Genomic DNA, 72,089 nt, shown 5'->3' with positions numbered 1-72,089 from the left:
ACCAAAAATATATCCAAGTGTTATATCTTTGTTTCTTAATGTAATCAGCAAATCAAACATATAGAAATCTGTGAGCTTGATTATTATAAGAAACAACTTGGACTGTATCAAAAACCAATATCCAAGTGTCAATCAATCCAATCAACAACCAAAGGTTGGATACACAATTGATTGAAGTTACGCACAACCTGTGATATTTCAATTATATAAACAAATATAAATGCGGAAAAGAAATAACACATACACCAGAAATTTTGTTAACGAGGAAACCGCAAATGCAGAAAACCCCCGGGACCTAGTCCAGATTTGAAGACCACACTGTATTAAGCCGCTACAGACACTAGCATATTCCAATTTAACTTCAGACTGGAATGTAGTTGAGCCCTAACGAATCTCACACTGATCAAGGTACACTCGCGTTCTTTATGCCTCTGAATCCCAGCAGGACTCTGCACACTTGATTCCATTAGCTGATCTCATCCAAAACTAAGAGTTTCTACGACCCAAAGTCGAAGACTTGATAAACCAATATGTCTCACACAGAAAAGTATGTTGAATAGGTAAATCTGTCTCACACAGAAATACCTATGAGTTTTGTTCCGTCTTTTAATAAATCAAGGTGAACAGGAACCAATTGATACACCGATCTTATATTACCGAAAAACATCCTAGTAATATCAATCACCTCACAATAATCTTAAACGTATGATAGCGAAACAAGATATTGAGAAATCACAAACACTGATACGAAGATGTTTGTGACTACTCTTTATCTTGCTATCGAAGATTGAATCTCGAGAAAATATTAGAGAAGATAGTACTCAATCACGATAGAAAACACCAAGATCAGAACACGCAACTACAGAGAAAATAGTCGGGTCTGGCTTCACAATCCCAATGAAGTCTTCAAGTCGTTAACCTACAGGGTTTCTGGAAAAACCTAAGGTTAAAGGAGAATCGACTCTAGTCGTAACTAGTATCACATAGGAGGTGTGGGGATTGGGTTTCCCAGTTGCTAGAGTTCTCCCTAATATAGTCTTCAAATCAGGGTTTGCAATCAATGATACCTTGGTAACAAAGCATTCAATATTCATCGTTAGATGAAAAACTGATTAGACTCAAGCTAATATCTTTCAATCGTTAGATCGAACTTAGCTTGTTACACACAAATGAAAAGTGACTTCATTTAGATATGAGTAACCGTACCTAAATGTGTGCACCTTGTTGGCTCCATAATAGTTAACCGAAGTTAGCCGTATGAACATTTTCATATCAACCTTATTCATCTTAACCATAACTAGTTCAAATGACTCAAATGAAACTATTTCTAGGTTTGTTCAATTGTTTATATTCTCATAGAAGTATACAAGACACAATTGAAGCAAAATCGATTTTGATTCACTCGAATCAATTCATGAACATTATAGCCACGGTTTGCAAAAGATTGCATTCCTTAATATATAAATGTATTAGTTCATGAACAAACCGATTTTAGAACATAACTTACTCAAGTATGCAAATGGGTATGCATACCTAAGTGGCAGAACTAAGTTTGGGTTCACCAGTATGCGAACGGATACGCATACCTCCAAACTCAGTTGAATTTCCCGGAAATGAACTTACGCCAACCAATACGCATACGGGTATGCATACTATGGTTCCGGACTTGGAATATCATGCAACAGTTTAACATACAAGTACGCATACTGTGTTATATCCAATCATTGTTAATTGTTCTAAACTCCCATTTCAATCATTGAAACATTCTTAGAAGACGACAATAGCTGTCTCACACAAATTATTAGCTTCAAAGAAATTTTCAAGTGATTGAATGATCATTACGAAATATTCCGAGTATACATCAAATGATTGTCTCACGCAATCATGTAAGATGTTACCAGGCGAATTTCACATGATCATCTTTTGACTTTCGTCAAGAATATAAGATGAACTTGGTTAAAGCGAAAGCTTAACAACACATATTTCGATAAATATGTAAGCGAGTTAAACTCATCTCGAAATAATTGAAGTCTATATAGTTATACGACTTTTGTCTCAAATAGGAGATAGAGTAGATATACTTTTGAGTGATATATGAGTTCAAGTCTTCACATACCTTTTGTTGATGAAGTCCCACAAGCTCATCTTAGTATTTATTCGTCTTCAATTGATGAACGTCGTGAAGTCTAATGCTCAACTACACTTACTATCCTAATCCGCGACTTAGCTATAAGTAGACTAGAAATCAGGACTTATAGTTTTGGCAACTAAACTTGATAAACAAGCTTGAGATAGAAACGCTTGCGAGTTCGACAGAGCACTGCTCTAACAATCTCCCCATTTGTCAATTTTAGTAACAAAACTATCAATACATATGGATTACAAAATAAATAAACTTTGTAGCTTCTCATCCAAATGCTTGATTTCCTTTGTTCTTCAACATTACTCGAAATCTTCGTCACTTCCAAGTACTCCAGTGAATCTGTACGTGTTCAACTCAGTATCATAGTTGTTGAAGATCCGTAGCTATAACAATACATAAAAACAAGATGTTTTTGTATTGTTATACAGTGTCATAGTATCATTACACAGCATCAAAGTTCAATTGTATCACAACTTTGACAACAATACTACGGTGATACGTATCACTCACCCTTAGTCAACACTTCATCTCATATGAAAACCACTCCCCCTTATATAATGATCCGTAAACCATATGTATTTGTATTGTGAACTACACATTAATTCTTCCCCTTTGTGTCAATATAAATTGGCAAAGGTACGAAAACTAGTGGGATCATAATGAAATTCTCATTGAGATTCTTCATGACTAAAAGAAACTAGATGCATTCATCAAGGAGTTAATAAAGATACAAGAAAACTCCTATAATATTCCACAGCCGCACTCCCCACAAAGATTTGGCAATTAAGCACAAGTTCAAACAAGAACTCTCCCCCATAAAATGTCATTCCCGAAAGAACAACAAGAGCGACCTTACTTTTGCAAGAAAATAAGGATTTCTTTGGACATTAACAAATTATATGAAACATGAATTTGTATCCAGAAAACTCAATTAAATTAATCGACAAGAGAACCCGTAATTAATTTAATCTGATATGCTCAGCATAAGAGAACTTACGGAGCCGCACAGTACATTCACATAGAAGTGGATGAGGTAAAGATCAATACTACGGAATATTCAAAGATTCATTCTATTTTTATCAATACTTGCATAATGATATCATAGACTTAATCTTTGTAATCAAAAGTTCATCATATTTTTCAATATTTGCATAATGACACAATAGCCTTAAGTTTTGACAAATATGGGACAATCATAGTTCACGGACGCAAACACACATACCCCATAATAATTTTTGCAATATATGAAACCAATAAAGATTAATACTGAAAAAACATCTTCCAAATAAACTTTATTTTGAATTTAAATAAATAAAATGCAAAATGAAAATCGTTGGCAATAGCTGTGTGTACTCACAGTAATTGCTATTCCAAACCTTAGTTATCCTTCTTAAAACACAAGAATGAATTCTCATAAGAAGTTTTATTGACATTAAGAAATCATACAAGAGAGAGAAGTTAATCATCATCTTTATCATCAGAATTCATCCAAGATGCTTGAACTTTTTCCATTTCTTCCTTGATTTCGAGAAACTTTGTAGCAATCACAAGTTTTTGTTTTTGCACACATTTTACCTTTGCATTGATCTTACGGACACCCTTGTGAATTTATTAAATAAGACCCAAGGTGTTAGGATCACAAGAACCGTCAAGGGAATCACATCTTTGTCTCTTGCAAGCATTCTCCTTCATACGTTTGAAAGTACAAGGACGAACAAGTTTAGGAATTCCAAGAGAGTTGCCAATGGGAGCAATGGAATGTGCATGAAAAATTTGATCGATTAAGCAAGTGTTAGAGCATAGCTCGGTTGAACCCACCAAGCGTTGGTATGTCAAGTTTGGTTGTCATATTTTAGTGAATCAAAACTCATTTTAAGAGTCGCTTGATTATGTACTAGAGTCAACTTCGTATATGTTAGCTTGAAAGTATTAGGATATGAGACATTAAAAGTATTGCGAAGACTTGAAGAAGTGAAGAAGCTACAACGACAACTTCATCCTTCCACTTGAGGTTAGTGACATTTGACTTGAACTGTCTCATTCCCTAACGTATCTTTCAAGTAGTGCATATTGAAAATGAAACTGCGAAGCATGAACACTCTAGATAGACATGGTATTAAGGAATACAATACGAGGTTTATTGCTTAACCATTAAACTTTGTAGATAAGACATCAACATAATTGTTTAAATGCTATTATGATTATGTATGGGTATGAGGTGAGGATTTCATCCTAGGAAACAATGTTTTTACATGTGTTTAAAGGAATTAAGTTCATAAACTTGTTTATGAATCGAAAGGGAAATTGTCAGGCGTTATTGGGATTGTATTCATTGGGATTGCTTTTTTTCATTGGGTCAATTTTTCTTTTTTTGAGTTTGCTTTTTTTCAACCAAAAACACTTTGTAACTAACTTGTAACAAAAATTGTGTTTGGTAAATTTTTTTCAAAGTGCTTTTGGAGAGAAGCACTTTCATTTTAGGCATGCTTTTAAAAGCTACTCATCACTAGCTTTTAAAAGCCGGAAAAGCAAAAGTTGTGGACCCACATAGTATGATTTAATTAATTCTCAATTTTAACCTTGTTATCTTCCCTTATAAAGCATAGTTTGGACAACTTAGGCAAGATAAAGAGCGGTCAAGATTCATTCTTGACAAAGCTAAATCCATGGCTCTGGTTGTTCACATCATTAGTGAATCATTAATTTCTTATAATAAATACTTTATTAATCTCCTATCATAAATGTTTTATAATTATCTTCATAAATATACTTTCATTAGATAAATAATAAATTTATTAATGAAGAATCATAATAACTTTTAAAATTCTTTTCAACCCATTACATTTTTCTAAATATATTTTTATTAAATGATGTTATAATTATCTTAATAAATATACTTTCATTAGATAAATAATAAATTTTTTAATAAAGAATCATATTAACTTTTAAAATTCTTTTCAACCCATTACATTTTTCTAAATATATTTTTATTAAATAAATAATAAATTTATTAATAATCATATACATAGAAATTAGGGATGAGAGTTTTCAAGAATTGGAGATATATGTTTTCTGAGTCGAATGGGTTTCCTTCTGAAATGTCTCAACGTTTTATGATATAGTGGCTTAGATAAATGAATTAGTATTTATTTGTGTTATTCAATTATAAGAACATACGATGTAATATGTACTGTAGAGTCCATTCTGAGTTTTAATCTTTTTGGACCATTTTAGAATGGGACAAAATAAACAAGGATTCTGAGCTTATGGGACACAATTATTTATAGTAAGAATGAGTTTGAGTGATGTATTTTTGATTTATTCTACATAGTTCGATGTTTTGGTTTTGCACGGTCACTAAAATACGGGTGATGTAGAAGGGAAATACCATTTCAAATAATCAATAATATGTTTTTGTCTTTGCAAAGTGTAAAACATATCAAATATCGTTGGTTTTGTTGTGAAAGAGGGAAAGAATAAACATTATTTGGGAGAATGTCAAAATATCAAGTATACTGGAAAAGAATCATATATGAGTACATGATAAAAGATTTGTGGACTGAAGAGTAGAAATATATATTGGTTTTGTCTTCATTTTTGTAATGATAAGGAAAGTAAACTCGATAATTAACAAATATTAAATTTAATATCCAGATAAAAATTATTCCCATGTCGTTTCAGCACGGGTTAGGCGCTAGATAAATCTACGCTGAACTAAAGGTTATGTAAGTAGTGGCCAAAATTTGTCTAGGAAGAAGATAAATCCACTGTCTTGGTTTGTTCAACCAAACTATTATAAATGTTTTATTAATTAGTATCCCATTAGTTTCTCATAATAAATTATTAATTAATTTTTCATCATAAATGTCCCCTTAATTGATCTAATAAGTACATATTTTTATTAGTAGTGGGTGGTAAAGATATTAAAGACACAAAAATATTATGGTGGGTGTTGGTCTTTCCCTGGTGGTGGAAGAAATAGTGTCGATGGTTGTTTTTAACGGTGGTGGGTGTTGGTGAATAATAGTGAACAATAATACTTTTGTGTCTTTACAAATGCACACCATTATATTGTGAAATATACAATTAGCTATTTTTTGCACGATTGGTAAGGAAAAAAACCAAATATTTCGTGGATGATACCAGATCTTATAACGCAATATCATCATATACCGCTGGATCACCCAAATAATACCCGATCAGACAAATCATGACTTTTAGAGTTAAATAAAATTGATTACAATATAAAAGAGAATTTAATAAAAACGAACCAATGGAATAAAAAAAATATTGGAATAAATTAATTGACGACTTAAGTTTGTTCACTATAAACTTTTCTCATGACGTCTATGATTAAAAATTAAAAAGCACGTCCAGTGGTTGAGGGTGGAAGCAACGGTGATGTGGGGGAAAGAAGTGGTATCAAGTGATATTTTGGATGTGGTGGGTATTGGTGAAAGTAATATATTTTGTTAATAATGTTTCGCCATAAATTGGTTAACCTTATAAAGAATATAAAATGTGGTTGATCGTCTTAATGATAACATAAACTCGGTACAAATACATGACAATTAAAATAAGGGGAAAAATATTTCTAGCCCAATAATAATTTTTTGTTCATCACAAACCCGTCAATAAGATTACATATATTAGGAACCCATAAGTAGTTATAGCAGGAATTAATTACACAAATAGCCTTTTACCTAATTTAAATTAGTACTAATTAAATTAAGAAAACATTAATTTTTCGGAAAAATAACTATAATTAATGTGATAAACTATGTTTCCTAAAAAAATCTCCCTAAAATCTGCTTCCCTAATTTTAGTTTACGGTTGTAATCTTTAATTAAATCTAATCCAAAAATGTGAATTATAGTTATCACAAAATGGTAAAATAATAATTCTAATTATCACAAGCATCTATGAAAATTTCAATATTAAAAATTCAACTTTTCACCTTAGATATTGGCGGTACTCTAATTTTCATAAATTGGTAGAAATTCCAATGGAAAAACCCAAATTTTCACTTCTAAAATAAGTGAATAAATTTTTTTTCACTCGCATAAAAACAATGAAAATAAAAAATTTCACTTAAACAAATGTGAAAAGGGAATTTTTCATTCAAGTTCAAGGGTGAATAAATACATTAGTGAATACATGTTTCAAACATTTAAAAGATACATAAACTTTCTTCTCAATGATCTCGCTTAGCCTCCATATATATCTCGTCTGCTCCATATATATATATATATATATATATATATATATATTAGGCTTGCATAATCTTCTTTAGCTTGTTTGTCAGACTGACATACTCATCATACTTATGAGATTTTTTTTTTTTTTTAGATACGTTCATTGGAGACGACTGACAGTAGTCTCACCAATTTCTTCAACAGGCCTCTTGTTTACAAGTTTTGAGGTGCTTTTGTCCTACATTATTTGAAGATGCTGGTTAGCGGATCTCAGGGCAAAGTCAACACCGCATAGATTTGGGTGAAAATGTCGGCTACTACAAGGAAGAACACGAGAAGCAATACGACTTAATTAACTTGTAATCAAACTGCTAAAGAAAACAAAAGAAGTATTATACAAAGAGAATGATAGCAAGGACCCATTATGGTTCATCCATCGTAGAAAAGCTTGCAAGTGGAAAAATAAACAGAAGACTTTACCTTTTCATATACGGGAAGGATAGTGATGAAGAACCTCCTGTATTTGCTTTCACCGGCCAAAAAATAAGAATAAGAAGGAAAGAAAGAAAGAAAGAAATCTTATAAATCTTAGGGGGAAGAATATTTAAAGGGTCATTTACACATATGTCCCAGTTTTTTAAGTTGTTTACAAAATAATCCCGTTTTTTTCAAAACTTACAAATTAATCCCGTTACAAAGATTTCCATCCAGTTACAAGTTAACTGGTGTTAACTGACATGTGGCAGATTTAGGATGACCTGAGATGCCCAATATACCCTTCAGTTAAACTTGTTTCCTCATTTCTTCAGGAGGATCTCATCGACAAACTTTGTCTTCTTCACCTGTTAAAATCCAGATAGAAAAACCATAAAATCGTAAAAATAGAGCAAGGCAAGCTAACGACACTAACACTACCATTTATTGATAACATTGAATCAAATATCCAATACTCAAAACATCCAAAAACAATATCTATGGAAGATAGCTAATATCCAAACAAAGTAAAAGCTAATCTAAAACATAACCAAATAAACAGAGCAAATGCATGAAGTTTTATAGGTCTCACTTGAAAGAAAACAAAAGACATCCTAGCCAAAACTAGTTTCAAGTAAATCTTCTTGGCTTCTTCGTTGCAGGCATAGAACCACCAGCACTTCCAGCTTGTGATGATGATTGGGATTGAAATGCCAGTCCGCCTTCTTCAGATGTAGACCCATTTCTCTTTGTATTAGAGCCAATTGCACCACCAGGACAAGTTGTCTTGTTGTGACCAGGCAGCTTGCATTTGCTGCAGCACCTGACTTTCTTCTCGGATAGGGTCTCATTATAGGCCTTCCTTCTGTTCTTCCTAGGCCGGCCCGGTTTCCTAATGAGCAATGGAGGAACAATAATTGTTCTTGGCTGTATAAGAGAATAACAAATGAAGTAAATATTGCATAATACTAAAAATGATTACTTAGCCTCCGCAAAAATTAAACATCCTAAATATCTACACTATATATGTTACTGCAGGGTCTGGAATCCGGCTTCCAAACACTAAAATCCATTAAGTAGCTAGGTACAGGGTTCATACAAGAACTGAGAAGAATTGAGTTCAGATATTTCACAGAGTACTTTGAATTCATGTATCACAATTGTACTTTTAAGTAGATACACACGGATATTTAAGGTAAACCTAATAATGTAATGTAAAAGGTTGTCTAAGTTCATAGTGCAAACATAAATCAGATCCAATTAAGGACAAGTAAACATGAATAGTTGAGAGTTAGGAAAAAACCTCATCCCAGTCCTCAGGCCCTTCCAATGGCACCATATCAGGGGAATAGGTGGTCCTGTAGTTATCCACTGAGTAGTATCTGGCACAATACCTATAAAAATGCACACAAGAAAAACAAACAGGTTTAACATTTCAGATATTGGTAATAAAGAAATAATCATAGATAAAATTACATGTGTTCTGCACACTTACTCAACCCAATTGGGCCTGATTTGCTGCAGAGCACAGACTGCGTGTTGACAGGGGAAACCCCTCAGCTGCCATTGCATGCAGCTGCAAGTATGTTTCTCAAGGTCAACAGTGAATATTGTATTATGTATGCTTGTGACTTCATAAAGCTTTCCAGCAACCGCTCCTTCTACCTTATATTCCCCTGTTTTCTTAAACATCTTCTTCAATAATTTTTTGGCAGTAGGAACCAAATCCCCAGAATCCCATCCAACACAAGCATTTCTTCTCTTGTAAAACAGCCCCATCACTAGCTGTCCATACATCAAAACTAGCTTGCAGACAGGTTTCTCCCTAATGTTGGTTATCATGTTATTGAAACTTTCAGAAAAGTTGTTACTCAAGTGTTCACAAGCGCTCTTGTGGTCAAAAAAGGCCCTGCACCAGCTTTTAGGATCCTCGCCCATCAAATACTGACAAGCACTAACATTCTCTGACATCATACTATCCATGTGTGCCTACAGTTGAAACATATTTAGTGTTACAAGAATTTTACTTTCTAAGAATAAAAAATGTCACTCATTTCATTTACGGACTAAAACAAACCTGAAAGTGTTTAGGCTTATAAGCTCTAGCAGCATTCCAGAATAGTGTGTGTACTTTAGATCCCTTGTAGTGCATTTTGAAGTTTGCATACATGTGCCTGCCATGAATATAGAACATACTTTATGTATTTTGTAACAATAAAATGATCAGGTTGGAGGTTAGTTTGTAACCTGAAGCAGAACCTATGTGGTGAAGTAGGGAACAACTTTTGGACAGCGTCTCTCAAACCCTTCTGTCTATCAGATATGAAGTTGATTGGCTCAACGGGATGATCAGCCAATCTATGCTTGAGATTATTCAAGAACAAGAACCAGTTCTCCGCACACTCGTTTCTACAAACCATGATACCCAAAGGAACCAATCCATTCTGCCCATCAAGAGCAGTGGCAGATAGTAGACAACCACCATACTTTCCCTTCAGGTGACAACCATCCAGCCCAACCACATTTCTACAACCATTTATAAAACCCCTCATTGGGGCATCAAAAGATATGGTCACAGATTCAAATCGATTGTCTCTGCACGAAGAAACAAGGAAAGTTTTAAAACTAGAACTCAAACTAATCAATTTTACGAACAATTAAAGAAATAATATTACCTTCCGTAAGTGAAAGTAGCAATTGATCCGGGATTAGTCCTTTTGATCATTTCACACAGACTTGGTATGAGTCTAAAACTCTCATCAAAGCTTCCGTTTATCCTCTCCAACACATTGTTTCTAGCCTTCCATGCAACGTGATACGGGATCAAGGTGTTGTGGCTTGTCCAAAACTCGGCAGCAATCTCAGAAGGTTTAGGTACATTCTTTCCATGTGACTCCCTTAGCTTGTTAATCACATGTTGAGCTACAAATTCTGGATTTGCACATGAATTCCTCCCATAAGGATCCCCAATACAAGTGTGGTGCAAGTGGAAATCTCTTATGCTCCAAGTCGCCTCACCAGGGATCCTCCTTGCAGATATATACCACGGACATAGAATGGGCTCTCCAAAGCCTTTACACACAGCCTTGATTCTAATATTATCACTCTTACTAAACCTGCATTCTGTCCTAGTAGATACACAGTATTTTTGAGATGTTTCTTAAAAGCGGTCTTGTCTGGAAATTCCATCCCCTCATCAATTCTGTCATCAACTACAACTTGTATTTCATTTTCTGGTTCAGGGAATAACTCATTATCCACTGAATCAGCAGCAACAAGGAAATCTTCAAAATCACTGTCATCAAACCAATGTTGCCCATTATCAACCACTCTAACTTCATGATTAGGTAATGGCCTACCAACCATTTCAGGACCATAATGATCTTCCGATCCATTAGCAATTTCCTTCCCTTTACCCTTTTCAATCTCAAAATCAATCAGTGGTTCCTTAACTTCTTTGAAAACTTCAAGTCATGACAATCAACAAGGAAAAAGTAATTAACACATCGGGTATCATTATATCATTGTAAAAACCAATTTTAAAAGAGAACCAACACTACCTTCAACTTCATCATCCGTCTCCAACAACTGGTCATAATGATCATCTACATGTTCAGAGGCATATACAAATACACATTAATATCAAATTGTAAACATAACATAATCGATGAATTCTAAAATTTCAAAATATGAACATTACCTTCATCGTCTTCCTCACTATCCTTACCAGCACTGCTTTTCATACTAAAATTGTGTAAAAACTCCTTCCAATCAGCATCATCTTCACCCTCACTGTATATGAGTGGTTGGCTCCATGGTTGGTCTTCCGGGTGACAATCATCTGCATTAAGATTCTGAAGGTGCAACACTGATTCCTTAGTCGCATTGACAGCTTCTTCAACAACATCTACTTTATCCGCGGCTGATTTCCAGAATTCAGTACCTAGTGAATCATCATCTAGATTCACAATTCCCTGACTGCTAGCCTGTGTCGGCTCCTCAACATGGTTCTCAAAATCCAGAACCATCTTAGTTAAACTAACACCAACCGTCCTCTTAGCTTTTTCAATCAGCCTTGGGCTTTTCCTGGGAGATAAAGTTGCCGTTGGACCTTTATGAGGTGTTGAATCCCTGTTACATAATAGAAGATTATTATCACTAAAATATATCATCATATGCTACAAAAAAAAACCTAGTTTATGGCATGGTTTACCACAACAAAATATGATCCCTTACACAATAGGGGCTAACTATCAACTAATAGAGAAAACATCATCTTTCACTAGCATAATAAGACAAATCACCTGTCATTTTCTTTGTCCTGTCTCCAAGTATTTGCAACCATATGTCCAGAATTAGGTCTCATGTAACTGCAAGAGAACAAAAATAATAAGTCACTAGTATTCAAAATAAGTTATAACAGATTTGCACTAGAAAATTCACACACAAAATGCCAAAGAACTCTCATAAACGGATACATACATGATCAGTAGACTTTCTCAAATCTCTGTGTGCATCAGCCAATTATTTCAAGACACGCAACAAAAAGAAAAGATTCGATTCAGGAACTCATTAATCAAGTGACAGATATCCCTTCCTCTATAAGCATACGAATCTCGGAATATAACTTCTCAATCAAAATCATTTCTTTGAACCTTTCCGAAAATAAGACGATTCTTTAAAGAGTATTTTGGACCAAACTACTAAAACCACAGTACACATACAACAAACAGGATATGCACATGGCACTCATAGAAGTGTAACCAGAATTCTCTTATATCAATGTAAGATTTCAACTCTTATGACTCTTATATACAAACATAATTGACTGTATGAAATTGAATTTTTTTTTCTATGAAAAACCAATTCATTAAACGACAACCCTTGCAAGAGGATCATCTTATCTGTATACATGCTTTTTTGGAGAATGGAAAAATGAAGGTTATCACACCATTTACAAAAGAAGTAGATAATTTTTTTTTATCAAGCACAGCTTCTAGACATGATCACATTTCTGCATCCTCTGAATTTTAGTTTTAATTCAAAATCTCATACTAAGCCACAGAGGCATATTATCCATACAAAACCACCAAAGTACCATTAATAGACCAATTCAGTAACAAAATTCATGTAATGTTCATCAACAGAACACTTATCATTCCATAAACTACTGTAAAGATCTAATTGTGATTATCCCTAAATCGAAAACCCTAATTTTGAAGTCGATTTGAAAAGCCTTAAATTGAAAAAATTGAAAACCCTAATTTGAACCAGTAAGAAATCCCTAAATCGAAAACCAAAAATTCATAATAACAAAGATGAAAAGCATAGTTAGCTAATGAAAATATACCTTTTAGTATATGCAGCAGAGTTCTTGTTCAGTAACTCTTCATCAACCATTATCTCCTTCCCCATTTCTTCAAAATACAGAAATCACTCGCCTAAAATTACTTAGGTTTTCTCAATAAACTTCACTCTTATCAACTGGTTTACGAATAGAAACAAACTTAGACTTTGATTCTTTATATACCGATAGAGTAACAAAATTCTGAGAAAAACCCTAACTAATTTCTGGTGTGAAATATCTTGATAAGGATACATTAGATGCAGTTGTTTGGGATATATCCTAAATTCATGCACGTAATCTTCCCAAACCATATCTTTCTCACCACTCTCCCGCCATCTTCTCTAACAACGAGATCTACATCTGATACTATCCTATTCGATGGAGTTGAAACGAAGAAGAAAGGCTATATGCGTCTTTTCCCATTACAAGATATTAACACTTGGACTAACACCTGGACTTTCAATTGACAGCTCAACTAGGTCCCACTTATCAAACAATTTTGGCTGTTTACTTTAAACGGCAGGATAGTTTTAATAGTGTAGAAAAAAACGGGGCAAGAATGTGTATCGGCCCATATCTTTGGGATAGAAATGACTAATTCCCATATTTAAATTTAGTGTTCTGTAGAGGGGAAGGTGAGACTAAAGAGGAAACTGCCCATAAATAGCGCCCTCAAAATATGCCCCCTAATTGAACGCCATCCAAATTGACAGATTATTTTTATTTTTTTCAAAAACATTTTATGTAAATTAGAAAATTCATTATACAAAGCTTTTGGTTGGTAACCTGGTAATAAGCTGGGCTCCAACACCTTTTTGAATAGCAACGCCTAATCTATGAAAAATAAAGCTACCAAAACCACTACTAGCGTCGTTATTAACTAAACAATTCTTCAGACGCTTGAAAAAACACAAAGTATCCTCACCCAACTCTCCTAGAGTAGAGAAAGCCAAAACACTCAATCCATGGCCATGTGAAATACACTTGTCCAAGTACTTAGAGTGTTTACGTGAAACCGCATTAGATATAGCTTTCCCTGGGACGAAAGAGCGAATTCCATCACCTGTGAAGGGCGAAACACCTGTGACATCCATACAAACATCCTTTCTATCTTCCCAGTTTAGCACAAGAATATCAGCAGGTTTCAGCTCTTTGTCATCATTCGTCAAAAATCTCAAAGAAACTTCCTTACGAGCAGGCACACTAGCTTTGAAGCAAATGTCGGCGACTACATCACGAACAATATCATGTCGAAACTTGGGGCCTATATCCTTAGCACAATGAAGTGCATGATCACCAAAGATGTCCATGGTTTTATTACAACTTGGGCACAAGCCATTCTCAGCAAACAATGGGATACCAAGACGATAACAAAGTACAGCTCTAAAATTTCTAGGTCCAAGGCACTGATTAAGCCCACTGATGGGTACAGCCAATAAATAATCTTGTGCATGCTTGATACGGTTGCACTGCCACATGATGGAATCTCTTGCGGACATAGAAAATTGGTCTGGGATTTGCTTCTTAACTGCATCAAAATAAATGACTGCCAGGGAGTGCATGGACGGGGGGGCAGTATCATCGACACAGTATGTAGAAGGAAAGCCACATACCTGAGAAAAATTTTGTAATGCAAACTGATAAGCAGAGCCTTTTTCAGTTGAGAATGAATTACCAAGGATCACCTTTTGTACCGAAGTAGTCTGACAATGAGAATCAAGGTAACAATAGGCGCTAGTGTCATCCATGGTGTAAATGCCAAGTCCACCGTCTTTGATGGGCAAGGTAGATAGTCGCTGCTGTAGAGGACCAAACCCCGCACCATCACCAGTGATGAGAAGTCTCAAGTACTTAAGTAAGTGATCATCAAAAAGGGCAGTGGCAGATTGTAAGGCTGCAGGATTGGTAGTACGCATTGCAAAATACAATCTAGAAACTCCAGTGCAATTGCGAAGTAATAGCATCTCACTTTGAGGGTCTTTGAGTTTCTTGATAGCAGACATCAATTGAACAGTCTTATTCACCCTGCTCAACATCATATCACTGATACACTAGTACAAATCTTTACATTGGCCACACTTAATCACCGTGTCCATAGGCTTTTGGTCATGGATTTTTTTCACTCCAAAAATGTGGCATCAGGTGCCGAGACAAAAAGGTATCCCTATGGCTGCATAAACTTTGAGTGGCTATAAAATATGATTAACCATGGCCATAACTCTAAAACCGTGTCTATATGGTACTCAATATTTTTTTGGTAGTTAAGCATTTTCACTATCACCGTGGCCATAGGATCCTTATAGACACACAATTTAATTATATGTGGCTAAAGTTTACCTTAAAGTCACGTAAATTTTATTATAGTCGTGGCCTTTGTCATCAATTGGACACGCAAAATTCATTTTATCATGGCCAATTCATGAGTTGCGGTCACACTAATTTTTCTCAACCATGGCCATCTCTATCATTTGGACACACGGAAAATAATTTAACATGGCTAATACATGATTTGTAGTCACGTTTAATCTATGGTACCATGGCCATCCATATTTTTGGACACATGATAAACATTTTACATGGCCAATTAATAAGTTATGGCTACTAAAAATTTGTAGCACCGTGGCTAAATTTTTTCGAAAGACACATCAAGTGTGTTGAATATAGCTATTGTTCACCTTTTGGATACATCAAGTGTTTTCAATGTAGCTATTGTTCACCTTTTGGACACATCAAGTTTTTTGAATGTAGCTATTGTTCAACTTTTAGACACATCAAGTGTTTTCAATGTAGCTATTGTTCACCTTTTGGACACATCAAGTTTTTTGAATGTAGCTTTTGTTCACCTTTTGGACACATCAAGTGTTTTGAATGTAGCTATTGTTCACCTTTTGGACACATCAAGTGTTTTCAATGTATCTATTCAAAAATCACCTAAATAACCATCCATAAAAAATTAATGAAGACTACAATTAGAATTGTACCAAAATAATTTCATTTCACAATATAATAAACATCTCAATCTGATAATTGTGCAGTAACCTTGAGAAAACAAACTTTCAAAGAGAGACTTAAAAGTTTAAACATCCAAATCCTATAGTCCACAACTATTTCTATTAATAATTAGGCTGCATTCTTGAGTCTCTTGCTGGATCTCCGAGACTTTAGTTCCCCGCTCTTCATATATGAAGGTTTCTTCTTCTTTGTCTTCTTAGTGTTTGGGTCAGAATCATATTCATCGTTTGGGTCAGAATCATGTTCACCGGGGTCTGAAAGTGGATGGCCCTGCAGCAAGCCAGTGGATGTATAATTAAGGGAAAAAACCATGTTAACAGTTATATGGTCAGGATGCAGAAGGTAATAAACATGTATAATAAAGCAACTTACACTAGAGCAAGAGATCACAAACTCTTTAGGCCAAGCTACTATAGATTTTTCAGCATCCTCTACTGTTTTGAGATGAGTAGATGGGACTGGCAAACAATGATTCTTTAATATCGACTTTTCAACCGTCACTCTGACACAATCATCCCGGAGTGGATCTCCATGAACCTTCTGACCTGGTACTGATGGAAGAACCGAACCCCATGCAATGATATTTCTCAGTGAAGCATGAGCCAGTTTGCATTTACCAATCTGCAAAACAGAAATGTTATATTGACGTCAACAGATTCAAATCTCAAAATGCTTAAATGCCTGTGAAAAGGACATACCGTTGAAAGTTCAGTTTTGTCTTTCGATTGAGAATTGTCTGGTGAACTAAGGGGTAGATGCTCAGATGCAGGAGACTTTTGTTTGTATTTTCCAGACTACAAAAATATACGCTATATTAACATCAACAAAAAATGGAACTCTCAAAGCACTATATATTTTAAATACCTGCAAAAGAAACATACCATTTGGAGTTCAGAACTATCTTTCGATCCCGTAGACTGAGATACATTTTCAGATTCAGGGTCATTTCTATTTGTATTAGATTCATTCCTTTCAGTCGGAGAAATGCTTGTAACAGGGAATTCAAGCATAAGAGACTTCTCTCTAATAGGAGATTTCTATATAGTGCAGTTGACATATTAGATACTGCAGAATTATTAGGAAATACATACTTAATCAAAATTACTTGGATGATGTTAAACATACCCGTGCCTTTTTGCTTTTGATTTTCTTTTTCAATATGCCTTGAGATTTTAGCTGAGACATTAAGCTGCTCATCATTTCTTCTTGTGCCTTCATTGCTGCCTTCATTTCCTTCATTTCTGCATCCTTCTTATCTCTCTCCATTTGGTTCGCACGTCTTTCATCTTCCAGTTGTTTCTTCAGTTCAATGTGCTCCTTGGATGCTCCTTTCCGTGGCAGGTGCCAGTACGTTGTTGGAGTCACTCCCTTGCCTATACATCTTACACGCCCAGCATGTTCTTCCCCAAACACAAGGGTGATAGAATCATTGCCTGGTTGTTTTCTCAAAGTTCCATCTTCCAGCTGCTTATCAAAATCCTCCTGCACAAAAAAAGAATTAAGGGATTAGAAGTGATAATCAATTAAATCAAAATTATTTTCACATTTACTCAAGCACAAAACAAATAGCTAGATAGTTTCAGTCGTCTTACAAGCTGAGCTGCTTTTTCCCTAACATCATCGTCATCGTATTCTCCATTTTTGTTTTGATGTGCCTTCCTCCATAGTAAAGACCGTGAAGGATTTTCATCTTCAAGGATCTCTTTCTCATTAATCTAGTAATTATAAAATACACAAGAAGAAAAATTAGATAGATAATACTATAATTTAAACTGGAAATAATAATAATTTTGTATAACAAACTGGACTTACTAATTTTTCCAACAGCCCTGCATACCCTGCTCTTCCCGTCCTGTGGTTATATTTGTGGTTCTTACGCGCCTTAGCTCCCCTAATGGACAACTCCTGAGCATACAGATTTAAAGAATTTCATTCATAAAAAAGTTAGACTAATTAATGAAATTAATATCAATATTTCCAAACTAAAACGTGCAATATACAACCTTGCATTTATCAGACAACCTCCACTTTACGAACTTGTCCCATTGTTCTTGGTTCACAATGACACGATATTGTTTAGGAACAGTATTTAGTTTAGCAGGTTTACCCAAATTGGGCACTATGAACTTTACATACAACTTTCTTCTGAAGTTGCGCAAATGTTCCCCAAAATATTTCATAATTTGTCTTCTCATAGTCTCCTCAATTTCATAAAACCGCTGCCAAAATATGGAGATGTTAACGGCAGGTAACAAATTAATAACAAATATAGTATTAAAAATCAATATAGATCAGCATATACATACCAATAGTTCGTGCCATAACTTATCCCTCATCACTGAATTCACTTCCTTCCACTTCAAGTGCCTTAGACCAACGTCTCGACGTACCAATACACCCATGTAACTAGCAATTTCAGCTTTATATTTCCCCTTAAATCGACCAAAATTATCAAATTCTATCACATGCTTCTCGCCGTCAAAATTTTTCTTTAGCTTCTTCAATCTTGTTAAACCTCGAACATTATTCTCCTTAGACTCTACTGTATTGTTTGGAGATCCTGTGTCTTTTTATAGTTCAAAAACCCAAAATAAGAGTAAACATGGTGTAAGAGTGTACTCATATTTTTTAAGTCCAAAGCAAACAAAAACAGACAAGCTAGTATAGCATTACCAGGCTGTTCAGGACTTTCAGTCGATTCATCATCAGAACTGGAGCTATCACCATCGGAACCGGTGCGACTACCATCGGAATCTTCGTCTTCATCCTCTGACTCTCCTAAATTCTGCAAGGCTTGACCTCCAGGGCTGCAGTCTCATTTTCAGCATACTCATCATCATCATACTCTGGCTCCCAACTCGAATTCTCTTGTGTAGTCATATAGGAAACTGCATATACATGTATATGATTCAATCAAATAAGGTCTGAATTCTTTTCAATCAAAAGTCAAAAGTTATTAAGCTAGACACAAGCAAAAATTAAATAACAGTCAATTAACATGGTCTTGATTATGTCAGTACTAACATGGTCTTGATTAGTATGATTAGATGCAAGAGCAGGATGCCGTCTCAGAATTGTTAAAAGATATAACAATTAAAAAATTATTAATCGCTGAGGTTTTTACTAGAGCATTGAAAGAACTCAAGCAAGACTCCAGTTCAAACATACACAATTATGTAAACCTACCAAGTTCCCTAAAAACAAACGACGGATGCCGATCTCCGACATAATTATAATCCCATTATACAAAATGTCAATGACTCGGGAGTATACACGACAGATGGAAGCTTACTGACCAGCTAAAGTTGATGAAAATGAGATAAAAATGTGATTTCTAGTGGTTTCAGGGAGAACCACAGAAGTTTAAACTATTGGTTTGCAATGTGAAAAACATTCATCAGAATAGACAGATAAAAAAACCAAGGAATAACATTCAATTGACCTAGCTCTGACATAATTATAATCCCATTATACAAAACGTCAATGACACGGGAGTATACACGACAGAGAATGTGGCCAGCTAAATGAGATAAGAATGTGATGTCGAGTGGTTTCAGGGAGAACCACAGAAGCTTAAACTATTGTTTGCAGTGTGAAAAACATTAATCAGATTCATCGGAAAAGAAAGAAAAAAACATAAAAGAATAGCATTTCCATAACCATAGAAGACTGAGTTGTTATCCAGCCACTATGCAACTTAGAATACAATCTGCATAAAGATCCTAAGCATAACATAGGAAAAGCTTAAACATGCATGCACACCATTGTTCTTCTTAATAAGAAATAAACAGGTGCATAAACCCTGCTTTCAATGAATCAAAAATTAAGAATTAGGGTTTGAGTCAAAACTTAACCTTTGAATCAATTGGGTCTGATTCAAAAATTAAGGTTTGAATCAATTAGGGTTTGAATAACTAAGCTTTTTAGACGAAAGAAAGATTGAGAACAGGATATACCTTTATAAGATTTAGCCATGCAATTCCTCAACACCATACGGCCCTTTATAAAGTCGCACAGATTGAATAATCCCGCCGAAAATATTTTGCGTTTCATTTTCATCCCGCTCAAAATTATTTAGGGTGAACTGAAAAATCGATTGAGTTTGGTCTACGATTTCCTTTTTTCGGAAAAATCTCCTAAGAAAATACCATTTGATTTTGATCCTACGGTAGACCTAAAAATATTTCCAAACTTTAGAAATCCGATTTCCCTTTTTACTCTAACAAATCTCAATGTTTCCCTGATTTTAAGCCTAGAACTTTATCCCCTTTTTACTCTGCTTAGGTTTCTCTAGTTCTCTCCGCTCTGTAACTCTGGTTTAGGAGGAAAGATAAAACGAACAGAATTTTGAGGTGTTACATAGCGTAAGATAAGAGGTTCTTCCCTATTAATCTAACTATTGGTTGGGCTTGTGATAAATATATTCACCGTTAGATTTACTATGGACATCCTATTCGATGCATTTTGAAATAACATAAGTAAAATCGTAATGGACTGGGCTGGAGTGTTAGCTTAAACCATGTAATGGACTGGGCTGGAGTGTTAGCTTAAACCATGTAATTGACTGGGCTGGACATAAATGTGGCATAAATTTTTTCATTATTTTTCATTTTTTACTTAAATTTTTTTTCATTTTTTTCCTTTTTTTTCTTTTTACTTTTTTTTTATTACATAATCAAAATTTAGTTACATAATCAAGACTCGACACTTCACCTGAAATATTGATCGATTCTGAACGAGTTCGAGTAAAACTGATGAAAATGGAACTTCGTCCTTTGGAATCGAGACACGGAAAAATTTAGTTATTACATAATCAAAATTTAGTTATTACATAATAAAAATTTAGTTATTACATGATCAAATTTAGTTACATAATCAAGACTCGACACTTCACCTGAAATATTGATCGATTCGAAACGAGTTCGAGTAAAACTGATGAAAATGGAACTTCGTCCTTTGGAATCGAGACACGACAAAATTTAGTTATTACATAATCATAATTTAGTTATTACATAATCAAAATTTAGTTATTACATGATCAAAATTTAGTTACATAATCAAGACTCGACACTTCACCTGAAATATTGATCGATTCGGAACGAGTTCGAGTACTAATTTAATTTTAATCGAATAATTTATAATTTAATTTAATTGAATAATTTATAATTAACTATAATTTAATTTTAATTAAATTTGTGTGGGGAAATAATTTAACTTTAAAAAAAAAAAGACAAACACATGCTCGGTTTTGATGTTAACAATGTAAAATAGGTATCTTCTCAAACAGGCATGTACGCCTATCAGTTCATCCCTAAAATCTCTAAATCACTTCATCCATATCTCTCTATCTTAAGGAAAAAAATTCTCCAACTGATATTCTGGCAGAAAATAAGGGGATTTTTAGGGAAGATTTAGTCTTCAATTTTGGAAATATTTCTGCACCTCCATAGGATGAAAATCTGATGAAATCAAGAATATTGAGAACATCTAGCGGTAATAATCCCAGTCAATTATTTTTTTATTTGAACCCTAACCTTTTTATTTTGGGGTTGAAATCAAAAGAAATAACTTTTGGGCGGGATTATTGCCCCTTGATGTTTTAGAATATCTATAGATTCAACCCTAAAATCAGTCTGATTTACTCCCATCTTAGGTATGTTGTAGCATTCATTCTTAGATTGCTGAAATTCTCATTATACTAGATGATTTTTGCGTAGTAATAAGTGTTACTATGTTACTTTTTGAATTTTGTTGTAACCCATTGCACTCTGTGTTAGCTTCATCTGGTTCCCTTGATGTTAGTCAACATTGATGCTCTCTGAATTTGTTAGTCCTGACAATCTCTTTTGAGCAACCAGGTACTTGTGAGGCTGAAATACAAACCAAGGAGGGGGTAAGAAGGAGCATCACAATATGTGGTAGTGCCTAAACCCAGTTTATACTGGAGGTATCATTCTCAAACCTTAAAGTTATTATCTCTGATAATTATCATGATAGCTTGTTGAACTGTAACCTCATTGTAATTTAGTTAAACCTCTGAACTTTTCATGCTCTGTCTTGAATGATATACCCCATGTTTGCCTGAAATGTTGTTAACTCCTGCAACATATAGAATCTGTTGAGTAAAGTTTGTGTCTGAAGTTTGTGCACTAAAATTCTTTTTCGCTGCACTAAAGTTTGTGTCTATTATTTTTCCTGCAACATATAGAATCTGTGCTCACTACTGCTTTGTTGTTCAGTACATCATGTTGAATCTGTGAGCATGTTTCATAGAACTTATCTGGTGATGTTATCCTATTAGAGGGACTAGTAAAATGGGTAGCTAAATGGGTGATGTATTGTAGCTGAATGGGTGATGTTTCATTCAATCTGGTGATGTTTCATAAAACTAAATGGTTGATGTTATCCTATTTGTTTTTGAATCTGTAGCTAAATGGGTGATGTATTGTAGGTACATGTATTTGTTTTCAATCTGTTTCAGGGGTGTCATTATTCTTCAGTGAAAGCATTGAGTTTCCAGTTCCATGAGAGACAGATTTAGTGATTTGCTTTATGTATAATACTATCGTGCAGTTTCGAGCATTTTCAGTTAAGACCTTTGGAAGAATTTGAAAATTTGCAATGATAAAATTCTTAACTTTTTGCAACAGTTGCCTGGGATTTGTTGTTTCTGGATCTAATTTCTACTAAATCAGCACTTTGAGACGAGGAGAGAAAAGCCAGAAAAGGAAGGCATTTTTTTAAAGAATCACTAAAACTGACTCAAAGTTACTTATAGGTATGTTTTTCAAGCCTTGATGTACTATGCACCAGTGTTAAGTACTTCGTATTTTTTTTCTCATTGTCATTGTGCAATCATTCTTCATGAACATTAGAGCTCTTTCTCGACAGATGTGACTTCACATCTGTCTAAAGAAGAAGATTTGAGCTCCCAGAGATATAAAGTTGCCAACTATGTCAATTATAGAACTAGGGACATACTACTTATGATCTGATATTTATAAGTTAATCAATTAGAGTACTTATTTGAAATGACATTTTGATTTCTAAGTTAATCAATTAGAGCACAGATCAGTGTTTACTCTAATTTAACAAACACACTGACCCTAGAGCTGTTGCAATTCATTCTCGCGAAATCTCCCAACTGCGGCTGACATACAGACCCTTCAGTATGTGTTATTCCAAAACTTGAAATGACTCCATTTACTGAAAGTACTAGACCAATTTTCCTGAGTTAATACTGGATGTCTGATTATGGGTTTGTGTGGCATGATTATCGGTTTGTATGAGGGAAATTGCATATTGCCTGTTTCATCTGTTATTACCATGTTTGTCCATATAAATTTTTTATGTTTCAAATGGTGCTGAATTTATTGGTAATTTCAAGACTTGTATGTATTTCTGAATTGATTTATCAGTTTTTGCTTTCATTGGAGTGCAACTGATGGATCTACTGGTCTCTTTGCGTTTCAGAATGGATAAATCCTGGATGAGTACTGATAGAACGAAGAAACGTTATAGAGAAGGAGTTGCGGCTTTCTGCGGTATGCTGTCAACCATCTCAAGGAGGAGGGTGAGACTATGATGAATTTCTTATGTTGTGTCCGTGTACAAATTGTTTAAATCTCTGTGCATGCTCCGTTGGAGACGTAGAAGATCATTTATTCGTAAATGGAATCGATCAAACGTATACTATTTGGAATAAGCATGGGGAAAAGGATGAGGCAATAACTAGTAGTAAGCCAGTTAACGTCAACAATGGTATGCACGCTGAATTTGAAATGGGAACTCCCACTGATGCTCCAGACGAAGATTTTGGAATGGGAACTCCCACTGATGCTCCAGACACTATAGATTATGATGCAGGCTGCAGAAGAGTTCGCAGATGACCCTATAAAGTTTAAAAAGTTACTTGAAAATGCTGAAAAGCCCTTATACGAAGGATGTCCCAACTTCACAAAGTTGTCTGCAATTGTGCAGTTGTTTAAGTTGAAGAGTAAGCACGGTGCATCAGACATGTTTTTTAATGAATTGTTACCCTTGTTAAAGGACATGCTTCCCAAAGAAGGTAATTTAATGGCGAGGAGTACATATCAGGCAAAAAAAATATTGAAATCAATGGGTTCAGGGTACACAAAGATACATGCATGTATCAACAACTGCATTCTTTATTGGAATGAGTACAAGGATGAAAAAGTGTGTCCTACTTGTAAAGCACCCAGATGGAAAGTTGACAGGGATGGTAAAGTTTACGAGAATGTTCCAGCAAAGGTATTGTGGTACTTCGACATCATCCCAAGATTTCAGCGCTGTTTCAATCGAAGCACACAGCAAAAGATTTGATATGGCACGATACCACTAGAAACAAAGACGGTGTTTTACGTCATCCGGCAGACTCACATGCTTGGAGAGAGATAGATAACAATTTCCCAGAAATTAAAGGTGATCCAAGAAATCTGCGGTTAGCTGTTTCGGCTGATGGAGTTGATGTAAACACAGGCACCAAACATCACAGTGTATGGCCAGTTTTGGTTGTGATTTACAACCTTCCACCGGGGCTGTGTATGAAGAGAAAGTTCATCATATTGTCGTTACTTATAGATGGTGCGCCAGGAAACAACATCGATGTCTTTTTAGAACCTCTTGTTAAAGATTTTCAATTCTTATTTGAGAAGGGAAAGAGAACATGGGATGCATATGCCCAAGAAATGTTTACTCTACGTGCAGTTGTTTTGTGGACGATAAACGATTATCCTGCTCTTGGTACACTATGTGGTTGTCGCTACGCTGGATATCATGGTTGTGTGGTGTGTCGTAAAAAAACGCACAGTATTAGGCTTCATGACTCAAACAAGAATGTTTATGTTGGTTATAGAAGATTTTTACCCTATGAGCATCCGTTCAGAAGGCAGAAGGGGGCATTTGGCGGAAAAAAGAGTGGGAGACTGCTCCAGAACCAATGACCGGGGAAGAAAATATGAGGAGGTAAAATGTATAAAGAATTCATGGGGAAAGAAGGGGACGAATACTCAAGGGGAAGACGTGCAGGCTACACCTGGAAAAGGTGGAAAGATGAAGCGCATCGGAAAAACGAAAATTGAGCGCATCAGAAAAATATCAAAAGAAGTCGATAGGTCAGGTGAGGAAGAGGAAGGCAGGGAAACCACTTACTGGAGCAAGTACAACATATGGCAGCGACTACTTAGATATTGGCGCTATAATGATGTCCAACATTGTATTGATTTCATGCATGTCGAAAAGAATGTGGGACAAAGTCTTGTTGAACGTTGCTGCACAACGGGAATACAAAAGATGGATTAAACGCCAGAAAGGATTTGGTGCGTTTGGGGTTAAAATCGGAGTTACACCCTAAGACAGATGACAAAGGAACGATACTTCCCGCAGCATGTTATACATTAACTACGGAAGAAAAAGACATATTCTTGGAGACACTATCCGAGTTAAGAGTTCCAGAAGGGTATTGTTCGGATTTTTCCACCCTTGTGAACCTAAAAGAGCGTAAGCTGATCGGACTCAAATCACATGATTACCATATGCTTATGCAACAATTTTTGCCCGTCGCTATTCGATCAATTATGCCTACACCTGTGAGATATGCTATTATCAGGTTTTGTTTCTTTTTCAGATCAATATCTGCCAAAGAAATCATGGTGGAAGAGCTAGATAAATTGCAAGAGGATCTCTGTGTGACGTTATGCTTACTAGAGAAGTATTTTCTTCCATCCTTCTTTGACATCATGATTCATTTAACTGTACATCTTACCAGGGAAGTGAAGTTATGCGGTCCGGTTTGCTTTCGATGGATGTATCCTTTCGAAAGGTGTATGAAGGTTATAAAGGGGCATGTGCGAAACAAGAATCAACCTTGTGGATGCATTGCCGAAGAGAATGTTGCAGAAGAGACGATTGAGATATATTGTGAGTACCATAAAAGCATCAGGACAATTGGTATTCCACTAGATAGGCATAATACATCTCAGGAGGGAGAACCGTTATCAGCTGAAGAGCCGTGTATAGTTACCCCTGAACAGTTGAGACAAGCACATTTCTATGTAATGCAGAACACGCCTGAAATTGAGCCTTACATAGAGTAAGTATTAATTTGTTTTTTTTTTCCTGTTTTTTTTTTTTTTTTTTTTTTGTACAAAGTATAATAACATTTGGTTATTGTACATACCAGCCGACACAAGCTATATTTGGAAACTAACTATTCTACTAAAAAGCGAGCATGGCTAGAGAAAGAGCACTCTAACACTTTTGGCGCTTGGTTAAAAAATGAGGTAATAGGTCATAGAAAAAGTGTCTTGTTTGATGTGTTATATTCCTTTAAACTCAAGGTTCATCCTAATAGAATTTCAGGTTGAAAAAGAGTTGGCAGACGACAGAGAAAGTATCTCAGAGAACTTAAGATGGATATCACACGGCCCGCACTACGAGGTAACGAAATACACTGTATATCGCATCAATGGATATCTATTCCGCACAAGATCCCGTGATGGTAGAATTCACCAGAATAGTGGGGTTAGCGTTGCAGCAAATGACATGCACATATCTAGAGATGATGATGTTACATATGGTAAAGCCTCTTATTATGGTGTCTTGCAAGAGATATGGGAGTTAGATTACTGTGAAAGAAAAGTTCATCTGTTCAAGTGCAATTGGGTTGATAATAAACGTGGGGTCAAAAGAGATGCTCTTGGCTACAAGATTGTTGACCTTACTATGTTGGGATACAAAAATGATCCTTTTATTTTAGCCTCACAAGCTAAGCAGGTATTTTATGTCAAAGACCAGTTAGATAAGAAAAAGTCTATTGTTTTGTGACACCTCCCAAAAATTATAGAGATGACGATGGCAACGATGAGGAATTCAGTACAGTAATCTTTTCTGCGAATGATAATATCTTGCCGTCTGTAGATCCACAAGACTTGGGTAAAGAATCCCGAAATGATTACTTCCGAACTGACTGCCGAGGTTTACTTATACGCAAGCCAAAATGACACACTCCCCCGCAGGTACATCGCTTTATTTCCTTTAATCTGTGGTTATTCGGTTAGTGACATGATATTGAAAGAACGATAAAGATGGAACTTATGTTTAATCCTGTTCCTTAGCATGCTTTCTGTATGTTTGCGTGCTTTATTCTTTGTAAAATGAATAACATCATTTTATCCGTGTCTCATATGGAACTTCAATTGAAATTTCTACTACTGTACTTTACAACTTGCTACTCTGGTCACTTTTAAATAGATATCCAAGAGAATGAGAGTTGGTATGTTTTTGTCCTATTGCTTGAATATATTTATGGGCACATGCACTATAACTACATGTTGTACTTGTATTTCAGAAATCTTTTATACACTTCATAACATTACTCAAAGCATGTGGTGAAATTGAATTCCAAGTACCCAAATTAGATTCGTAACCCTGTAGATATATGATGGAAACTCCAGTTCATTAACCACAAAAAAAAACATTTAAAATGATGGTGCTAAAGGTCTTATGGTTCTCAATTTTATGGTGAAAGCATTTGGGGGCGGACTGATGCTTTTTCCTAAGTGAATTGCATGGAGCGGTTCACTTGCTTGTGTGAGGAGTTTGTATTGTGTAGCCTGTGAAGAATAGTGAATTTTAATCTCATTTTCCTTGTTCCAATTTAACCCTCAACCGTTTTGAATACCATACTTGACAGGGTTTTTCCCATATCTTGTGAAAGTCCTCTTTGTAAGAAGTCTTGACCACAATTTATGTTGAGTTGGGCTGACACCTTGTATTAATTGTTGTGCCCTCGTTCTTTCTTCCTTGTTTTTTTTGAACTCAGAACCCTATTTTCCTGTTGCAGGTTCGTTGTGGCTATTCAACACTCTACATTGTCCCTGAGCTTTGACGAAGTCATTTTTATGCCATCAGATGCCTCTATAAGTTTGACACTCGAATTGTAGGACACGAACTCTGCATCTAAAACATCAAGAATTTGATTATGGGATTGTTTTGTCTTGTTATATAAAGAGCAAAAGAAATGCATTCCTACTGCAATCGTAGTTTTGGAGTGGCTGGCTCCAAAATCAATTTGATGTAATATTTTTGTTTTTTTCTTTTGGAAAGAGGTAAATAAAAAATATTGGTTGTAGATCTAAATTTTTTCATTAAATATATTGGCTAAAAATAAAGCTTTTGTGAATTGATAAGTTAAACAGGTTTGGTTGGTCTCACAGATGGCTCCTGTCGTTTGCAGTCCCTTCTAGATTTGTATGAAAAGTTTAAGATATGGTTTCCTATTTTGGATTTTGGCATGGTTATATATCGGGAATTTTGGGAGAAAGTAACACAACAGAACTCCACTATACATGTTTTATTTTCACAAAACACCCGGCTGCACCCGCTGTATTGCAATTACCTTGGAAGCCACAATCACTTGTAATGTATCCTTCTATACACCAGAGCTTGAGGTTTCTTTATTGCAGTGAACATGCATAAACATTACCCTAGCATATGTTGCTTGAAAATTAAGCATACTAGGAGCATTTGGCCTAGAAAAGACTCGGTAACAACCATGGCTAGTACTTTAAAAGTTAAAATTCAATCTCATGTGTCTAATGGATCCGACGCTATGTTCACAATTTGTTTTTCGTGTAGCCATATCATAATCCTCCCAAAAAAAAATATGGAGTAACCATATGTCAATCTTTTGTCATGTTTGATATAATGTGTCAATTCCTTAGTATATGCGTGTCTAATAAACCAGATATTATGGACACATAAACAAACCAATGTGGCTAAATAAATCCTCTTTCCGTCACAGTCTAAAAGGTGTGTCTATTGTCATCCGACACTTTTGACACATACAAAATTATTTAATGTGGCCATATACGCATCTATGGCTACATGTGATTGGATTAAACTGAAAACCATGACCAAACGATACCCTATGGATACAGTTGATGGGTTTAGGAATAAACCCATGACTAAATGGTGCACTATGGCTACATGGTAAAACAAAATGTGGCTATAGTTATACTGATGACCAATAGCCACACAAATAACCTGAAACGTGGCTGGACTGTACACTAAAAAACGTGGCCTATGTGAAGGTTTGTACTAGTGATAAAGTTCAAATCCAGACTCACCGGTCCACCCAATAGTTTAACACCATTAGAAGGTCTACCAATATCAGCGGGGAAAACTCCGTCAGCTGTGCTTCTGGGGTCAGTAGAAGGCCAAAAGACTTCGGTTTTCTTTACATTAAGATGTGAACCCCTGCGTGGTCCTTCCGTTTCTATTATGCTCAGAGCTTTATCTACCTCTAATGTATCACCAATAATTGTACCATCATCCAAGTACCAAGCGTGCAAGTCGAGTTTACATTGAGAAGCAATAGTCTTCACTAGGGGTGAAGTTTCAATGCAAAGAGCAGAGGACCGAGGGGGTCACCTTGCTGAACTCCAAGTGCAGAAGACAAAATATAATGGTCATAGTAGAGTTTGGCAGGCCTCGAGTAACAAAATTCTACCCAACGAGAAATACCTGGACAATGAAGGCGAACCTCTTTGATGAGCTGTGATCTGCTCACCATGTTGAAGGAATTGGAAAAGTCAATGAACATCATTGACATTTCGTCTGAGTGACCATTCATCTCCAATATGTGATTTACAGCATGTAAAATACTTTCCCCACCAGCAGGAATAGCAACCCCGAATTGGTAATCGCCCAAATAAGTAGACATATCCTTACCAACCGAGACAGCAGCTACTTTCGAGACCAATCTGCGCCAAACTGTACCAAATGCAATGGGCCTAATACCACCTCCAGGTTTAAGTAAATGGGTTAAAGGTGCACTAGCAATAAACTCTCCCAAAACCGCAGGACACCTACCAGCCAACCAAAGATTGACAACCCCAGTAATCGAAACAAGTAAATCATCTGCAATAGCAGCTGCCGCTCCACTGATTGCATCGACCAGATGCTGAGCACGCAAACCATCACGACCGCATGAAGTTCCTTTGGGGAAGCTCCTGATAGCCCGTAAAACAACCCGAGAATCTACTATAATTGGGTCAACCATGGCCTCATCACAGGAAACAGTGGGCAGAGGCGCAGGTGGATGCTTGTCTAGCAGTTCCAAGTACGTGTTCTCGTTACGAGGAGCTAAACCAGACGAAGAGAGCACTCGAATGGCAGCTGCGAAATGGCCACAACTTATCTTCTTTTGACAAGCTAACAAGGTAGCTTCGTCTTGTCTCTTCTCATCTGCCTCTTTAGACCCAAAACGTAAAGGCTGCTGTAGAAGTTTCTTTAACAAAATAGAACAGCCGTTAGGCTCTTTCCAAACAGCAAGAGCCCGATTAATGGCTGCAACCTGTAAACGTTTTCTGTTGCCGGATTTCTTCTCGGCGGAGCTTCTTGGCTTGAACAAGTTTAGCGTGCAGATTGGGAGAAAGATAAGATGTAACCAAGATGCTAAGCTACCAGGATTTACAATAATCCTGTCAAGACATACCTTTAGTGTTCTTGCAAAAGCAAGCCTTCATTTATGCGGAATGCTAGAGACTGTCGTGAATTGCCTTTGAAGCACTGCGTTTAGTAAGTCTGTAGAAAGGGAGGGTCCTGGAGTAGACACTTCTACAGCGTCACCATCACCAATACAGTCTACAGCATCACCGGTTGTATTACAGGGAGGAAATAAGAAGGTTACATGACCACAGGTTGTATTGCAGGTAGAATAGGCATCAGCACCACCTGGGAAAATCTCACCTGGTTTGTCCAAACCGTGAAGAAGAAACTCAACCTCTGCACCATTGAGAGTCCCGGCTACGATCTCCATGAACAACTCCACTTCTCCATCTCCCCTTGCAAGCTTTCTTCCAACCGTGGAAATGCATACATCTGCAACATAACCACATACGCAAGCGACGTAGAACATTCTCCCAAGCAGAGTAAATGTGCAAGTTAGAAGCAATCAAATCCCTGCATATGATCTTGTCATCTTCAGAGGAGAGATGCCTGTCATAAACATGCTTCAGGAAAGAACCCTTTACATAACCCCTGCCATTAAGTCCATCCTGGCAGCCATGAACCTGCTTGAAGGGGCAATGACAAAGGCTGTCGTCTGGCACAACTTCATCTATGGAAGGAGGATAAAGGGAAAACGAAAACGCAGGTGACGAGGTGCAGGAAGAATCCCTAGTAGCAATGGGCATGGTGACTGCAGGAACATTTTATTAATTACATAACCAATTAATTGAGGTTAATTTAGCCCATCTGAAAATGTGAAAGATACGTCTAATCTATAACTATTATTTTTAACCATAGATCTTGTAATTTGGGCTACAAATATATACCATCTTAATGATGGGTTTCTAGAAGAGATAGGAACCAAACTTGGGTTTCTTAGAAATTTCCACATTAAAATAATAACTGCAAACGAACGGTACGAATCAAAATCAGTACACAATAAATTAACTTATTACTAATTCACAAGGTTATGACACGAGTTATATCATATCTAGGTGATATTTTTTTTCATGTTTCTTTGTTCTGTATTATAAAACAAAGTTTAACTAAGTTAGTTAACATAAAGGGAGATCTTGATTTTCTCTCCTGATTGATAAATCTACGTTTGTGGTCGATCCCATGAATACACGCTTTAATTGGGAAATAATGCAATACATATTCTCTTTTTCCCATCCCAAAAATCAAAAGCAAAGTGGAGAAATTTGATAGACTAAAAATAATAAACTTACATTCCCATAAAACTAAACAATTGATTCTCTCACTCACATCCAGAAGGAGGAGTGGACTTAAAAACTTTAGTTCTCCACTTTTGAGCAAACCTAAATCAGAAATAAATTTGGGAATTAGAGATAGACTAAAGAGACAAAAGAAATTAAATCCAAGAACATGCTTTCGCTTAACCTTATTTCCTTGATGATTTGGTATCATCTTCGAAATCTTTAGTGCCTTAATTTATCAATTGTTTTAGTATCATCCTCAAGATTTGTTTAGGGAGAAGATAAATCAATGGTTGTTTACTAAGTGTTTATAAGTGGCGTCTATGATTGAAAGTTAGAAATTCATATCTGACGGTCTTAATCTGTGCACATCATTATTATCTCATTAATGTCTCATAATAAATATTTTTATTAATCTCTCATGATAAATGTCTTATTAATTATCTAAATGAATATATATACTCCCACTCAATAGATAACAACTATGTTAATAATTACACTGATAGATATTATGGGTAATCACGGTGATGTTTGTGAGTGCCGGTGCATGGAGCTGCTGGTGAAAAAGGTAGTTGTAATGGGTGGTTCTGGTGGTGGTATCACAATTAGTCAATATAGTAGTGTGCGCGTTATGTTCACAAATAACATTATATTTTACAAGTTGTGCTTGATTTTTAGGTGTTAAAATAAGCTCGGCCAAATACAAAAGAAAAAATAATAATCAAAATGTATGAAGAACAATTATCACTTTAAATAGTAACAACAAATAAATAATCCCGGTTGAAATAATTTTTTCACTTATTTTCGTGGTCATGTTGTTACGGCACGGGCCAAGTTCTAGTTTTATTATAAAGACAAGTTTTACCTTAGAACATTGTACATTTATCATTATAATTCTAACTTTTATTTTATTTCTCTATTTTTCTCATTTTTTATTTTAAAATAATATATAATAACTACAATAAAAACAACAGCCACCAGAGGGCACTAAAAAAACAGAAACACAAAAAGATTTTTTACATGTCGGAGGAGGGTAGCCGAGCAACAAGCTGAGCACCAACTCCGTTTTTAATAACAATACCTAATCTATAAAAGAGAGAACTACTTATTCTATGGTTGGCATCGTGACTAGATGGGTAGTTTCTCGGTCTCTTGAGAAATAATATTGTATCTTCTCCAAGTTCACCTAAGGTAGAAAAAGCTAAAACATTGAAACCATACCCATGTGTCACACATTGGTCCAAATATTTGTTGTGTTTGGGAGTAACTCCAGCATTGATATCTTGGCCTAGAGTAAAGCTGCGGGTTCTAGCACTTGTGATTGGCGAGATGCCCGTAACATTAAAACATACATCTTTCCCATCCTCCCAATTATATACGAGAATATCAGCGGGCTTGAAGCCACTTGCGTTGTTGGATAGAAAACCTAATGAGACTTCTTTTCTTCCAGCTACCCAGGCCTTATAACACATGTCCGCACTCGAACCATGTCATGTCTGAATTACAATAATAATAGGTTTTTAAGCAAACCATAATCATAAAATTCTTCATTAAATAATAAGAATAATTATTAAAATAAATAAATGAATAAAATAATAAAATAAATATTACTTATATTTGGGCGGACCGAACGAAGCGAGGGAGGACCTTATATGGCCACTTTTTTGTAAAATTTAAGTCATCAATTGACACAAAAAGATTGGATTTGGTGTTCATGGTTAGTCTTTTCACTTGACACAATTATCCCTCCCTTATAGTCCAATTACTGTAATTGGAAAGCAAACTTTAATATAACATATCTAAAAATCCGTGGAATTTTATAAATTTTATCTCGTTGGAAAGATTATAAAAAAATATACGCAATGAGTACAAATAAAAATATCAAATTTAGAATTTTTACGAAAATTTTGGAGGTACTTATCATTTTAGGCACAATTTTAGAAAATTAAATGTATATCCATTATGCAAACCACCACAAAGGATACATATACTTTATGTAGCCATATTTTGATTTATCATCAACTAATTTTCCGTTGCAACTAATAAAACAATGTACTCCCTCCGTTTCAAGAAAAGTGATACTTTCACTTTAGACACAAATCTCGAAAATTGAATGCATAACCTTTATGCAAACCACCACAAAGGATGCATAACACATCGTGCAACCATATTTTGGTTTATGGATCGACTAATTTTCTGTTTCAGAAAAAGTGATACTTTCACATTCCGTTTCAGGAAAAACGATACTTTCACTCCTTTTCGGGAAAAGTGATACTTTCCCTTCATTTTGGAAAATTTATACTTTCGCTGAAATGGAGCGAAAATATCACTTTTCTGAAACGAGGTGAAGTATCACTTTTTCTGAAACAAAGAGAAAATATCATTTTTTTTTAAACGGGACGAAAGTAATAGCAGACAAACCCCATCTTCAGATTCTTCTTCGTTCGGCCTTCCCACCATATCAATGGTTGTACTAGTTTTAGTTTATTAAATATATTAGAATTAAAAATATAATTTATTAGAATTAAAGTGTATTCAAAACTAATTTTTGAAATATTCTATTTTAGTCATTAACTACATCACCATCACTTTAAAATACTGATTTACCAAACAGAATTTAAAATTTGTTAATTTTACAGTTTAAATTATAATTTACCAAATATTATTTCCGCAACACACCACAATACAACACAACAGAAAAGCATTTTTCTAAAACTCACACCAATACCATACTACCCTTTAACCATGGAGCTCTTAATGGGCGTACCTGCCATTATCTAATGAGGAAATTAGGCTCAGGCCCAACCCACGGATAACCCATAATATGAGGCCCTTAATTAAAAAAAGTTTAAATCTAGGCCCCGAGTTTTTAAAAGACTTTGATACCCTTATGCATATTGTCAAGCCCATAATTAAATAAAATTTAAATCTAGGCCCAAGATTATTAAATCTAGGCCCGAAATTATTAAAATACAGTGCGAAGGTGTAAACAGAAGTTACACATGCATATGGCATGTGTAACCAGAAGTTACACATCCTTATGATATGTGTAATGCAAAGTTACACTTGTATATATATGCAAAAAAAATAGACATCAAAAAAAACACACACACAAAAAAAATACAGTTATTACTTTAATATTCATTTACAATAATTTCTTAGCATGTGTAACTAGAAGTTACACACACATCTGTTTAGTGTAATTGAGAGTTAAATATGTGTCTATCTAGTGTAACTGAGAGTTACACATGCATCTGACTTGTGTATTCAGCGTCAACTCCAGTTCCAGCGAGACCATTACCACGTTTAAGCAATTATCTTTTATGAAGTTATCTAAAACCTGAAATATAACAACAAGCAACCAGTATTTATACGATTAAAATGAACAGTACATAAAACAATGTATATTTCAGTTTCACAAGCATTTGACTAGTGTAGCTAGCGGTTACATATGCATCTGAATTGTGTAACTGAGAGTTACACATGCATATAACATGTGTAACTAGGAGATACACATTCATCTGGCTAGTGTAGCTAGAAGTTATACATGCATATGACTAGTGTAACTAGGAGTTACACATGCATATTGGTATGTGTACCCAAAATCAGTATGTGTAAGTAAAAGTTACACATCTAATTAGCATGTGTAACTTGCAGATACACATGCATCTGAATTATGTAATTAGGAGTTACACATGCATCAGACTTGGATATGTCAACATAAAATCAGCAAATCCATCTCTAAATGAATAACACTAGCAAAAACGAGAGGTGACTATCAAGCAATTACCAGTCATAAATAATACAGTTAACCTTGCAAGTGAATGAGAAGCTCTTAATTAAGATACGACTGCTTCAGCAGAAAGACGTTGTTAGCACTGTATTAACAGAAAGACGTTTTACAACGCTAGTCTAGATGTACCTAATCCATTTTCATATTATCGATGACGACGGACATTTTAAGCAACAGAAAGTAAAGCTTCAGACAGTAATTATACTGGCAGAATAATACAAACACCTGAGAACCTTGTGCTAGCACATTAATATCACAAAAAATGATCACACAACTGATTCAGCAGGGTATAGATATGAACCCAGGAAAACAAAATGCATGTGTAATCAGTAGTTACACATGCATATGTCATATGTAAACAATAGTTACACATGCATATTAGCATAAGTTTCACATACAATCATCATGTGTAACTAGAAGTTACACATCTAATTAGCATGTGTAACTATAAGTATAACCTGCATCTAATTAGTCTAATCTGCATCCACTACTACTCCCTACTACTAGGACTTGATGTTCTTTCCTCAATTTCATAAATATAACCACTATAACAGATAGAAGTTTCATCATTAGGTTACATATGCATATCCCATCAAATTAGATGTGTAACTATAAGTTACACATCTAATTTGCATGTGTAACTAGTAGATACACATTCATTTGGCTTGTGTACCTAGAAGTTACATATTTAATTAGCATGTGTAACTACTAGTTACACATCCATAGTCTGCCAATGTTAGTTAAACGTGCAAACTGTCATGCATATGGCTTGTGTAATGTGCAGTTAAACAGATGTATAAGTTAAGTGAAACCATTCCAGACCTACTTGATAACGGTGTTCACTTTATCTGTCTGGATGTTGTACATCTTCTTGAAAGCATCCTTGTTTTCTTCTTGTTGTTGTCTTCAATCTTCTTCATTACGGACTCGGTGGTGAGTGGGTATTTCAGGATCTGGTAATGGTCAAGCTTGTTCCTTGGTAGTGCATTAATACATGGGTACTTGGGATTCCTTGCCTTCTGCAATGTCTTTGGCCTGTGAAATGTGACTGATGTGCAGATGTTCTTAGCCTTCTTCTTAATGGTTGATGCTCCAGCTTTGACAGCCTTGGAAGCTTTGTTAGCCAGCACCTTGGGGTCAGCCTTCTTAGTAACTACATGACAAACAAATGATATCAGTACCATAGCATCTAGAACACTTCTCATACAAATGAACAAAAGCCTTGGAAGCTTTGTTAGCCAGCACCTTGGGGTCAGCCTTCTCGTCTTTCTTATCTTCCCCGATTCCAAATGCTTGTATATCTGCAACAAATGAAATTATTGAACAATTAACAAAGATCACAAAGATCACAAAAAAACACTTGATAACTTATCAAAAGCGTGTGTAAATATAAATTACATATGCATCTGTCTAATGTAATTCGAAGTTACACGTGCATCTGTCTAATGTAAGTCAGAGTTACACATGCATATATCATGTGTAATTAACAGCTGCACATGCTTATGACTCGTGTACCCGACATGTACACTATGTTAAAATCACTAATAACGGATAGAAGTTTCATATTAGGTTACATATGCATATCCCATCAAATTAGCATAGTTACACATCTATTTTGCATGTGTAACTAATATATACACATCAATTTAGCTTGTGTAACTAGAAGTTACACATCTAATTAGCATGTATAACTACTAGTTACACATCCATAGTCTACCAATACTATGCTGGTAAAAAAGCCTTACACTGTGAAGTGGGAAACCTGGTAAAAGTTCATACACAAGAAAACTGTACTACATGTAATCGGCAGTTACACATTCATATATCATGTGTAATTCGCAGTTACATATGTCATAAGCATATGTAATAGGAAGTTACACATGCATATGGCATGTGTAAGCCGCAGTTACACTTCAGTGTTTTTTAAAGCCATCTTACCATTGAGAGAATAGATACTGAGATGAATTGGATCGGTAGAGATAGATTTGGAGCGTCATGTCCCTTTATTTGTTTCATCTGTGATCTCCTATCTCAGAGCAGCTACATAAATATAACAGATAAGCATGTTAGATGAAATTTATCAAATTGGGTCAGTTGTACAAATTATACTTAAATTTCAGAGAATCAAATGCTTAACGAGGACACCTTTGTATATCAAACAACAAAATTAGTTACAATGATGACCAAAATTTGCAGAGTAACCAAAACAGACCTAGGACCACGTAAAAAACAGATTAAACATACTTCCAACATTTGCAGAGTAACCAAAACATTTGCAGCATGACATCGGAAAATGAAGTACCTAACAACCAAATAACTAAGACACAACCAGTGAGAAACAACCAAAAAATTTACCTCAAGAGAAAAACATTGGCAGCATGGCATCTGAAATGAAGTACCTATAATCATCTTTATCAGTTGACTTCTACTTCTCAGCACTGCTTTCTTTCATATATGTCAACACATATGAGCCTGGTGATAAGGATGAATCAGAGCTTTCTAATTTCTCAGAAAAGTACAACAATTGAGCAATCAAACTCTTTTGTGATTCAAGAGTGTTTTCTGTTGTTTCATCTATAGCCACTTGGATAAACAAACTAACCAATGAAGCAGTTCTCATTCAATTAATCAATTCTGATATCACCAGTGCCTCCTCATCCTCCTAAAGAACCCCTACCTGCACCACCAACATCACCAGACCAGTTCATATGAGTGGATGAAAAATCAAATCAAATCTATGGGTAACAGAGACAATGATTCTTTGATACTGAATCTCAAAACATTATTTTAGATCGTAGCTACAAATTAAGATTTACGACGAATAGATATGGATTTTTTGTTCAAGTTTTTTCAAAAAATCTAAATCAAAACAACCAGAGTGAGTAGAAAATTGTAGATCTATGCTTCGATTTCAATTAGGATAGGTTAATTAAAAAAAAAATGAAGATATAGGTTATGAAAACCCTAAAATCCTTAAGAGAAGATGATACTTATACGCAAAATCATGCTCATCTTTCCCATGATTAAGGATCTAAACTCTAATTAAGGATCAGATAATGAAATCGAGATTAATTTTCATTTTTTTTTTCAAAATCATTAAAATCAAACCACGAGAAATTTGATTTCAACTCGAAATCGATTAATGAAAGCTTTAAAGGAAGATTAACTTACCTTTCAATTCGTTTTTCCTGATGTTTCTCTTCGATTTCTTTGGTTAATTATCAGACTAAACAAATCATCTGCATCTTCCGTAAGATCTATCTTTTGATCAGATTCAATCGATCTTTGACATAAATGAAACTACAGAGGCATAAAAGGAGAAGATGCAATCAATCGTTGTTGTTGCAGTCGAAGATTTGATGAAGACGAAGAAGATTTGATACAGTCGAAAATGAATCTCAGGAACCCTAGAAACCATTGTTCTACAACAGAGAGAGATAAAGATGAAAGAGAAAGAGAATAGAGAAATGAAAAGAAGCTTCTGGGATTCCCTTGTATAAATACTAAAGGGCAAAGTTGCAATTATTAAAGTTCGGAATAATTAATTATGGGCCTGATCTAAAGATAATTTGATTTTTCGGGCCTAGTAATATCATTTTATGAAAGTGTGGAGTTGAGGGTGGAGGATCCATTTTGTGGGGCTTCTATATGTTTGAACCCATATAGTAGGGGGTTCTAGTATTTTTCACTTATCTAATTACATATCGGTAATTTCTACTTAATAGCTGCTGAAATTCTGGTTTTTGGACAAAGCTACTAATATTTATTTACGAAGGTTTACATCCTGAATTTTGAGTGGTTGTGGCTTCTTTACCTCTCCAGACCCTTACTTATAGATGACCGACTAAGAAAGCGACTTTAACTTATCTTCTTCTAGCCGGCTAATATTTTGACAATTTTGAACTATCAATCAGTGATCCGTGAGGTAGAGGGAGATGGGAAGCAGTAGAGAGAGCAGAGATGATGAAGAATATGATCTTCCGCTATTTGAAACAAAGGAATCAAAGGGTCGACTTGCTTATCGATTGTTTTCAGTTTCTACCTTCATTTGTATCTGTTTGATTCTGGTGTATAGAGTCACAGGATTTGCCGATGGAGCTGAGTTTGCAGAAACAAGAAGATGGTGTTGGATTGGTTTGTTAGGGTGTGAGATATGGTTCACTATCTATTGGCTTTTCACTCAAGCTGTTCGTTGGAACCTCGTAATCGTAACGCCTTCAGACATAGACTCTCACTCAGGTACTAGTACCATCTAACTCAAAGCTGTACGAACAACAGTCTCTGAAACCTTAGATTTTAATTGCTCTTTCAATGTCGGTAATTGCAGATATGAGGAGAAGTTACCTGGTGTAGATATATTTGTATGTACTGCAGACCCTACAATAGAGCCACCAATAATGGTGATTAACACTGTTTTGTCAGTCATGGCTTTCAATTACCCATCTGAGAATCTCAGTGTGTACTTGTCAGATGACGGTGGGTCAGAGCTGACGTTTTATGCTCTGATAGAGGCTTCTCATTTCGCCAAGTTCTGGATTCCATTTTGTAAAAAAATTAAGGTGGAGTCAAGGTCACCCATGGCATGTCTTTCAAATCCCCCAACTGCTGCTTTGAATTCTCAAGAATGGTCTCACATTAAGGTACTGACAACGTTTTGTTTCGTAAGTACTTCGTGCGCCATGTGTTTGTGTCAAACACAACCATGTCATAGATAATTTCTCAGGCATTGGAGTTGTTGTCTCTGCTCTGTTCACAATACAGCTCTTTCAATTTACTGTTTCCAGATATTATACGAGGAAATGGAGCAACGAATTGAAACTGCAACCAAGTTGGGAAGGATTCCTGAAGAAATGCAGGCTAAGCACAAAGGATTTTCAGAATGGGCTTCCGTTGCTTCTCAGCGACCATCAAACAATCCTTCAAGTACACTATTTTTCATTTGTTTTGCTAGCTCAACAAGGGTACTGTCAAATTTGGAACTATCATATTAATATTAAAATTTTCACTTGGGTGTAGATATTAATCGATAGCCGAGATCCACATGCTGTGGATATTGAAGGATGCAAATTGCCTACGCTTGTATACTTGGCTCGGGAAAAAAACCAGCAACACCACCATAACTTCAAAGCTGGAGCTTTGAATGCATTGGTATATGCATTAAAAGACCTGCAGTTTTTAGCCGCATTACCATTATTTGTGAAATACTTTGTTCTTATTGTTGTTACTACACTGTGCAGATAAGGGTATCCTCAGAGATAAGCAATGGTCAGATTATCCTCACTGTGGATTGCGACATGTACTCAAACGATTCTGAATCCATAAGAGATGCTTTATGTTTTTTCATGGATGAAGAGAAGGGTCATGAGATTGCTTATGTTCAGTACCCACAGATGTTTCGTAACATCAGCACGCATGACATTTACTCTAATAGCCTTTGTGTTATATACAATGTACGGTATCGGGTTTACAGTTTTCTGCATAATCAGTGTTTTCCTAATTATGGGTTCTCAGAACATTTTATGATTGGTGACAAAGGTGGAGCTGCGAGGTATGGATGGTAGCGGAGGGCCTTTATACATAGGGACTGGTTGCTTCCACAGAAGAGAGACACTTATGGGGAGGAAGTACAGTAAAGGAAATCCATTGAGAATAGACACTAGTGTGAGAAAGCTATGCGAAGGGAGTGTTGAGGAACTCGAAAACAAATCAAAGGCTCTTGCAAGCTGTACTTATGAGGAAAACACTGAATGGGGAAACGAGGTTCTGTCTTACATACATGCACACATTTGTTATGATGTTGCTTACAGTACTTATGGTTATAGATTATTAATTTGCAGATGGGGCTGAAGTATAATTGTGCAGTGGAGGACGTTCTGACAGGGTTATCCATAAAATGTAGAGGGTGGAAATCGGTTTACCTCAATCCAGAAAGGCCTGGATTCTTAGGTGTTGCTCCAAGCACATTAGGGGAGGCACTTATTCAGCATGAGAGATGGGCAGAGGGACATCTTCAGATTTTGCTGTCAAAGTACAACACATTTCTGTATGGGCATCGGAAGATTTCTTAGCACTTCAAATGGGGTACTACTCTCAGGACTGTTGGTGTCTTAACTGCTTTCCCACTATGTACTACCTTATCATTCCACCTCTTTGCCTCCTCAAGGGCATCCCCCTGTTTCCTGAGGTACCATTCTCTATACATCTCTCTCCATCTCATATATGATAAAAAATGAGATGCTTATGACAAATTTCTGTTTTATGATCAGATTACAAGCCCATGGTTCCAGCCATTCATATACTTGATCTTGACAAAGTACATATATAGCTTAGTTGAGTTCTTACATTCAGGTGGCACACTGAAAGCGTGGTGGAATGACCAGAGGATGTGGATGTTTAGAAGGATAACCTCGTATCTGCTAGCCACAATAGATACCATCCGAAAGCTATCAGGATTTGCCAAGTCTGGATTTGTCATCAGCTCTAAGTTTGCAGACGAGGAGGTGTTAAAGATGTATGAGCAGGATAGGATAGAGTTCGGAACTACTCCTCCTATTTTTACAACAATTATATCAACTGTTGCCTTGATTAACTTATTCAGTTTAGTTGGAGGTCTAAAGAGAGTGATAGTTAATGTGGAAGGTAAAGTTGTTGAGCAACCACTAATATTGCAAATTGTTCAATGTAGTCTGGTGGTGCTTATAAATCTGCCAGTGTACCAAGGACTCTCTTTTGGGAAGGACAAGGGCCGAATTCCAACCTCGGTCACTATAAAATCAGTAGTTTTAGCTCTATCAGTTTGTATCGTAACTTCTTCTTTGTATTTGTAACTAACGAGTACAATGTATAAAATTAGAAGCAGCATTTTAGCTTTTACCATTTCTAACGTCAGTCGACTATAGAAGATGTAATTTGTGTTTGCAGATGGCTGACCAAACTTGTATGCCTACATACATACCCCTTTTAATTTCACAGTCAAATAGAAAGTGAATTTGGAAGGTCCAAACTATAACAGAATTCCCCGCACTCATTTTTCTGTTGGTGCGCATCCTGCGCATAGAGATTCAACCTATATACATAATTGGTAAACAATTTTAATTGTCTCCTAAAATTCTTCAGTAAAATATAAGAAAACTAGAACTGACATTTTCGTATGATTCTCATCGAGTGGAAGAAAAGCGGACATCTTAAATTGTGTTGTATCAGATTTGCTTTATTTTCAAGGTAAGATTTACTTTTGTTTTTCCAATTCTAACGTATTCACCAAATTCATATGTGCGTGATATTTGATCAACATTTGCATGTAAAATACTGGATTCGTAGATCTGCATTCTTTATCGTCGATGCATCTACAGTTTTATATGTTAATAAATTGTTTAGATGTAATCTGACAGCAACATGTTGAATATGGGTTTGATTTATTATCTGTACAGAAATCATGGAATTGCTTAGGCATCCAATGAGGTGCAACAGATTTGTGATGATAATGACACTGTTGGGTGTATTATCAATAAACTTACTACAATCACAGTATGTAGTTGGGATTAGATTTGTGGTTGAAAAGGAAGAATGTTTATCTCATTCTATGCCATTCGAAGGCGACACGGTTCAAGTTTCTTATGTTGTGATTAAAGCTGATGTACCATGGAATTCCGGTTTAGAAGACGGTGTCGATCTTATTGTAAGTTTTGTTTACATATTCTGTTTCTGTTGATATCTGTGTTAAGATGTTCTCTATAGGAGTGATATAATATTGCAGGCAAAGGATCCAAGAGGAGACTTGGTTCACTATTCTCATGACAAGACCAGCGAAAAATTTGAGTTCGTGGTTCGCAGGGAAGGTCTGCACCAATTTTGTTTTAAGAACAAGGGTCCTCATTACGAAACCGTCGATTTTGATATTCATATTCGCCATTTTGCATATCATGGCCAGCATGCTAAGGATGGTATGATTGGAGGAATGTATAAGGTTTTGAATACTCTTTCTCTTGATAAAAATGGAAAAAATGACCTCCTTGTTTCTCGAACATGGTTTTGCAGAGCACCTTAACCCATTGATGACACAACTCTCAAAGTTGCAACAAGCTCTCTTTGACGTCCAGTTCGAACAGCACTGGCTAGAAGCTCAGACTGATCGCCAAGCTATATGTTTGTATCTCTCTGTGTCTCCTGTAGTTAAAAAGTAATGAGAACAGTCTGATCTAAAATTGTTGTTATTTTGTTATGGGCAGTGAATCAGGGAATGAGTAAGAGGGCAATCCACAAAGCAATGTTAGAATCACTCGTACTCATTGGAGCAAGCATTCTCCAAATCTATCTCCTTCGGCGCCTCTTCGAGCGGAAACTAGGAATCTGCAGAGTTTAATCAACTAGGAGCATATGCCCCTGATTCTCAACATCAATCAGTTTTGCAACTATTTGATGTCATTCCACCACCTCAATGGTTAATTTTCCAACAGGAACAATCAAAACCTGTACAGAGTCACTTCATTAAATGTTAGCACATTTCCCTGAGAATTTTTTTTTCACAGAGCATTGTGTAAACAGAGACTCTTTACTTCTAAGAACAAGTTTCAAGACGTCTGATATCCCCAAACATGTACGTAATATGGGAAACCATTATTCACTCAAATAAACCAAATTTATAACTTCTTTTTTTTTGTCATAAAACAAATTTGCATCAGACCCAAAAGCAGCAATGGAGAACTTCAAAAAATCGAGCAAAAAAAAGAAGGAAGCAGAATAAGGGTCAGCTTTAATGATGTCAACACGAGTCAGTAGTACAAAATATATTTAAATACAACAAGAGTGTTCATCTGTCATCCTTAACTCCCTCCACCAGACCCCATACTTCTCATCAACCTCGGTCAGTAGCGGAGCCTAGCAAACAGATCACTGCAAAATCCCACCACAGCTTCGGTCTCGTGGAAAATAATGGCGGGGGAGAAAAGGTATATATATAGTAGATGAACTTTCTTTAAATGAAGGCTCGGCCATCTCAGGTGAGAGTCCCCTTCTCAAGAATCCGCATACGCAGGTTGCACGCAGCAGAACCATTTTTTCTGCAGATCCAAAGTGTCAACAGCATTAGCATACGGCAACAGTGCACTTGTCAAAGGCAACGCCGCACCTAGGAAATCTCACCTATGTTAAATTTCTAGGTTCAGCCCATATTGCCCAGGAGAATATTAGGCAGCCAACTAAGATCAACTTATGTTTGGCTGGTGCTTAAATTTAAAGGAAAGAAGAAAGGAAGAGATTTAATGGGCAATTCAGTATCATTCAAGCAAGTAAGCTATAAAAGGTAGATACTACGCGTCAATGTTGACAAAACAAATCATGTCATGCATACTAGACTGCTGGGCATACTAGGCCGCTCATTGCACGCCGCCCTACCTAGCACTCAGAACAGAGATGGCAGTTGCTTATGAGCCAAAATGATATCTTACACATCAGTTGCGTCCATTTATCCAATATAGGTGCGCATATGCAATGAGTACCGATTATTATTGACAGAATATAGTATAACAGTCAGGATGAAGTAAAAGCGTACTATTTGAAATTAAAAAAAAACTAGAATATTAGTGCTAAATGCTAATGTTAAACTGATCAACCCACAATCCGTGTCCCAATAGCTTTTAAGTAACCTCCCACTTCCCGAGACCAATAAACCATCATACTACTTTAAGTTACAAGTTCTCTTTTTCAGATGTCATAGCATCTCCAGTTACTGTCATTAGTCTTATTATTTGTAAATGTTATTCGCACTGACTTGGTCAATCTCACTACTCAAGGATAATCAAAGTCTGAAGCATGCAATGAGAGTGAAATCACTTTTTCTCACAGTTAGACGTATAGACATAGATCAAGTTAAGCTCAGACATGAGATGACAGCTAGTACTTTTTGCACAGAAGAACTCAAAAAAGTATGAACACCGTTCCTTGAATAGAAGTGATTGCAAGTGTAAATAAGCAGACGAGGAACTTACAGAATGAGGTTTGCCTGTAACTGGTCTAGGTTTGTTATACAGAGAAGTTTCATCTTTTCCTGGTGAGTCAGGCTTGTTGCCTGCCTTTCTTTCGTCCCTGGCCTTGTTAAAAATCACACTGAATCCCTCAGCTGAAGCAGGATCATTGACATCCCATTCACCAAACTTTGGCAATGGCCGACCTTTGTCCTGCTGCAAAATGAAATTTACATAAAATTCAGAAAACTACCAATGAGGAGAACCTCGGGAAATTTAAAGATAAAACATAACATTAGTGTCCAATCTATAAACTAAAACAGAGAGCAAGCTGCAGTTATGAAACTCAACATAGGTCATAGCCTCGTATTCAAATTACATGGTAAGCAAAGGCCGGACAAGATCACCTAAACAGTGTTGAAAGTTCATATTCACACTAAAAAAAGTAGAACATAAATTAAGATGCTAACAGAATATCTTATTGAAGCTTGATAAGGTAAGACTTAGGAGGTTCTACGCTAGCAATGGGTTGATAAGTGATACATATTGGTGACCTTACGCTAACCACCATTTCAGGCCCACAATGTCAGTTTACTAAACAGTAACAAATGAAAATCATAAAAACAAAAAAGAGGGTGAAGCATAAAAGCTTTAGCATGTGATAATAAAACCACAAAAGCACTTTTAATTACCATGCAACACCTTCAAAAATGCAAACCATATCCGGCAAAGCTCGGCCTAAGAGAACGCTTACCCAGAAAAATACAATGATCATGTGAGTGTGTAAGGACGGGTCCTTTAATAGGTAATATTGGTTGAACTGTAAGTCTGTAACCTTAGCGTCCTTCTGAAAAGGTACTTGACAGCTACTTAACTCAGAAATAAAAGCATGGGAAGAAAGTTCCTGAGCGATCCTAACACTAGAAAAGGCATTAATCCAGGCATGATGATTGTATCTGCGGCTACATAAGCACCATCGCAAATATGCATATTGGTGCTGCTTCCTATACTTCTTGAGCTAACATACAATATTCCACGTTTATAAGAAACATAAACTTCAATATTTCTTTTTTGGTTTATGGTCCATAAATTTAATAAGACTAAAGCTGGATCAGGTCCATATTGGCTCAATTTATCCAATCCGAACTGATCATACATATAGAACGTGCAGGATTAGGAGAGTGACCAAAGATTATGATCAAAGCTTATGTGCTGCTGATGTCCAGCTTTAGTCATAGACCATGGAGCATATATGGTACAACTCATGTTGGACAAACCAGTAGAACTAAACTTTTTTCTGTTGAACTGAGAAAAAACAATATTCCTACTTTGGATGGCTACAACCTTTCTTGTTACCAAGTGAACATAAATAAGCAATAGAAAAAGCATGACAAATCTATTCCTAGAATCTAAAGAATGACAAAGAGGTTAAACAAACAAACCAATTCTGATAGAATATGCTCCAGGAAAAGGTTAAGAACATAAAAATCCCACAATTATAAGCAGTTCATTAATTACAACACCCTCCTTTCAATTACATAACTCTTCAAAATTATGCAGAAGAAAAAAAACAAACTTGAATTCACAAAATAAATAATTGTTGCAGAAGACAAATTAGTCCCAATCAAAAGAACACTAAAAATCAAATACATGAAATAAAAATATACTAATACTAGGTTAAAACATAGAACTAAAAAGCTGCAACCTTCACTAACAAAAAAAAAAAAGAAGCTCAACAGATCGAATCAATAAGCTATCAGAACATCAATAGAATCAAAACATAATCCAAAACTTCAAATACACGAATTACTCTAAACAAAAACAGATCAAAATTGAACCTAATTTAGCATATTAAACAAGGAATACATGAAATAGAACAGTAAAATTAGTCCAAAATGATCAAATAACAGAAACAAAATTCAAAATAAAAATGAAGAAAAAGAGGTCTAAAGGCTTCTCTTACCGACATGAATAGTCTGAGAGTTAGACAGAAAATTCCTGAACTGAAGAGAGATGCTTTTTTTCTTCTTTCAAAGGAAACGAAATGAAATGAAATGAAATGAAATGATGATAATGTAAACACAAAGACTTTACAACTTATACTTTGTTTTTTCTCTCTCTAGAAAAAGTTGGCGTTTTTTTCAGAAAAAGAGAGAGAGGGAAATGCAAAAGTACGACCTTTCAATGGCCGAATTTTTGTGACCTAAAATAATATTCAGTCCCACAGACCACGTGACTGCTGTCTCAGTCTGTCTTGACCTAAGTCCTTACATCATCGTAGGTCTTACGTCTGTTGGATCATGAGACTTTCTCGCATAATTATATCAATCCACGGCCGTAAGTAATTTGGAGTTGATAAGATCACCCTAAGAAAATTGGTGCGACAATGTTTGAAATTTTGAAGGACACTTTAGACGTTACGTTTCAACTTGTGACGTGCTTATGGATATCAGGACTTGACTAATGAATTTTGATAATAGCGTATTGGTTGGTTTTGGCCTTTGGAAGTCCCTTTTCATCCACCACAGCTTTCCTCTGTTTTATACCCCGCCACGCACTTCACTGGCCACTGGCTGACCTAAGGAGTATAAAATGCTGCAGACCGTAAGATCGTCATTTGGTTTTAGAGTCAGTTTAACAACTCTGGCTGCTAGGTCACGGTTGTTCATTGAGCTTTTGTGGGTTTGACCGGAAGGAAAAAAAAAAAAAGGCATTTTGTCATCATAGGCAATATTTGGTGTCTTGTTGGTGAGTGTTGATACCTGCCGTGGTTGGTAGGGGGAGCATCCGTTTTTTCTATTATTATTATCTCGAGTTCATTTGCATGAATATGACCGTTGCTGGTTCATGATCGAATATGACTGTTGCTTCCGGGATTTTAATATCATGAGCTATATCTGTGTTTTTAGCCACATGTAATCTGATGACAAACTAAGTATATCCGTCTTGAGTCGTATCATCTCTAGATCCCGACTATCACTGAATCCACCACGTTTTGACAAACAACAGCTTTCATCGTTAATACTTTATTATCCCTCCCAGAGAATACCAATTGAGCAATATAACATACAAAAAAGAAAAAAACAGCCAACCCCCTGTGGGAAGCGTGCAGCAGCAGCAACAAACCAAAAACAACATACAAAAATCAAAAACAACAACTTGTTCGATACAGGACACCCTCATTACCAAGTACCAACTTTGTAGTGTGTTCGAACTCGCCACCCCTAATTAATTGGAAGATGCTACATTCTGTCTGCCAATCCCGACCGGCCACTATATGATAACCAGGAAAAGACAGTTTTGAGGAAAGCTCGACAAACAAAATACACGCTGACAAACCATTTTTCAGCCCCAAAAACACATCTTCAGATGATTGTAAAACCATATTTCCACTCAGACTAGTATTTAACTATTAACAACACACTAATTACTTAACAGGAGCAACTATTAAAAAGCTGCTCCTACTGCAGTTACTTATCCAGCGAGGGTGGATCCCATCTAGAGACTAACTGCAGAAGAAATATATAGCTATGGACCAAATAAACCTGCCTTTTTATTCATTATATAAAGAAAGTAAATTCAGCATTCACAGTAAAAAAAAAAAGGTAGATTAACAGCCCTGGAGAAAAAGAAAAAAAAAAGCAAGAGAAATTGCTGATAGATGGATTATGCCACAGAGATATAAACAAGGGTTGCGGCAGATATATACGATTATACTAGTATTCAGGAAAACAAAGAATTTGAGTAAGATAAGAACGACTTCTCAATGCAACTTGCAAATTGTTGCCGTCGCTGCTATGCCATCACAACTCCTCCCCTCGAACGCAGAATAATAACATCTGCCGCTCAATAGAAAGTGAGGAAATTATCTATTGTAAATAGTACCCACAGTCTATGTAAGCTTCCAAACTTGAATAAACTTCTGATCCGGTTGACACTTTGCCTTTTGGTGAAAGTTAAATCTCTTCTCTGTCAACCTCAATGGGTCACCTCTGTATCTGCAGAAAGCTACTCTTTTAGAGATCGGAACTCCAATGAAGTTGTAGACTATACATGATAAGAACAACTCCTAACAAACAAGGTGCCAATAAACAAAAAGACTTGTCCTAATGCTAAAGCTCATTGATTACACAGTCTAGAGAGTGGTGGGAGGTATTTGAAGGTAGCTTACATGTACATAGCAACACATGAAGAACTTGCTGGCTTCTCTGGCTTAACCTCATTTTTTTATCAACTTTGTTAACCGAAGCCAAAACCCTCACTAGCTTCGTGAATTGCAAGCAACAAACGTTCTTGAAGCTGTTCCTTGGAGGAATACTCTGGGAGGTCCAGTTGGTTAAAGCTGAAGAAACAGAAGACCATTAGGGCTACAAAATACTTGAAGACCAGCAACCAAAAAAGATGAATTAAAGAGGAAAAACAATTTGTGTGATCAACAAGAAAGCAAGTCAACACTAACCAGGTATGAGCTGATGGTAACCTCTCTGGTGCCCCATACGCCTTGTGAATCTGAAATCTCTGAGGACCAGATATTCCTTGCAAAGCTTTAAAACCATCCAAAGGGACCTGAAAGAACCAAGTAGAGCTTAAAAACAAGCCGTAAAGAGAAGTAGTATCCTTTATCAGCAATCTCAATTACTGGCACGTACCTTGGATGTCCCAGTGACAAACTGAAGCAACCTTGCCATGTCTTCTTTGCTGAACGCTTTGACAACTTCCCAGAACCACTGAACCACGTTAGAAGCAGCACTGTAACCAGTATACTCAGCATTGGCCTGTAGGTCATCCACTGAACAAGTAGACTTTTCAATAAGAACACAAATCAAACTAAAAAAAGGAGTTACAAGTGTAACCGGTTTAACATACACAATACATGATTTATAGTTTTACTTTAAGCAAACTTACAGTCAATTTCTGGGAGCCCACTAATAAGCAGTTCAAGCTCTTTATCGTTAAAAATTGAAATAAGCTCTCGGGGGACCAATTCATTGAAACCTTCCAGGAAAGAATTGATCTGAGGGCGAATGGCATTGGTCAAGATATGGCCAGCCACAAGATCTACATACTCATGCTTTGTCTCTTCTGTGACCCTGCAGTTTCTTCCTCCAGGTTTAAGCTCATAATCGGTAACCTTTACAAAAGTGTAAGAAAATAAAAAGATCAGCCAATGCTAGAATGCGATATGTAAGTCGAAAAAATAGACAGATGCTAGGTTCATGGGACAATGCGAAGAGCTCGCTTTGTTTATGCTACGCATATCTTATACCTCAGTTTTCTCGTAAAGAATGTGCTTCTCCTCATCAGCATCCATGCTAAAGGTCAAATCAGGTATTTCACTCACGTCATTCTGTGAACAAGACAAACAGTGATTTCTATTTTACAATCTTGTGGGACTTTAGTGTAAAAACAAAGATGAGCAATATCACCAATGAACTAACCTCCAGCATCCACTTTAAGTTCTTATAATAATCAGGATCAACAGCCTCTATGTCATGGTAAGTCACCTTTACACCAAGAATGTGCTTGTAGAAGGAGCGCGTGAAATAAACGTCCAAAAGTTGACCATCAAATAGAGCCTTAGAAACCTGATAAGAGATATCACGTGCGGATATTGGAAAAGGTTTGAAACCACAATTAATGAAAATGAAAATTCATGATGATTCAATGTAGTTCAGGCAGAATATTACCACACGACCCACGAATTTGAAGTAAGAAAGATGCTCAGTTTGGTACACCGAATTAGCATTTGGTTGAAATGTTGCATTGTTTCCCACAGTGGTGAAAAGCAAAGCTCCCTTGTCAAATATGACCCTGGACAACAATTGATACCATTCTCTAGTTAACCCACCAGCATCAATGCCCTCCTCACCTTGAAATTGCACAGTTAGGCGCCCCTTCAAGTCCTGAGTGGGGCGCATCCGTAACTGATTATAGGAATCTTCCAAAACATATGCCCGGCGAACGCTAATGCGTAATGGGGCAGATGGGTGTTGCTCATGGTGCTGCCTGATTCTCGAGCGGAAATACGCTCTCTTATTGTCAAAATCAATTAGTCTTGGTGCCTTCAGCATCATACAAAGTGATTTCTCCAGCAAGCCGGGATTTTGTCTGATGAAAGCATTCAAAAGCCTCCGATGTTTCTCAGAGAACCGAGCAAATGTAACAGCACCATCAGGTCGCCTTTGGACAACCCCATCAAATTTCTCTAATGCAAATGAAGTCCCTGCACCATCTTTAACTTCACTAGCAGTAACATTGACTTGATCTTGCTGTCCAGTTGCATTTGTTTGTAGCTTCTCACACAAAACAAAAAATGCCTCGATAAAAGGTAAGAGTCTCTGGGTTCCAGGAGGAAGTGGTGGAGACAAAGAAGGGTTACCTCCTACAGGGTCCCTGGGATTTGGATTTGATATAGGAGAAGACACGAGGCTCTGACCTAGTTTTACCTCGGTCGTGCTTATGCAGTCGCTCAGTTCTTGCCATAGCGGCTCAAGCGCTGCATTTAAGTTCAATACATCAGTTAGCTCTTCCTGCTCCGTATCGTTCTCTTGACCTTTACTCCCTTCCGGAATTGGTGAAGTGAGGTTACTAAGTGCTTGTAGAACACGTAAGATAGCAGCCCCAGCCATAGAACCAGCACTCAGCCCTAACATGTTTGTGCTCCTCAGGGTAATAAGTTCACTCACCGCCGAGCTACTCAAACTATGAGCTAAACCTGCTAATTCTGCTGTAAACAGCTTCCGATGTGGCTTTGCAATGGAAGCCAATTTCTTTACCAGCTCAGCAGCAAGCAAATGTACTTTGTCTGAAAGCCTAATCATTTAAAAGCCCAGATTAGAAAGAGAATGGAAATAAACTAACAAAGAGCAGACTTAAACAATTGATATCTTTGAATTAATATTAGTTGATGGAAGTTACCCCTCGCGAGCCAGAAGGCCACAAATGTTGCGCAAATCAGACTCTGGAATCTGCAAGAAAATATCATAAAGATTGGTGGTTCTCTTTGGCTCCAGTGTGGATATATTAGCACTGGTATCTTTTATCAACTCTTGGTTGGAATCTGGTTCTACTATAGGAGATTCATGTTGAATGTCCTCTGCTCCTTCATTAACAGGCTCAGCCTGGGAAGTGGCCGCAGGTTGTTCAGATTGGGTCTCACACTCTAACCTCAAGGCTGCCTTAAAAACAACTACCTGGAGCAGCCCCATAACCTGTATATAATATTTAAGACAAGTCACTACAACTGTTTTAGATAACCGAGAAAATGTCTCTACTCAAAGAGCCAGAATCGTACCTGTTCAAGGTGAGCATTACTGCGTAAAAACAGTGGTCGACTCAAGAGCTTCAGTAAAAGGATTAGAGGTATATCCCCGGCTTGAGATGCTTCGAGCTGGTTGGGCACGTCTGTTCCTTCAATTAATTTCCCTTTTCCTTTATCATTCTTATCGTCCACGGAAATTGGTGAATCAGTGACCAATCGATGATCAAAATAGAAAAGGATATGTGCCACTTCTGGATGATTTGTTGCTAGATATGTCAATATCTCAAGGATTCTGCGAGATACCAGGGGTGGAAGACCTACACAAAAAGACAGTTAAAATACAAAACCCAATACTATATATATATATATAAAAATACACACTACAAATAAATGAAAGATCGGAAAACAGGGAAGAGTAGTACCATCCAAATGCTGTGACCGACCATATACAACATTCCACTGGCAGCCATAAAGCCGCTGAGCAGAAACTGATGCTGGACCACTGACTAAACCTTCAGCTTCAGGTTTTATCATACTTAGCAAGAGGCGGAGAAGATTCGCTCTCGTAATACTATGTGAACAAAGATTCAACAACAGTCTCTGAAGAAGGCCTTTCCCAAGGGGCTTTCCATGCAAAGGAAAAATGAGAGGTGAGAATAAATTTTAAAAAACAATATCACAAGTAAGCTGAATATTCTAGTTATAAAAGTGAAATGACCAATAACAACTTGAAATCTATCCAAACTGAAGATACTCAAACAGAACGCTACCTGTGCTAGCCTCAGGAGCCGGACCAAAGCTTTCAAGGAATCTGCATCCAGAAGAGGTGCACCTTCAATTTCTTTCACCTTCAGACGATCTGCATAAGCTGAAGCCGTCCTTCGACCAATTGAAACACCAACGCCCCTATCCATCAATGTCTGCCTATCGAATCCTAAACTATTCCTCCTAGCACTACTAAGCCTATGGGTGCTTCCAAAAAGGCTGCGGGCTTGATAGTGGCTCATTGCTCTATCTCTCAGCATCTGGGCTTCAGCAAGTAATGGAGAAGGTAGCGCAGATAGTACCGCTTCGGAAGAAGTCAAAAGAACCTGGAAAGGATATGATAAGATTTCATTGACACGGTGAAATAAGAGAAGCAATGTTTCAAAATACATACCTCTTCACGCAGATCAGCAGGGAATGTAGCTATAATAGAAGCATTATCCATGTCAGCTGCTTGACCTTCAGCTTGATGAGATTGTATAACTCTTTGTGCCCGTTGTTGTGCTAATACTTCTGCTTGGATATCTGGGGGAAGAGCAGCTAAAAATTCAGGATCAATGTCTTCTGCAGAAGGAGGTGTGTATGTGGTGGCTTGAACGGGTTGGGCAAGCTGGGAAGCCAGAACTTCTGCCCGCAAATCTTCTGGCAGTGCCTCCAAAAAGGTTGGATCAATAGTATTCGCACTTGAAGTTTCATTATTAGAACTGGTTTGATCACCCTGATTACCATCCTCGGCCACTGGAACACTCGGTCCAGCAAGCGATTCATGTGCCCCGACATCAGAAGCAAGAATAACACGTTCAGCCTGATTCTCTTCAGCGTGAGTACCATCCATCTCAACATCGGCAGTTAAATGAACTGAAGAAGCATGACCATCAACAGCCTCAGGAATTTCTGAGCCAGAGTCTAGACGTGCATAATTACTGGACTGGCTATCCGTCCTTGAGGATCCATAATCTAATTCACCCTGCAGAGATGAATCCCGGTTACTTGAATCCAAATTGAGAATGCCATCTGATGAGGTAACAAAATCAGGCACGGCCTGCAACTGTTCAGCAGAAGCACCACTATCCTCGCCAATTTCCATGCTTTCACTCCCATCTGGGATCCTGTTTAATGCATCTGGATGTGTTGACATACATTCCACCACTCGTAAACTTCCATCCCCGTCTCTGCCAGCAACCTGTTCACTTTCTGTTGGATTCTCTTGATTATCTGTTAATTCAATATTAACATCCTGATGTTGCACTTCACTTTGCTGACTATCAATGATATCACCAGCTATCAGTAATTGACTATCAATATGGGATGGTGGAATATCTGCTTGTGGCTTCTCCTCCGGTCTTGAGATCTCCGCCGGCCTTTGAGATGGAGGGTTGTTGGCATCAGTCACACTGCGCAACTGTGATATGAAATGATCCTCTACAGCATAAGCAATAGCAGCAGCTTGATTACTTCCCTGAGGCTGACCATCATCAGTCCACCGTCCATCACCCGGTCCTCTTCGTCCTCCTGCCAAGTGCTGCAAGGGATCCATCCCAAGAGAAAAATCTATCAGAGGTGGTGGTGGAGCACCAACAGACCGTTCACCGAAGAGAGTTGCCGATGCATGATCAGATGTAAGAACAGGAGCATCAAACATATAAAAGTGCGCTGCATCAAAACTTCCAACCTGTAAACTTTCCAAATCTCTAGATGAGTTTCCAGATGAAGACCACACTGAACTAACTGGATCCCCAGATTGGGATGGTCTCGTGAGGAGCGGATGTTGAAAACCACCAGTATCAAGACCACCAGACCGCTCAAGTAGAGTCCTATTAGCAGTTTGACGGCGTCTCTCAACACCTAGAGGCCTTCGAAGACCAAATATGTCATCCACATTTACCCCCTGGAAAGGCTCGGCAGCAACATCGATGAGGCCTCCTGCAGCTCCAGGCCGGCCAAGAACCTGCAAATGATCTAAACCATCCAAGCCTTCCCTCCACCTCACTTCTATAACACGATTTTCATGGAATTCATCATCTTCTTCATCAATTATCTCGTCATTGTACTCATCCCCGAGACCACTATCGTCATGGTCCTCCACATCAGTATCTGCTAGAGACATCAGTGCAGTACCATCTTCTGCTATATCCTCTTCCTCCTCATCCTCGTCATCATCATCCTCATCATCATCTCCCATATCCTCATCATCTTCATCACCCATTTCATCGTCTGCCCTGTGTTCAACTCGGAAAGTCATCTCAATTCCGTCACTGTTACTGCGTAATGCACCAGTTTCTTCCATCTCCTCCCGTACGAATTCTTCCCTATGCTCTACAGGCGGGTTAGCAGTGGTTTCTTCTCCTTCTACTCTTGTATCTTGCTCCATGGACTGATCTGGACTCCCACCTTGATCCCCGTCAGTATTAGATGTACCCTGAAGCTGATGTTGCTCAAGTTGTGGAGCATCGTTACCCTCCTGTTGATTGATCTGATTCTGGTTGTTCTCCACAGCTTCACCAGCTGAAAATGCATTTGTTTGATCTCCACCTCTCCCATTTGTTACAGCAACTTTTTTCTTGGACCCATCCGACCTGAGCTGTTCACTAGCATTAGCAACCCTTGTTAAGCTCTCTAAAGCCTTGATTATGAGATTCACAACTTTTGGAGCATTAGGATGATCCAAATCAATAATCCGTACAATACTAGTCAGTGACTGAATCATCCCTCCATCAATCATCGTCTTTGCTATGTCTGGTGAGCAACCAGGACCAGGTAAATTGCTTGAGGATGAATTCTTTGACAATATGGAATTAACCAAGTCGGCAAAAGCTAAAACACTTCCATTTGGCAATAAGATGTTCTTTGACGAATTGTTCTCCAGGTTTGAAAATGAAAATAACGCTCGAGCAATTTCATTGATGACACGTCTACGCCCTTCACTAGAACGACCAGAGAGCACCACCAAAAACCATGAGGCTTTTTCAGACAGCTTGTCTCTCCGTTCATCAGCTGTGCCAGCAGTTTTATCAGAAGATAGCGGGAGTAGCCGATGCAAAATATGATACAGTACTCCACCTTGCCCAAAACCATCCACTGAAGTGTGTCCTCGTTGTTGGCATATTTCCAGATCCCGTTTTAAAATCACCCCGACTGCGTGTACATACATAAGAAGAATATCACTCAACAGCTTAAGGACAAACGTCACTTTTGCTAACCCAGTCGATCTTTCTGAGAGGCTATTCATCTCCACTTTCTTTGTATCATCAACTTTCGATTTACCCTTTTTCCTCATAGCAGGCTCATCTACTTCCATAGGAACAAATGAACTTGTTAACTCTTCCTGGTTTTGTGCTGAAGGGTAACTCATGACTATTTCCAGTAGCTGGTCAATCACTTGTGTGAGGTTAGCAGGAACCTTCTTGTGGCCTTTAGAACATTTGCCTGGACCATCAAGTTGCTGCTTATTTTCAGATATCCGAACACCATCATTAGAAGACAGTCCAGCTTCACCACAAGATGTTTTTGATTTGTCTTTTTCCTTCTCTTTTTCTTTAGATAAGACCACGTTTATCCGGCTTCCTGACGTCTCCAATTGACAAACTGCAGCTGTGGCTCTCATGAAGACCACTGGATCTCTAGAAATAACAGGTGCCATAGCTGACAAAAAAATTCTAGGTGAAAGACGACCCGCATGACGGCTAAGAGTACCAGAGATAGTTTGTCGAATCTCCAACTCCATAGCTGTTTGTAAGGTTTGGGGATCTTCAAGTAGATGCCTAACGATAGCAGATGTTACACTATTGTATCCAGGGAAGAAACAACTACTTGGGAGGCTAAAAAGGGCCACCAAACCTCCATTTTCAAGAAATTGCATGGCTACAGTATGGGTTTTTGTCAAGCGAGCACATAACTGCAGAACAGCCTGCATGACCACAGCTGGGACATGCTGTTTTATAAACTCCAAAGTAACTGAAAGTACCCTTTGGCTCTCCTCAAGAGTCAAGTAACCAGCAGACTTCCCTAATGTTTTCTCAAATACATTACTACTAGCTTCTTTATCCTTGGCCTCCTCCGAAGCAGGTTTGTTCTCTTCTACACCTGTGGAGAGTGATAGTGGAGGTTGGTCTTCAGCAGACTCTGTCATAGATTCAGTAGACTCGGGTAAAACTCTGGGCTTAGATTGCAACATGTTATCCAGGATAAGTAATAAAGCACTTATACATTTTGGGACCGCAACCTCTTCTCCTGACTCATTCCTCGCCTTGAAGTTCGTCAAGATATCAATTGCAGCAGAGACGATACCATTTTCTGCAGCAGTTTCTCGAGTACCACCATCTTCAGAAAGAAGCAAGGCCAAAATATGTGATAACGTACACAAGAGACCTGTATCTTTTGAAAAATCTGAAGGACAGAGCTTCAATTGCTGAATCAAATAGGTAACAACTCTTGGACGTTCTTCGCCTTTGTTTCGATTACAGAGTGTCACAAGCAAATCTGTCAATGAGAAAGCTATCGACTCACTACTTTGGAACAACTTCAAAGAAGAAGCAAGAATATCATCAACTGGAGGTGCATCTGTTACTCTCTCCTCTGTAAGCACATCTTTCGCCTTACCAGTGTTATCCTCTTTTGATGTTTCTGACGAACTTCCAAGTGACAAAGCAAGTGCCCGAGCCAACTCATCATCTTCCTGCACAGGATCTTCGGCATGACTGAACAACCACTCCATGGCCATCTCAACACTATTTGTTTCCACCCGTCGCAGTGCTTCAACTGCCCTCGTACGAGTAAATCCCATTTCAACAATCGTAGAAATAGTAGATTCATCAGGAGGCGGGGCCATGAAACGTTGAGCTGCACTTCCTGTGGTACCATTTCTTCCCCGCTTTACATCTCCTACACCGAAATATATGTGTGTAATAAGAGAAACCATTGAAGAGATGAAAGCAGAGCTGCAACTAGGAAACATTGGGTGATTCCATACAGGAAGGACTACATCAAGAACCTGAGACTGTAACATACGCACAAAAACTTCGGGTTCCCGTGGAACAGGAAACAGGCCAATTGACAATCCTGATGCAAACGGCTGAACAAGCATCTGAGCTTGATATGAAGACGTCGGGGACAAAAGGAGAGCAGAATTAACAAAATATTCTAGCATACGGCAATAACTTTGTAATGTACTAATCAACCAAGATGAGCGACACAGCTTGTCTTCTTCACCTGCCTTATCTTGGTCAGTCCCGGATAAAGGAACAGAAAAAGGTAAAGTCCAGAGCAATTGGCTTGTAGCCTCAAATGTGGTTAAAAGTTCCTTGAAGGTTCCATGAACATAAAAATTATTCACCAGGACTGTATTGCATCCACGCCGTTTGCTATCAAAAGTGAGAGCCACCATGTCATCCACAACTTTTCCAAGATAACGACACTTCACTGACAGAGACATGTCAGGATCAGCTGAAGTAGAGTGTCCAGAAAAACTCAGAGCCTCATGAAAGATTTTTGAAAGGGATGTAGCAAGGCTCTTAGAGGCAGCACTCACAGAACCAGAGTCAGCTCTACGACGGTTCGGCCCTGTAAACCCCTTAACAAGAGCAGCAAAAAACAAACGCATCGTAAGAGCAAGCTTATTTAGATTTTCTAGTAAGACAACATCAGGACTTCTTGCTTTGACATCTTGAACAGAAAAACTCTCTGATGCACTTCTAGGACCTTCTATGTCAATGCTTGAAGACTCCATATGTCGAATAACCCTTCCACCACGAATCCGTGCTAACCCATGCCGTCCATGACGATGTATGCCTTCTCCAGAACGAACCACGGACAAAAATTCCTGCTCCGCATTCCATGGCGAGCGAGAACCATTCCTCATAGTGCCATGACTCGTGTATCTTACCATCGGAAGAAGATTGGAATCATCTTCAGTTCCAAGACCACTTGATGCAGAAGCATCTTTGGATCCTGATTCTTGATCTCCTCGCTTCTCTTCCACCTTGATATCACTGGATAAAGATATTTGCCATTGTATTTCCCTGTAAACTCTCCCTAAATCTTTCACAACATCAGCATCTGCGTTTCCCAGTTCAGGCATCATACTGCTGGACAACTTCAAAAGCGAATTGGAAAAAGCCAGAAGACCTTCCAGACTAGAAAGACATCTCAAAACTTCACTTTTCTTTGCTGACTCTATCCTACCGATTTGAGATCCTGCCACAGAACTTAATAATTCATTAGTTAACTTCAAACGTTCCCTCAAGAACGAGCACACCACCCTAGCCAGAGCAGCAGAATGCTGAGGTGAAAAATTCTTGAAAGCAGCAGCTACATTGTGACCAATAGAAACAAAAAGAGGCACTAATGGCAAATTAAATATCTGCAGAACAGCTTCAACACCCTTCTTCTCAATAAATATACGACATGTGTCCGCATTCTGAAGAATGGTTTCCAGAAGACGAGCAGCATTACTTATATATTCAGGGAGTATAGACTCAGTATCAGCCAATGGGCCCTCAGAAGAAGTCTCAGTAACTTGGTCAGAACTTTCCATTTTGGATGGTTCCCCATCCTCTCCTGAAACCACATTCTTTTCATCTATATCGGTTTCCATTGGAACAGGAGCAGATGAGCACTGAGAATCGATCGCTGAAGAAGAAGCTTCCACCACACTGCCAATCTTCGAAATGGTATTCAAGATCTCAATTAACATGTCAACTCCAGGTGCTCTCAAGGAAGAAGCATGACGCATCAACTCATCCAAACCAGTCGATAGAGAAGCAGGAGTATCGCCGGCCAGGGCATGTAGATAAGATTTAGAGGTGAATATTTTAACAAAGCACCTAAGAGCATTGTGATCCTTTACAGCCTGAAGACCGCTGTTGTTCAAACACAGTGCATCCAGGCATTGAGGGATGCATGTGACAGCTTCAGAAGAGCAAAGGATCCCATCCATAATAGCATCCAGGAAAGCAGCAGGAAGATTGGCCGCATCTAAAACAGGATAACAGGTTGGGTCTTTGTGAATGAGATCGCTCATGACAGTAGCTGCAAGAGAAAATACACCACCACCAAAATCTTTGGCTCTTCTGAAAATAATACACAAGCAATGAGGTAATAAGCTCTCTTCAGAGCCATAAATACGAGCAGCACTTCCAGGGGCATAAGTGCCAAGTGATATAGCACGCAGTAAAGCTTTCATAAGCAACCTGCGGTGATAAGCAACCAATGCATCGTTATATTGAGGATGTGCATTATCTACCTCCGCTGAAAAATGTGAAACCACTTCTTTTCCCTTGCGACTACCCTGCGACTCTTCTCCAGGTTTTTTTGAACCTTTCTCCTCTACGTGAGAAACTTCAATCTTCAAACGGGCAATAGTGTCATCTAAACCTCCCAAATCTCTAAATAATGCAGCAGCCGGATTACTATAATCCATAAAGGCTTCTAGGACATGAACTGCAGTACTGACCAGGTGCAAGTGTTGGGGGTCCGTATCATTAAGAAGAGGAAGAAGAGTGGGTATGAATCCAGCTTCCCGCAAGGCCGAGCAGCCAGAAGACGATGAAACCAAAACAGTGACAAGAGATAAGAGAGATTCAGCAAAAACAACAGACCATCTTGAGACATCACTGGTAATAGAATCAATAGTCTTTTGCATGAGACTGGCTAGAATTCCACGATGGCCGCCCGAAGTCACAGCACTTAATACTGTTGTCTGACGGGAACGATCTTGACAAAGAGCAACCAGAGATTGTATACCCAGAATGCGAATCTTTTCGGGAACAGCCTCTTCGTAACTGATTAAGCTTACCAGTTCACTGACAAATTCAGGCTCATTAGTGAAAAATGCAGCCAAGTCTTCGGCATCATGGCTTGCTTGAGCAAGTATTACAAAAGCATAGAGGCGAATACATATATACTGCTGTCTTGCAGCTAAAGATCCAAAAGCCCTTGCAAACCGCAATCTTGTCAGCAACGAGAATCTCAAACTAGGAGGTACTTTCCACTCTGATACTAGGTTATTAAGAAGCTCTAGGTCACTTTCTTCGTGGGTGTGTATGTTGGGCAAATGAATGACTTGTAACCCTTCAGTCATCTGGTTTGTTGTTGTTGCCTCATTTGATGAGCTGCTTGCTGAATAGAACTCAAAGTGGAGGGTACAACCCAACTCATAAGATACTGGATCACAACCCTTCTCTACAGCACATGAGACGATGCCAAGGCCTTCATCCTTGCTCCCCCAGCCTTGTGAAAAAGTAAATAACTTGGAACCTAGTGATGCATCTCGTATAGAGCACTTCCCCATGGTTTTCTTCAAGAATGCAACCAAAGTTTGTAGACTTGCCTCGACAATGTCTGCATCAGTAGAAGCAAGCAGAGACGAAAGATGCTGCTGCATTACCAATGGCAACAAAAATAATCAGGAAAAAGAGATTAAACTTGAAGAAAAATGACAAGAGATGTGATTTGATTAAGTTATGAGCAATAAATCTTGTAGGATAACGAGCTAGCACACGTGTTTTTTGTGATCGCCAAAAAAAAAAAAGAATGGCAACACCAGTTCAAATTAAACATACCTCGTAAGAACTATAGAAATGCTTGTTCGTGCAATTCTCCAAAACTATCCTTATAACACGGAGAATGCTGAGAACAGCTCCTCTTGGGAAGGGAAAATCGACAGCCAGAGAATCATCTTCAATATGCAAATCCTTCCTCGACTTTATGTGCTTCTCAAAGAATGAATCAAAATAATTAAAGAGATCGACCCAATGGTGAAAATCTCCCTGCTTTAAGAAAAACAAAGTGTTGTGAGTTTATTTGCGAAAACCACAAAATAAAATTAGGAAATCATACTCAGAATCCCACCTTATCATATTCCCAGGCAAACCCTTTTAGAGATTCCTCAATTTTCTCATGTGGAACAGCAGTGACGCTGTTAATGAATGATTTTATTTTAGGAGGCTGCAAACAAACACAAACAAACCTCAGCAAACCATAATTCTGTAGTACAAATCAATGTGCTAATGAAGAAATTAGGTAATCTCTCATGTCTTCTTAGCCATATGAGATTACCTTACAGCTTAGTTCTATGTTGCTCTATTAGCACAACTAATCTGCATTAGCTTCCCCTGATGACCCTTAGATGTATTTGACACTCACTTCTATATCAACCCAAACCAAGCCCTGAACTGGATAATTCATAATTTCGCTAATTTTCTAAAACAATAGCACTCACTGAACACACTGAAGTCAATAAATTTACAATTGATTCACTTGCTACATCAAAATCACTAAAGTCATGCATGCCAAGTAAGTAAAACTGAACTAATAAACACTCAACCTACAAAACTATTCATCATAAACCCTAATAACCCGTTTTCTTCTTACAAAACCTAAATCACAAAACGTAACAATTAAAAGAAATAAAAATCAAAACTTAAATAGGGCGTATCCACTTACCACTTCTAAAACCCTCCTTTTTTTCAACTTCATCTTCAATTAAGCATTGCCAGAGTTACAAAAACCTAAAAATGATCGATCTTTGATGGAAAATCGATCATAATTGACAGTCAGTAACAAAACAATTTAACAAATATAATTGATAACTTATGAATTAAGGAAGAACAATTCTTTACCGAAAAGATTCTTTACAAAGATGATAAAGAGTTGATGCTGATAGAATGAGAGGGATAAGATATACAAAGGGATTGAGAAGAAGATTGAATGAAAAAAAAATCAGAACTTTCTGATGGAATTTGGGGTTTTCAAAAGAGGGGTTTTCTTTTGATTACCGATCTGATCGAGAGAGAGATATATTCTAGTTTCCAACTGAGAGAGAAGAATAGCTTACAGGAGTTTTTAGATAAAAAGTTGAAAATTTACCTCTTTTTAATTTATAATGACTAAATTGACCTTACAATTGAGGTGTATTAGTCAAGGTTTGAAAAACGGACCCTTTTTCCGAAAAAAACGTCTGTTATAACGCTCACGCCCATATACCGTGCCCGTGAGGCTCACCAACACGCTTACCTAAATAACACCGATAAATAGGAAAAAATGGCGTTATTTAGACCCGATATAACCGTTTTCACACCTGTGATTACCGTTTTTCTAAAATTAATATTTCAGTTTTTTTCTTCTAAATAACATTTTAACACACGTTTTTTACACCGTATTTTCCGTTTTCATACCGGTTAAACCCGTTTTTAAGGAAAAAAAATTTGAGTTGGAAAAATTCTTATAAAATTTTTAATTTCAAACTTACAACTAAAATTTCATAAATAATCATTAAACACTTTAAATTTTATAAACTTACAATAAGTAACCTAGTGACAGTAGTGCTTGAAATTTTAAACTTAGACAAACCAACTTGTACCGGCATTTTTTTCCGACTTATTCAAGTATTTTCTGTTTTCTCGACGATTCTCAGTTGATTCCTCCTCCTCTTCCTCCGCCTCATATTGGTTCGCGTAATGCATTTGGCTGTCGTAGTTAACAGTATCGTCATCTTCATAACCATAGTCTTCTTCCTCATTATCATTACGATTATCTACTTCATTATTGATATTAATATTGGAATTATACTCTTCATTAATTCCTCGGGTATCTTCTTCTGGACGATCTTCAGTGTAATGAGAATTGTATATGGGATTTTCATTTTCATGACCTTGTGTATTGTCTCCAAATGTTAGGTTACCAAAGTCATAAACAAAGTTACTCACTGGCAACCTTTTATATGATATTTCAACTTCTGGATCATGCCATTCGTATGGTGGAGGGAGAGGCTCTGGATTATTAGATGCTTCCTCTTCCAATTCATTTAACCAATGTTCTTCCTGAGGTAAAACTGGTGTTTCATCATCCCCTGCTATCCAATCAAGCATATTTTCATCTGTCAGCAGGCTATGAACATCGTGGACATCGATGTTATGTCGCTTTGCTTTACCTTGAACTCTTTGCTGCTCCAATCTTAAATTGTACTGAACATATACCAAATCGTTTATTTTTGACGAAACTAAACGGTTGCGTAGTTTGGTGTGAATTCTTTCAAACACACTCCAATTCCTCTCGGATCCAGACGATGTGTTTGTCTGGCTTAGTATCTTTACCGCGATCCTCTGGAGTGATGGAAACTGAGCACCGTATGACAACCACCAGCTTACAGGATCATCTTGCAGAGCAGCCAATCTTCCTGATGGTGATGCAAATTGGCCTTGCATCATTTGCATTCTTCCCGCCTAAAAATATCAAAAACTGTGAATAGAAATTCATATAATTACGAAAATTTGTCTCGATTGCATTACGTTGATCAATGATACTTTTGATTGCGATAAAATTTGTCGCAAACCTTGTTAAGCCAGGGCGCAATAGATTGTGTCCCACAGAATGTTGTCTGAATCTAGCAAGAACCCAACCATGATTATAAATAAATTTACTGATTTTTCTAGCTTCTGAAATCACACCTTTAACAAAGAGGAACTTTTCAGTATATTCCAACATTAAATCCAACACATGAGCTGCACAAGGTACCCAAAAAAATGTACCATACTCTATGGCCAATCTCATACCTATTAAAACAAAATGAGAAATGAATTAATAATATATAAAAATAAACAACTGTAATTAAATTAAGTTGTAATAGTTACCTGCGGCTTTGAATTGGGATCCTTGATCAGTTACTATTTGAACAATATTTGTCGGACCAATATCTTCTATAACCGGTCTGAACAAACTCATCAAATACTCTGCTGTCAACCGATTATGCTCGATGTCAACGCTTTTCAAAAATGCTGTCCCATGGCCACTGTAAACTAAGAAGTTTACAATCGTATGGTTATTTTTGTTTTTCCAACCATCTGACATGAGTGTACACCCATACTCTCTCCAATAATTTCGTTGGACCGACACCACATCCTTCTGAATCCTTTGTTTTTCCTGCCTTAATAATGGGTTCGACAACTTATAGGAAGACGGAGCTCTGTATGATTTTCCGAAATTTGCAACTGCATTGAATGCCTCGTGGTACTGAGTTGAGTTGGCCACATTGAAGGGAATATCATTAGCATAGAAAAAACGTCCAACAGAAGAATCAACTTTTCCCGGCATGTTTTACTTCTCCCAAAATTCGCCATGCTAGGTTGAGAATCCCTATTAGTTATACGTCCTCCCATCTACAGACTCCTCGGTGCTTGGTGTGGTGTAACGCATGAAGAACTAGGTATGCCATAGAAGCCTGTGGACGCTGTGATGTACCTTTCTCGGCATTAGTATTCTTACTTTTTCGTCCAAAAAGGTTCTTCAACTTCGATAACCCGCCCATTCTTTGTGTTACCGGGCGTTTCTTCTTCATCTATATCGCCCGGGTTCCCGGTTCATTTTCATACATATCTTGAATTTCTGTATTTCATATTCAGTTTCTGGTACTCGTTGTCGTTTTGCTTTGTTTCTGTCTTGCACCCATACTTTTGCTAAATTTTTAATCTCAGGTGGCACATGCATGCAGGGAGTAATTGTACCTCTTTGTTGTGCCAAATGCATTTTGAAACGCGAAATTCCCGCAGACACTTCTTTTTCACAAAAATTACACTTCAACTTTTTACCATCACTCATTACAGTACAATATGCATGAAAAACATCTCGTTTTGCAGATGTTGATCCTTCCATTATATTCTGTAAGTAGGAAATTTCACATAGCAATAAGTGACATATATAAATACAAGTTAAGTGGACATATTTCATCAATATAAAAATGGTTAGAGTAGCATTATAATTAGAAATCACAAGTTGCATTAGTCATTTACTCAACTTGAATATTAAAAGTTGAAATTAAGGATCGTGTAGCCTCTCATTTTTTCATGATTGAGAACATGAATACAAACATACCATACATCAATTCATCATGCCATTTTTTTTATAAAGAAACAATGATTTTTTACGTGCCAACTGATTCAATTTGATGGACTATTTAATTATGAATATTAACATTTATTAAAACATTTCTTAAATAAATGATAATAAAATGAACAAAAAATCTATATTTCTTAAAACATTTCTTAGATAAAAATGAAACATTTATTAAGTAAATATATGTTAATAGAATGAAACATTTCTTCACTTAACGTTTCTTAAATATTTCTCAAACATCATAAAAGAAAAAAAACATCGATATTTCTCAAACATCTATATTCACTATTCTAACATCATGAAAGAAAAAAACGATAATAAATAAATTAATAACGTATTAATAAATTATATCTCTAATTGAATGAAAAATCTACAAAAAATAATTAATATTACCTCTTAAACTTGTATTTGAGAAATTCAAAATGTAAAGCATTCCTTTGAGCAAGAAGCAGAGAACCAGAGGTATTGATTTCATTTCAATTCTCTTCTTGTCCTTTTAAAGCATTCCTTTGGGCAAGAAGACATAATGTCTAGCAAATCGAAATATTCTTGAAACATTTGGAATCTCGTTGCATGTGTATATAAGCACAGGCTAGCTATGTCTTTGATCATGAAACCAACTACTCTTTTTACTTTTTTTTTTTTGTTTTATTTCTTTAACTTTTGAGTCTGAACTCTAAAGTACAGACCACATGTAGCATATACTGTACACACCTCCAAATGCAAAAGAAAAAGATAAATCGACTCCCTGACTTCCCTCTCTCACTCTCTTTTTCTCTAGCTAGTCTCTGACTCTCTTCCTGTTGCATTCTGTGTTGGTTAGTCTTGTAGCAAGTAGCTAAGAGCCTAGGAGTATTATTTGACAACAAAGTTTTGACTGCTTTTGAATCCGAATATGCATTATTGAAATATTGGGGAATGCATTGAACTATTCGAGTGACAACTTGAACATATCAAGTGGATAGTGATAGTATGCGTGTATAAATATTGTCGGTAGACGATAACTACAATGCATTATTATAAGTCATAGACTTAGGGTTGTGAATTTTACTAGATATCCATAAATTTGTATGTTAAAAACCCATAAACAAATAAATTAATTAAACCAAAAAAAATGAAAAAACGTAGTAACAACGTTATTTAGACCCGTTGTAACCGTTTTCACAGCTGTAATTACCGTTACATAGGAAATTCAAATCACAAATTATTTATTTTTCTTATTTAACCGTTATCACACCTGTTATTTTAAAAAAACGTCAAAAAAACGCGTTTTATTCCTATATAACGCGTTTTTGACCCAAAACGTGCTCACACCCGTCAAAACACGTTATAACGGTCACGCCTAGTACCTGTGACCTGGGCCGTGACCCGTTTTTCGAACCTTGGTATTAGTAGTGCCTTGCTTCTCCAAAACCCTTCCCAGACTAGTGTCCCAAGAGATTAATACCCGAGCCCTAATACAACTTAAATCCTGGTTAGACCAATGTAGTGGATCTCGGCCCTCTCGACAAAATTATCGGTCTCGGCTCTAGGGCGAACGAATCTTATTATCTCGACGAAACGAGATTTTACCGATAATTTTGATCGCATCGGTTGACTCAGATGGTATCGGATTGACTTGACCGAGAATTTCAATTTTACAGTTTTTCAAATTAAAAAAAAAAAATCAATTGAACTATACATCCATAAAAAACTATATTACCAACGGTTCAAGAATGTATCTAGATTTCAGAGCAGTATTGGTGCCTTTAAAGATGATACAAGAATAAAGACTACGCAAAAAAGATAACTTGCATGAATTTATTAAGTAGAAAAGAATTATTGTGAGGATATGAAGGTACCGTAGATCCGATCAGGGAGGTGATATTGATGACATAGTCTTGAATCTGGTGAATATAGCTTTCAGCAAGTTTTCCTTTATCATCAAGGAGTTTATAAAGATACAAGATAACTCCTACAATATTCCACAGCCGCACTCCCCTCAAAGATATAGCAATTAAGCACAAGTTCAATTATGAACTCTCCCCCATTTGATGTCATTCCCAAGAGAAAAACATGAGCGACCTTACTTTTACAAGAAAAGAAGCATTTCTTTGGACATTAACAAATCACATGGATTTGTATCCAGTGAACTCGAATAAATTAACCACAAGAAGATTTATTTATTAATTTAATCGGAAGCATTCGGCATAAGAAAACTTACGGAGCCATACAGTACTTTCACATAAAAGTGGATCAGGGAAATATCAATACTGCGGAATATATTCAAAAGTTCATTCTATCTTTCATCAATATTTGCATAATGACAGAATAAACTTAACTTTTGAACATATATGAGATAAGCATAGTTCACGAACGTAAACACATATATATCTCATAAGCAGTTTGCAATATATGAAATCAAAAAGATTAAATACTGCAAACATATCTTCCAAATAACTTTAGAATTTAAATAAATAAATCTAAAAACATTGCAGGATGGAAATCGTTGAAATAACTATGTGTAATCACAAATAATGTTATTCCAAACCCTAATTATCCTTCTTAAACATAAGAATAAATTCTCATAAGAAGTTTTCTAGATATTAAAATTCTTGAAAAAATCTTTCTCGTCCCCGAACTCCTTGTCGTCAACAGACATTGGAACATAAGGTTCATGAAGAAAGGAGTCAATTCCAACAAACCTTCTTGACTGTTGTGGAACCAGGACCTTCTGAATTTCAAGAGTTCTTAGAACAATAGTCTTTATTTATTGAATTTTCATCCATATTTCCTTTAACTCTTCAAAAACAACAAAAAAATTCTGAAGATTTGAGGTTTTAGCCCTTGGTTTCTTCATATTCTTCCTTTTCCTCTTCAAAGTTGTAGAGGAATGAGATTGTTTTTTTTCCTTCATAACTGATGGCTTAACAATCATATTAACATATTTTTAATCAGAAGATATGATGCTTGGAGTTTCCATAAAAATATGGGGTTTGTGAAAAAGCACACAAGAGCAATAGATCAACAAGCAACCTTTTGATGAAAAAGAGTTTCAGAGAAGGAAAAGAATGTAGGGTTACAAAACATATATACAGAGTAATAGGTTCATGTACGATCAACACACACATCCCTAAAAAGGGTAGGAATGTCGATTTTGACCCTCCTTTTTTTGTATTCAAATACTGAGCAATCTTTTCAATATTATTAGTTGTTGATGTGAAAAGAATAACCAGAAAATCAGAAAAGAAAACAACCTAAAATAGCTTATGATCCTATAGCCCAACGGTGTACAACTCTTGTCTCTTTTCGAAATGTGGGCATATGAGACAAGAGGCACTTTCAACACAATTAGACTGTGTTGGGGTGAACAATAATTTGTCCACCACATGGTTCCTGCACCGGATTTTCTATACTCTTTTTTATAGGTCGTTTGGACCTAGTTCTTTTTTGTAGAGATCTAAGAACATACCTCGGATGAATTTGACTTTAGAACAAATTTGAGCTTGTTTGCTAATCGATTAGCTCTCCGTTGTAGTTTGTTGACATATCTTACTTTATGTTTGTACTTGAAACAATTAGAGAGTTCATGACCCTTAATAGTACAATAAGAACATGTCAAAGTGGGGGACAGTTCAGGCACCATAGCCGAACATGCTGCTAAACAAAGTGAAGTACCTGAAACATGTGAGGTAGAGTTTTCATTAGTCATAGCAAAATTCATTTCATCATCCAATGTGGTCGGAGATATTTCTCCAGGAAAAATATCAAAGTTGATGTGAGTATTGCTACAATTATCAAAATTAATATTTTCGCCAGGAGTGCTACACTTGATTTTTCATCTTCAGTTGAATCATAGTGATCAGATGTTTCATCAAGAGTTGCAGCAAGACCCTTGTTCCCAATGTATTTTCTCCGGTTTGGACATTCATTGGAAAAATGACTCATCATCAGTGTCGACAGTATCCCTGTTTTTAGGAGGGGCACGATCATGGGTTTTAACTGGTGATCGAGGTTTATCTCTGGTGAACCATTTACTTTTCTTAAAAAGAAGATCTCTAAATTGTCTTGTGATCAGAGAGACCGAGCTGTCAAGATCTTCATCTGATGAATCAGTCTCAAAAGGATTATCCATAGAGTTTCCAACACTTTTACTTTTATCGAGTCTTTTGTGCTTTGAGAGCAATATCCTTTCCAGATTTGGATATATGCTCATGATCAAAGATCTTTAATTTTCCAACAAGAGCATTTCTGGAAAGTGTTTCAAGTTTAGTTCCCTCAACGATGGCATATTTCTTAGAATCATATCTAGCTAGCAGTGATCTAAGAGTTTTCATCACAATGTCCTTTTTAGGAATAATCTTACCCAATGCAAAAGATGTATTAACAATTTCAGACACTTTGTGATTAAAATCATCAAATGAATCTTCATCATCCATACGAAGGTTTTCCCAATCAGAATTTAGGTTTTGAAGTCTAGCTTCTTTCTCAGAGGTATTCCATTCAAATACGGTTTTTAAGATATCGCAAGCATATTTAGACCGAGTGCACCTAGTTACATGGTGCTGAAGATCTGAGGTAATGGCATGGATGATAGCATTTAATCCGCCAGAATTTTGCTTTGCAGCGAGAATCTCAACAGGATCATACTCACCAATATCCTCTGCAACAGTTATACCGTCCATTGTAACAAAAGGAGGATTGTAGCCATTAACAACACGAACCCATGATTGAAAATAACGCGCTAGAAGAAAGGCACGCATAGCAACTTTCCACCATAAGTAATTCGAGCCATCGAAGACTGGCGGTAGGTTTATAGAGATAGCACTTCTGTCCATAGAGTCAAATTGCTACAAATACAAACTTATGAGGTCTTAGCGTGTTTTCCTACTTTGGTACCAATTAAAAAAGCGGGGGTATAACAACCACACCCAATAATTCGTTCGGCAATATGTATGGACTACACTCCAACTTAATTGCGAAAACACCAACTTAAAAGCGAGACTCAATAAAGAATTAAATCAAAGAGTTTATATCCTTTCTCAATAGAATCAACAAATCAAACAAATAGAAATGTGCGAGCCTGATTGATATGAGAAATAACTTGGACGGTACCAAAGACCAATGTCCAAGTGTCAATCACGTTCTATCCAACAAACAAGGTCGGATTTATCAATTGATTTAACTACGCACAACCTGTGATATTTCAATTATATAAAAATATAATGTTGAAAAGAAATAGCACATACACCAAAAGTTTTGTTAACGAGGAAACCGCAAATTTAGAAAAACCCCGGGGACCTAGTCCAGATTGAATACCGCATTTCATTAAGTCGTTATAGACTCTAGCCTACTACAAGTTAACTTCAGACTGGAATGTAGTTGAGCCCTAACCAAGTCTCACACCGATTAAGGTACAATCATGTTCCTTACTCCTCTAGAACCACGTCGGATTCTATGCACTTGATTCCCTTAAATGATCTCACACTCCACTAAGAGTTGATACGACCCAAAGTTGAAGACT

At 36.9% G+C, this 72,089-nt stretch overlaps 3 protein-coding genes and 1 pseudogene across 7 annotated transcripts; 2 read left to right on the top strand and 2 right to left on the bottom strand.

Moving 5' to 3' along the window:
* The first annotated feature begins 39,520 nt into the window (after positions 1–39,520).
* LOC113288187 lies at positions 39,521–42,596 on the top strand (annotated as a pseudogene).
* Positions 42,597–42,725: 129 nt separating this feature from the next.
* Positions 42,726–44,362, top strand: LOC113288188 (transmembrane emp24 domain-containing protein p24beta2-like). The gene is made up of 5 exons (XM_026537145.1): positions 42,726–42,934; positions 43,144–43,391; positions 43,470–43,656; positions 43,751–43,858; positions 43,942–44,362. The coding sequence occupies exons 2-5, from the start codon at positions 43,149–43,151 to the stop codon at positions 44,073–44,075; spliced, it is 672 nt and encodes a 223-aa protein (XP_026392930.1). The 5' UTR covers positions 42,726–42,934; positions 43,144–43,148; the 3' UTR covers positions 44,076–44,362.
* Positions 44,333–47,840, bottom strand: LOC113288189 (protein NOI4-like). 2 transcript variants are annotated; one of them, XM_026537146.1, is made up of 3 exons: positions 47,639–47,840; positions 45,700–45,891; positions 44,333–44,772 (listed from the first exon to the last, which is right to left on the bottom strand). In XM_026537146.1, exons 1-3 carry the CDS (start codon positions 47,642–47,644, stop codon positions 44,728–44,730), a joined length of 243 nt encoding a protein of 80 aa, XP_026392931.1. In that variant the 5' UTR covers positions 47,645–47,840; the 3' UTR covers positions 44,333–44,727. The 2 variants fall into 2 exon arrangements, with proteins under 2 accessions (XP_026392931.1, XP_026392932.1); XM_026537147.1 differs by having other exon boundaries at positions 45,700–45,888; positions 47,639–47,806.
* Positions 47,841–49,204: 1,364 nt separating this feature from the next.
* Positions 49,205–63,525, bottom strand: LOC113288185 (E3 ubiquitin-protein ligase UPL1-like). 4 transcript variants are annotated; one of them, XM_026537141.1, is made up of 17 exons: positions 63,319–63,525; positions 63,143–63,222; positions 62,549–62,644; positions 62,260–62,469; positions 54,096–62,075; positions 53,707–54,027; positions 53,359–53,560; positions 52,970–53,253; positions 52,594–52,886; positions 51,363–52,488; positions 51,114–51,260; positions 50,942–51,022; positions 50,581–50,806; positions 50,325–50,464; positions 50,135–50,241; positions 49,847–50,017; positions 49,205–49,673 (listed from the first exon to the last, which is right to left on the bottom strand). In XM_026537141.1, the coding sequence occupies exons 2-16, from the start codon at positions 63,173–63,175 to the stop codon at positions 49,915–49,917; spliced, it is 11,349 nt and encodes a 3,782-aa protein (XP_026392926.1). In that variant the 5' UTR covers positions 63,176–63,222; positions 63,319–63,525; the 3' UTR covers positions 49,205–49,673; positions 49,847–49,914. The 4 variants fall into 4 exon arrangements, with proteins under 4 accessions (XP_026392926.1, XP_026392927.1, XP_026392929.1 ...); XM_026537142.1 differs by having other exon boundaries at positions 49,205–49,667; XM_026537144.1 differs by having other exon boundaries at positions 54,096–62,072.
* Between the last annotated feature and the right edge of the window lie 8,564 nt (positions 63,526–72,089).

Source organism: Papaver somniferum, chromosome 6 (assembly GCF_003573695.1).
Source record: "Papaver somniferum cultivar HN1 chromosome 6, ASM357369v1, whole genome shotgun sequence".
NCBI lineage: Eukaryota > Viridiplantae > Streptophyta > Magnoliopsida > Ranunculales > Papaveraceae > Papaver > Papaver somniferum.
Note: the sequence above shows the minus strand (reverse complement) of the source record. Positions and strands in the feature narration are given on the sequence as shown.

Bases quoted from the DNA above. Each gene is read 5' to 3' on its own strand.
- LOC113288188 (XM_026537145.1), top strand. From the start codon at position 43,149: ATGGAATTGCTTAGGCATCCAATGAGGTGCAACAGATTTGTGATGATA. The intron at 43,392-43,469 runs GTAAGTTTTGTT...ATAATATTGCAG, and splicing joins AAGACGGTGTCGATCTTATT to GCAAAGGATCCAAGAGGAGA. The intron at 43,657-43,750 runs GTATGATTGGAG...ATGGTTTTGCAG, and splicing joins TGGCCAGCATGCTAAGGATG to AGCACCTTAACCCATTGATG.
- LOC113288189 (XM_026537146.1), bottom strand. The intron at 44,773-45,699 runs GTAAGTTCCTCG...TTGGATCTGCAG, and splicing joins TTACAGGCAAACCTCATTCT to AAAAAATGGTTCTGCTGCGT.
- LOC113288185 (XM_026537141.1), bottom strand. From the start codon at position 63,175: ATGAAGTTGAAAAAAAGGAGGGTTTTAGAAGTG. The intron at 52,489-52,593 runs GTAACTTCCATC...TTAAATGATTAG, and splicing joins GGCCTTCTGGCTCGCGAGGG to GCTTTCAGACAAAGTACATT. The intron at 50,018-50,134 runs GTTAGTGTTGAC...CTGTTTCTTCAG, and splicing joins TTACCATCAGCTCATACCTG to CTTTAACCAACTGGACCTCC.